This window comes from Vitis riparia, unplaced genomic scaffold (assembly GCF_004353265.1).
Source record: "Vitis riparia cultivar Riparia Gloire de Montpellier isolate 1030 unplaced genomic scaffold, EGFV_Vit.rip_1.0 scaffold669_pilon_pilon, whole genome shotgun sequence".
Lineage (NCBI taxonomy): Eukaryota > Viridiplantae > Streptophyta > Magnoliopsida > Vitales > Vitaceae > Vitis > Vitis riparia.
Window position 1 is genome coordinate 91,597 of NW_023269730.1, and position 61,077 is coordinate 152,673.

The 61,077-nt window shown below is 34.3% G+C and overlaps 4 protein-coding genes, 1 long non-coding RNA gene and 2 pseudogenes across 6 annotated transcripts; 2 read left to right on the forward strand and 5 right to left on the reverse strand.

Moving 5' to 3' along the window:
• Positions 1-3,985: 3,985 nt before the first annotated feature.
• On the reverse strand, positions 3,986-8,169 carry LOC117910249 (glutamate receptor 2.8-like). Its single transcript, XM_034824330.1, is given in 5 exon segments — positions 3,986-4,420; positions 4,497-4,894; positions 5,193-5,505; positions 5,655-6,976; positions 8,067-8,169. Coding segments are annotated over 5 exon segments (2,571 nt in total).
• A 4,271-nt stretch (positions 8,170-12,440) lies between these two features.
• On the forward strand, positions 12,441-17,570 carry LOC117910245 (glutamate receptor 2.7-like). The gene is made up of 5 exons (XM_034824328.1): positions 12,441-12,793; positions 14,776-16,091; positions 16,231-16,543; positions 16,752-17,158; positions 17,260-17,570. Exons 1-4 carry the CDS (start codon positions 12,523-12,525, stop codon positions 16,796-16,798), a joined length of 1,947 nt encoding a protein of 648 aa, XP_034680219.1. The 5' UTR covers positions 12,441-12,522; the 3' UTR covers positions 16,799-17,158; positions 17,260-17,570.
• A 12,236-nt stretch (positions 17,571-29,806) lies between these two features.
• LOC117910250 lies at positions 29,807-34,557 on the reverse strand (annotated as a pseudogene).
• Positions 34,558-40,518: 5,961 nt separating this feature from the next.
• Positions 40,519-41,603, reverse strand: LOC117910252. Its single transcript, XR_004650595.1, has 2 exons — positions 40,908-41,603; positions 40,519-40,730 (listed from the first exon to the last, which is right to left on the reverse strand). It is a non-coding gene; the product is annotated as an uncharacterized LOC117910252 (long non-coding RNA).
• A 7,864-nt stretch (positions 41,604-49,467) lies between these two features.
• Positions 49,468-50,315, reverse strand: LOC117910251. The gene is made up of 2 exons (XM_034824332.1): positions 50,235-50,315; positions 49,468-50,141 (listed from the first exon to the last, which is right to left on the reverse strand). Exons 1-2 carry the CDS (start codon positions 50,313-50,315, stop codon positions 49,878-49,880), a joined length of 345 nt encoding a protein of 114 aa, XP_034680223.1. The 3' UTR covers positions 49,468-49,877.
• Positions 50,316-51,170: 855 nt separating this feature from the next.
• LOC117910241 lies at positions 51,171-52,289 on the reverse strand. Of its 2 annotated transcripts, XM_034824325.1 has the most exons (3): positions 52,231-52,289; positions 51,484-52,072; positions 51,171-51,388 (listed from the first exon to the last, which is right to left on the reverse strand). In XM_034824325.1, exons 2-3 carry the CDS (start codon positions 51,755-51,757, stop codon positions 51,240-51,242), a joined length of 423 nt encoding a protein of 140 aa, XP_034680216.1. In that variant the 5' UTR covers positions 51,758-52,072; positions 52,231-52,289; the 3' UTR covers positions 51,171-51,239. The 2 variants fall into 2 exon arrangements, with proteins under 2 accessions (XP_034680216.1, XP_034680214.1); XM_034824323.1 differs by having other exon boundaries at positions 51,484-52,247.
• A 3,419-nt stretch (positions 52,290-55,708) lies between these two features.
• LOC117910244 lies at positions 55,709-60,681 on the forward strand (annotated as a pseudogene).
• The last annotated feature ends 396 nt before the right edge of the window (positions 60,682-61,077 follow it).

The following is a 61,077-nucleotide window of genomic DNA, read 5'->3' on the forward strand; positions in this document are numbered from 1 at the left end:
TTATAAGTGAAAGGACGTCATCTTGGAATTTTGTCTTTTTCTACCCACACATGCTATGACTCCAATGGGTCTAAATCCTAATTAATAAGCATTAAATAAGAGTAGTTCTCTCTCTCTCTCTCTCTCAATTTTAGCATATGCATGGCTCCCAAAAACTTATGATGAAAGTAATGTCTTGGTCTTGGAATCTAACGGGTCTTGTATGTCATTAGGTGTAAGAGCATTGACTGATAAGGAAAAAAATACAAATTAGTGCTTTGCTTCACTCATTACACCTAAACAAAAAGGAGAAAGAAAGGGATGAGACGGAGAATATTTATATCATTTCATCCAACTTGAGACTATAAATTAAAGGGGTCACAAGAAATTAAAGCTTTTGATTTTCTTGTTATTCTCATATTGAAAGCCCACAGAAAATACAACTTGAGCGGAGGAAAATTCAGCATTTGCCCTTTTCCTTTATCTTCTTTCAAACCAAGTGGAGAGGATTCTTTTTTCAAACAGAAGTTTTTTATGATAGATACAGATGAACCTGTGTCCAAAACAAGTAAGCAATTAACACCCCAAAGAGGAGGTTTGTTTGTTTCCTCAAAGTCCCATATTAATTTTTTATTTTGAGTACTGCCTATGTATAGATAGATCAGTAGAAATATAGGAAATCTGAGATGAATCTATCAGTTTGTTTCACTAAGAAAATGTCAGCCATGCATGCAACTACTCCAGCTAAGAAACATAGCAAAATTAAGACAAATGAAGGGGGGGGGGGGGGGGGGGGGGGGGGGGGTGGGGGGGGGAACGGCCTTTTGTGTTGAACATTTTCTAGTAAAATTTGTTGCTATTTTTGTTTTTTAAATTCTCTTGATAAGTTTCTCTAAATGCTTTATATACAATTTTTAATAAAAGTTTAAACATTTTTTAGACCAATTCTTTGGTAGTTAATTTGATCACTAATCATAACTAATGTCTAAAATTAATTAATTTGCTAAATGATAACTAAGGTATCCCCTCCCCTCCCTTAACAGAATTTCGTGGCCTCTACGTATAGATGATATCAAATATTTGAGAAAACTTAAAGAGATTTATATTTTCAAATTAACTTGGAAATTTGTAGGGATGAACCCTAAAGAAATGATAACGAAAGGACACTAATGAGGTTGAAAAAAATTACTTGCAATCCTTTTTTATTCTCATTATTTTTCATTTTTTACATGTATTTCATTAATATTTTGTAAGTGTTGAGATGGAATAGTTACCTCTGGTACCTAAGAAGCTAGTTGCTTGTGTCATTCAAATACCAAAATGATGAAGTTAAAACAATAGCAATAATCGAAATTATTTCTCTTTCAAAAGAAAAAAGTATTGAAAAAGAGAGAGCATATGGACAATGACAAGTGCTACTTGTGTTTGTAGAAAATGACCTTAATTCTACTATTTGAAAGTTGTATCGAAGTTTACTTTTAATCAATGGATTAAGCAAAGTTTGAATTAAAAACTAATTTATACTTTGTCACATTGAGTTCTATTTATTTAATTAATAGATGACTTTAGAGATGAAACCAAAATTTAAAAATACAACTTGATTAAAAAAAAAAAAAAAAAGTCCCCATTTTATGGTCAATCAAGCCAATAAAACACAAGCAATTAGAGCATACAATGTCACTTCTTATGCTTGACTATCTTCTTCACAATAGTATTAGTGAATTGAATTAATATAATTTGAAACTTCTTATATATCTTGATTCTTAAAACTACTTAGAGAGAGGTAAATAAGAAGCCTTAGGCTTTAGGCTAAAAATTTTGATTTTTCTTTTCTCATTAATTTATATTTTGTAATGAATATGTGATAATCAAATATCAAAATAAAATTCGATCATACAAGGGACATGTGATGTATATGGAAAACCACATATAGAATATACTACAAACTTTATAAATGTAAAATTCATGAATTTAATTGATCATAGAGCAAATCTATTAGTTCTAAAAGAACAAGTACACAGATTTACCTAGACTAGATGCTTCTCCTAGAGGTCTTGCAAAAATCAACACCTCCTACATTGTCTTCACATCCATGACATGGTACCTCATAGCCCTTAGTGAAGTCTTCAACATTTTGAGGGATGCGGTCAACACCATGATTCAACTTCAAATAAGAGTTAGACTCTTAAGAGTATTATTAATTCTTAAGAGCATTATTAATACACAGAAGAATAATGATAAGAACAATTTAAGGTGTGTGTTTGTTTTAACATAATAAGGTATATTTATATGAAGAAACTCTAATAGGTTAGGTCAGATAACACACTAAATAAAACTTAATTACTACTGTGAGAGAGCGAGAAGAACAGAGATAAGAGTACCTGCTGCAGCTGCACCAACAACATCTCTTCTGGAGTCTCTAGTCTTCAGAACGTGACTAGTCTTGTAGTTACCATGAGAGGCATAGAAATCTGAGAGGACCATGGGGATGCAGATCAGACCCATCTTTCTAGCGATGTATCAAAGTCAAGGACCAGTCCCACATTAACTGGGATTGTTGTGTTCTGCGCCATGGCCATTTCTATAAAGAGTCTCCATAGGGAGAGAGAGAAAAGAAGAACCCAGTTGAGCAAGGTCCTTTCTCATTTTTGAACTACATTTCGGATTCTTGATGGTTCACAATAATGCAGAATACAGTTCATTTATAGGTCCTAGAATTTGGAAAAGCAAGAATCAGAAGCCTAGAAGCGAAGGCACTGTAACAAGACCCAGATGCATAGTTGTGAATACAAAACCCAACCACCACTTCTTGGCCGGTCAAAGATTGAATCTTTTAAAATACTAATTAAATAAGAAACGTAACTTATATATAATGATGAAATCATGATAAGAATGTATCCTTATAAATGTTCTTCCATGGAAACACACATTTTAGCTTGCTTCTTGCGCTAGCATTTGACCCAGTAAAGTCATAAGAGAGAGGTTTTCTTGATGAACTCCATGGAGCTATTCATCGCCTGTAGCATGTAGTTGAATTCCAATAATATTCACTAGTGTTAGGTGGCAGTTGGCAGTACTCGCATGGTGATAGACCTATCATCTTCTGCATTCGGACGCATGGAATTTAATAGGTTTATGATGATATGTGGCTACCCTTGGAATGAAAATGATAATTTTTAAAATATTTTTTAAATAAAAATTATTATTCTCATTAAAATTACATAATTCAGAATTAATGAATTATGTTACACAATAATGAGAATAGGCAATAAAAAAATAAAATAAAAAATAAAAAAAAAATAAGAACATATAAATTTACGTGAAAAACTCTTGACCAAAAAAACCATAATTAGAGAGAAGGAAATCCACTATATTAAAAGAATGGTACAAGAGAGGAGAGCCCTTCACTATCATCACAGACCTCCCAAAAAATCTTATAATTATAGTTTTACCACATATATCACACCGTAAGCTTTTCAAATAGGAACAAAAAGAACTACACTAAAGAATAACCTTGAAAATGAATATATGTCTTTACATTCCCTCCATTGATCAAGATGTTGTGTGTGGGGAAACAATGTCAACCACAAATATTGATTTTTTTTTTTTTTTTTTTTTGCCTGTAAAGCACAAGAAGTTGACCTGTTGCGTTAGGCAACAATAAATTCGTAAATTTGACAGAATTTATTGTTCATAGCAAATAGTTGGCATTGAACAATCATTTAACTGAAATGCGTATGGCTATAGCACAACAACATTTTTTTTTTTTTTTTTTTAATTCATGGTTGTGGGTAATGGTGCCACCGGCATAAGGACCACAGGAAAACCGAATTGATCGATCGGTTATTCAATTACAGGCGGTCTTGTTTGCTCGTGATTTATATTAGCAAGCTCACATTCAACAATATATGTGGAGACATCCGCCGATTTGGACCGACTGGATCAGCATGTCCAGAAGAAGGTGTTCCTTGTTCTCCGAAGAAAGCAAAATTGCTGTGGGTTGGGATCAAAAGGTTCGATGGACCTGGAGGGAAGTTGGTGTAGCTGCATCCATGGATTTGATGCCGCTTGTCTTGAAGTTGATCACTTTTTCTAAAAGTATGGGACTAAGATCTTTGTGGTCAAAGCGTGTCACCATGGCTTTAAATTTTCTCCATATGGAAGATGAGGGATTCAAGTTTATTAAGGCGTCTCTATTCTCATAAAGGAATGTGGTGATGCATGTGATGAGAGCTACAAATGAAGCGACTCCAGCAATGAGGAATAGGCCCCAAAATCTACTAAGCCCGATGCTGTCTGAAGAAACTGAGCTGGTGAGCTCTGGACAACTGGGTGTTTGCCCAAACCACCCCTTCTCAAATTGTAGCATTTTGGCTCCCTCGGTCACGTTTAAGACTTTCCTTGAAACATCAGCTACAAGGGGTGAACCCTTTTGAAACACCTGAAAAATTATCAAAAAATAAGAAACCTCGGTATGAAAATTTATACACGTACGTGTGTTAGGAGAGAGTACTTACAAATCCAAACCCATCAAACTTGTATGTTGGTCCCACTGCAGTGTATTTGGAGCAATATTTTGTGAGGAAAGTCTTCATGTAAGGGATTTCATCAAATGCAGCAGCAATTCCACCTTTTGAAAATGATTCATCCAGTTCTTCTGGTGACTCATAGATTACAAGCTTGGACTCATCAAATTTCATCGATTCGATCAAGAATTCATGAACGAAAGAGGCATGTTGGCAACCTAGACGCTCCCCTTTCTTTATGAGCTCATTTATATCGGTGATGGTTGGGTTGAGCTGTTGAACTGTCAACATTGAAGTCAAGCTGGCTGTGTAACTTTGAGTAAGAATCAGCACCACAAAAAGCCATATGATCACCACAAACCGAGCCAAGTTGCTGACAACTCTCTCCTCTGTTAACAAAATTTAAGAGTGAAAAAGAAAATCAACTCCAGAAAATCAATATAAAGTGAAATATATATAATTTCTGAAACATAAAAATTACCCTGAAATTTACTTAAATATTGTATGGAATGTCCATATATTAATAGAGGTCGTAATCGTGGGAAACAAGCAAGCAGACCATACTAGAAGTTAGTTTCAATTGTGTTTGAGATGTGATCAATATGCCTCGTATCATGAGTATTTGAATATTACAAGAGTAGATAAATTGCTGGATAAAATTGAAGGAGGTGGAAGAGAAATTATTACTCTGAGCAAACACCAATGTTGAGAATGAGAACCAGAAGATAGTGCCAACTTGATGTGAACGAGGCCCTCTGAAATCTTTATTTACTCGATGTTCAAGAACCCATATCACAAAGCCAATGAATACAAAGAAACAAGAGCTTGTCACCCAAAGGTCCCAAGTAAGTGGCTTCAAGAAAACCCATGCATTTTTTCTTCTTCTATCTATGATGGGCACGATCATTGACACCCCAGATCCTGTGTACGGTAGTGTAAAGTCTACATAAAAGGACCTGTTCGCTAGAATAGTAGTATCTCCCACCACAGCATCATACTTCTGTTCACAATAAACAATGGGGCCTTCTGTTATGCATTACAGGAATGCTGCAGGTTTGGTTTTTATTCTGACAAACTTCATCATAATTGAAGCCAAACCTAGAGTTACCTCTATGTACTAGGAAAGGTAAAAGAGTTCGATCAACTGACCTGGAGATATACTTGATATATCAAATCGTTGTAATCACCGGCTGGCTCGCCATCAGGCTTCTCGAAGGGAATGTACTCATAAGGAACAGCATATGGTAATGCTGCCATCACTGCATCGAAGACTGCTATGGAAAATCCAGTGACCTCCGTCGCGTTAGTGCTAGGATCTCGTGTCACCTTTACAAATTCACCAAAACCAAAACCCTTGGCTACTGGTACTCCTATTCTCATCTTCTTCTCATTGGTTGGAAGGACCCAACCTTTAGGAACGGAGGGTGACTCTCCTGGCCATACGATTGTTCCTAGATTGGCCTTGGAAGTAGAATGTAACTTTCTTACAGTTCCATTCTCTGGTGTCCAAAATCCAACCCCTCTTTCCCCTTTGCCGATCACATTGACTACCTGAAAAGCTGATGAGCGTAGTTGCCTGTTAAAAATTTGAAAGTGTCCACTAAGGCCCTTAAATCTAGTACTTAATAGTGATTGGAGAAGATTTGGACCAATTTGGGAGACTCCTACAGTATCAAGATCGGTTGAATTTCTGGAAGTATTAGACTTTTGGAAGCTGAAGTTTGTTGCCCCATGTTTTTCAACTGCCATGGCTAGCCCAGAAGCAGCATCATAAGCCCAGAGTCCAAAATTGTTTCGCTCAAAGCTTTCATTGGTTGGATATTCTTGTTGGATTTTCCTTTTCCGTCTGATTTTAAAACTTTCAAGCTCTTTCGATCTTGGAACATGAGGCTTCACGCCCAACACTCCTTGCATTGAATCAAGGACAGATGGATCCAAAGTACTCAAGATATCAGTTAACCCATCAGTTAGAATCCAAACATAACCTTCTTTCATCATTCCAATCTCATTCGCTCTGGTGAAAAGCCGTGGGCCTAGACGTGTAAGCACGTGTGCAATGAAAACTCTGGTTGGCATCGTCATCAACTTGTAAAGCTCTTCGAGGATTTGATCATCAGTGGCTAATGGATGAATGACGCTCCTGTAGGAGATACGGGTGTCAATCTCTTTCAAGGCATCAGTAAGATATGGTATAACTCCAATTCCGTACTCGTTGTCCAACTAAATGAGCACCACTTCTCTCCACCCAAAGGCTTGGACAATTGCCCTTATAGCTGGTACTTGAGCTGAGTCATTCAGTGTGGCTCGGACAAAATATCGACTCCGGAGCGAAGAAAGAGAAGGACTAGTTGCAGAAAATGAAATGATGGGCACATGAGCCTCATCTCCGAGACCAATCACAAAGTTGACCTGCATGGAGGTTGCTGGTCCTATGATGACTTGAACTTCCTCATTTTGTAATAAATCTAGAGCTGAATTTCACAATAATTAAAATTTAATGATTCTAAAGTTTCATTCAATTTCTACCATGATTTCTAGAATTCGTGAAAAAATTATCGATCTTCTTGTTATACCAGAAAGGTGGATCATATATGTTAGAGATTTTCTTGGAGAAAACATTATTTTTTTTTTATATAAACCTTCCACTCTACATCTCATTATTTCTTAATACCATAGGTCATACGCGTCACTTTTGGTAACTTCCCATGCTTCTCTAAAATGACCACAAAATTACAGTTGACTCTTAAACCAAGGAGGAAATTAAATTTATGGAGACTTTTTGCGTCTTTGAACCATCGTGTGGTTAACAAAGAAACGTCCTCCTAGTCAAGAAAAGAAATGTTGCGTCTTTGATGGGCATGCTAATCTCGGTTCAATGTGAACACTCTTTTTCCTCAACAACTTCTCTTATATTTATAATTCCCAATCTGCATCAGTTTCTGTTTTAATGATGTCTTTACAATTATATTTATCAAACAATAACTCCCATAAGCTAAAGTTAATCGGTCTACAAATCAAGTTACATAATGTGAAAATTTCGAATTATTTCTAATCTGGGTGGATGCTTCTGGATTTCTTTCACTGTTCAATTCAGTGCTGCATTTCAGTGATTTTATTAACATTTTTTTTTCTTTAAAAACAGTACTATTCACAATAATTCCATAATAACATTATAATTAAATAGCAAAATTTTTATTATTCATATTTCAAGATAATGTAATTTTACTATAGAAAAGTTAATTTGCAATTATGAAGAAATTAAAGAAATAATTCCTCTATAGAAAAAATGAAATCATATTATATCTTAAAGGTATGAGGTGGTCAAATTATTTCCACAGTTAATGATCAGTCTCTCATCTAATTGATAGATCCTATTTTTGGAAACTCTGAACCGATAAAATCCCAACATCTCCCACACCTGTGTCTGCTCATATATTTGAAAATATCTAATTGTTTGAAAATAAGAGGGCAAGTTTAAACTTTTGTTTCCATATTTCTCAATAATGCAATTGTTTTCTAAATGGATGGACAAATATTCTAAGTTTTATGAAACGAGAGTACCTGCTGCAGCTGCACCCGCAACATCTCTTTTGGAATCTCTGATTTCCAGAACCAGCCTAGTCTTGTAGTGCCCATGAGAGGCATAGAAGTCTGAGAGGGCCATGATCCTAGTGTTCATGACAGTCCTTAAAGTAGCTTGTACTTACCCTTGTCCCCAAAGATCTCTTGTAGACTGAAGAGAATATCATATGTCATGGCATAAGACACATGTTGATGTTGCAACATGTCATCTAAAGACCAAAGTATGATACACTTAACCTTTTGATCCGCAGTATGTCATCTATAATAAACATCCTTTTCTTCGTGTGAGGATTATTCATTGGGGGCATTTGAAGCAAATTCGTAAGTTACCCATTTTAATTCTTCTTATGTGAGAACTATGTCTAGATTTCTTTTGTAATCCACATTGTTAGATGTGATCAATTTATTACTTGTAAAAATGAAAGTGACTGAATTATACAACATGATTGTTATATAGAAATTAAACATGCATTAATAATTTAGCATTCACCATAAAATAAATTATATGATCAATTTAGCAAAATGTAGAACTTTAAGGACTACATATCTTTTGTGAAGTATCCTAGTTTCATAAGAATCAATCATATATTGGATAGGTCATGATTTTATTACCGGGTAAAGACCCTCTCAAATTGATTTGATCTTGTCTTATTTAACCCTAAGGTAAGGGTAACATACCACTAATATTTTAACTCTTAGACTATGCAAGTAGGACCATGTTGGTTGATTTAATTATTTCATATATATCTAAGTTAAGTGTATCATTGTTATGCTTAAGATCAATGTTACCAAGTGAAGAACTCCACCTTTTAATCACAAATTCTAATTTGAATAACACAAGGTATAAATGAATGAGTATTTATGAAATTTAGTCTAAAAAATTCTAATATTTCTTAACAATCAATATATAATTAAAAATCCTAATTATCATTCAGTTACCAATTTTTAATTCATTTTAAAATATAAAAAATCTTAATTATTATTCAATGACCAATTTTGTTTGTTATTTTTTAAATATTTTATCTGAATTATGTAAAATAAAAGGAAACATAATGATAATTATTATAAATATTTTTAATATGTAAAAATAAATAGAATTAATTAACACTTAACAGTATGCAAACATTAATAAAAATATACAACTCACCATTTAATAGTATTTAGACATTGCTAAAAAATAAATTGTCTAAACACCCAATAATGTTAAACCTTATTTAGATATAAGTCAAATTCAAACAAAAAACAAATATATTAAATATTTAATAACATTCATCTTCATTCAAATTTAATTAGAATTGATATTTATTCCAATATATTTCACATAAAAAAGAAACTCTAATTATTGTCAAAGATTAAAGGGTAATCATTTTCTTCTTTTCTTTCTTCCCAAAACGATTCTAAAACTCTAAATATTTCAACTACTTCATGATTTATAAATTTAGATTAACCATGTAAAGTTGTAACTTTGAAAAGTTCTTATTGGAGACGTTCCGAGTCCATAACGATTGCACCAAATATCCATATAACTTGCATGTCCTAGAAGCAAAAGCAGCCATATAATATCATATTTAACTCGGTCCATAAGAGTGGGAACTGTACAACTAGATAAGATTTCTCATGTTGAATTCAGTTACCTTGACCAAATCAAAGTATGTTTTGTGGGACTCACATCATTCTACAAACCATAAAGAAGATGATGCTCCTTTCACAACAAATTTCTAAAGAAAGTCGCAGTCAATCCTATCAAACCAATAGGCGATTAAACAATAGTCTTGTCATTTTAATCAAGACTTCAAAAAATACAATGTGATATAATAAAGTATTAGCTATTGTTTCTTTGATAATTAAGACACAAAGGGTAGCTTATAACAAAAAATCATAGGTATCCTTCATGGAAACTCATGTCATAGCTTCCTTGTCGCGTCAAAAATAGACTATTTCTTCAATTTTCATAACTAGTGGAGGTGCTGAGTTGTAATATGATATGGGGTTGAATCTCTATCAATCATTATCTCCAGCTTCTGGCATGAGAACTGCGTATTAGCTGGTAGGAAATTTCAACATTTCCAGCTCTTGATGGCAGCATTTGGCAGAGGTTGAGGTTATTTTGTCCCAAATGTACAACCATGAGAGCAAATTTTTCCCTGCATTTCCCGCATTTTAGGCAGAGAGTCAAAACTCAAAGACTTAAAAGCCTAGTGTAAACCGTAGACACATCAACTTGGAATATTAATTTTTCGACAAAACACTAGATGACGACCATGTAATAAGCATGGAATTGAGGTTTCAATATATTTGAATTCATGTAATATTGTATTGGATAGTCTAGATGATGAAGCACTGAAAAGATGAATGACAGAGGGAATTGGCTTAATAATATTATTGATGCTGAAGTGTGTATTTATACAGGGAGGTTTGTGATCTTTTCCTACAAGTCAAGAATTAGGTACTATATTCTAGGCTATCCAACTATAAGTCAGGGATTACAATATGAAGAATAACATATATAGATCATCTATTCTTAATATGGAAGATTTAGGAAGATTGACTTTTCAACACTCCCCCTCAAGTTGAAGAGTGGATATCCTGCACTCCCAACTTGCAAATCATAGGAGCAAAAATCTCCTTTCCCAATGGTTTGGTTAGAATGTCTGCAAGTTGGTGCGCTGAGCTCACATGTCTTGTAATAATGGAACCATCTTGGATCTTGTCCCTAATATAGTGACAATCCATCTCAATGTGTCTAGTACGCTCATGGAAAACAGGGTTGGTTGCAATGTGCAACGCTGCCTTATTGTCACAATGCAGCAAGGCAGGTTCCTGATGTAAAACACCCAAATCTTTCAAAAGGTACTGAAGCCATGTCAACTCACAACAAGCTCCTGTCATTGCACAATACTCTACTTCGGCTGAAGAGGGTGACATCGTTTTCTATCGCTTTGATCTCCAAGAAATCAGTGAAGGTCCAAGGAATACATAGTAGCTTGTAGTGGACCTTCTAGTAAGTGGACAACCTGCCCAATCTGAATCACAGTAGGCTCTCAATTTGAAATCATTATTCGAAGAGAAGAATAGACCCTGACTAAGTGCATTCTTGAGATAACACACAACTCTGAACGCTGCTTCCATATGAGCCTTTCTCGGTTGATGCATAAACCGGCTTAACACATGAACTACATAAGTGATATCTGGCCTTGACACAGTTAGATATATTAACCTTCCAACCAATCTCCTATAACGACCTTGATCCTTGAGCCAATCGCTCTTATCAAACAATTTCAATCCTCGTTCCATAGGTGTATCAATAGGGGCAGCGCCCAACAGTCCTACATCCTCAATAATCTCTAATGCATACTTACGTTGGGAAATAAAAATCCCATTTTTAGAAGCAGAAACCTCAATGCCAAGAAAGTATTTTAAATCACCTAAATGTGTTTTTTTTTTCACTACTATGTAGGTTTTATACACATTTAGGTTCATATTTTTAAGTAAGAATACAACTTCGATGAGATGTAAATCAATTCATATTAAATCCATCTATTAATACATCTGGTCTTAAATACAACATGATCAAGTTCATGAAAGGAATTTCCAAGTCATGTCAAATCCACATACAACTTGAGTTGTTATGGGTTAGAAATAAAAAGAGTAAATGAAATAATTATTTTAATACCATAAAATATAAATTATATTACAAAGTAAGAAGTTAAAAACTAAATATCTCTCAAAACATAGAATATATCATTAGCTAGTAATTTAATATGAATAACAACCACAAACTCAAGTTTCAACATTTATAGGTACTTCATTAATTAAGCTAAAATGTTAAGCTGTTACACCAATATAGTGAAAAAATAAAAAAGGGCTTATAATTTTATCCTTAATTCCTTCTATATTTTTCATATTTTAAATATACAATGAATAATAAAATTTGTAAAAAATAAATGAATAGTAATGTATAGATTCTGATTTTAAAAATAATATAAATAATGACCATCTAGATAAATAATATAATGCTAAATTTTAAAAATTATGTATTTTCAAAGACGATAATACATTAATTAAAATTATAAAATAATGATTCTAATATTTTAATAAATCTCTAAATTGTATATATATATATATTAAATAAGCAGTAAAATCATGGAAAAATGATAACTACTAATAATATTTTATTCAAAATTAATTATAGAATAAATATAATTATTTTAAAAAAAATTATGTGAATATACGTACATTTAATAGGACATACAGTTTCCTTGCATCCTGCGATCAAGAGAGAAAAGTCCAGTCGGGTCTCCTTCTCAGATTGACTGCAGACTAGTCCTACTTCCAGCTGGCTTCTGCTTTCAAAATTCAAAATTCTAAGTCCTATAAATAATCTCTTAATTTCTCTCCAATATTATGACTACCATAGCTTCCAACAAGTTCGAAGATGAGAAGGAACCTTACCCAAATCCTTATCTCTCTCTTGTTCTTTCTCTTTCCCACGATTTTCTTCATAGAAAAGGGCATGGCACAGAACACAACAATCCCAGTTAAAGTGGGAGTGGTTCTGGACTTGGATACATGGGTTGGGAAGATGGGGTTGAGCTGCATCTCCATGGCCCTCTCAGACTTCTATGCCTCTCATGGCCACTACAAAACCAGGGTGGTTACAAAAGTCAGAGATTCCAAAAGAGATGTTGTTAGTGCAGCTGCAGCAGGTACTATCCCTTAAATCTTCTTCTTTAAGTGTTAAACTCATCAGTCTAAATAATTTTAGAAGTCAAGCCATTTGGGTTTCGAGGAAGTTCGCTGGCCTTGTCTCTCTTAGAACCAATGAACTTAATTGGGAGCAGTTTAACTAGCACAGTAAAAGATATTTGCTTTCAGTATTCTCTCAGGAAAGCGCAAGAATACTCTAAAATATTAGAGTTTATTTTTTATGTTTCCTCAATATTTTCGTAACCGTACATAAATCAGAAAAGGTATTGATTTACTGATAATATTATAAATATATAATGAACATATTATTAAAATTAAAAGTAATTATAAAATTTTAATATATATATATATAGAAAGTAAAAATAATAATATTTATTTTTTATATTTAATATTATAAAAATTAATATAAATATTTTAATATTTTAAATTTTATTAAATGAGTGGTTATAGCCCATCCCACGAGCTGATGGTCCATGGCTCAAATCCCCAAATTCTAAGAATTTTGGATTTTTCAACAACTCAATATCTTTCATCCTTGTCAATCATAATTGCCACAAGGCCCACAACAGAGCCACTCCTTGACTTTGAGTTGGGCTTCCACCCCTCCACAGTGGGCTAGGCTTTTGTTGAGAGAAAAAAAAAAGTTTGGCCAACCTAGAACTGATAGCATATTTCACCAGCTCAATGGTCTGTCCGTTTCAAGGTCGGCTCAACGGGTACTCCAATCTAAAGGTTGGACCAAGCTTCCATCAATAGTTTGATATCTGATTTTCAAAACATTGTTTATATCAACTTAGAGTGATCCAAAAAAACAAAAAAAAAAAAATTGAAAATTTAGAACCCACAAGATATATCTTGGGGAAATTAAGAAAATATCTCGACGAGAACAGATATGACCAAGAATTATTGCAAAAAAGTCTCAATTAATTGTGTCATGTTTATTTGTTTTATTGTTTCAACTAGATAACATATCTTGGGGAAATGACCAAGAGGTTCTCATATTCACCACATGATATTTAAGGGGTAGCAAATATTGTTAAAAAACTATAATGGTGTCGATTTTGACATTATTTGTGAACATAAGTCGAAAACGATATGAAATTAGTGGAATTAGGTTAACGGTGAGAGCTCATTTTCATATTCGTGTTGATTTATAGATTTTAATTTTTTTTAATGAGGCTTTTATTAATAAATTATAATAACTGTATTATACTTTTGGCAAATTATTTTAAAAAATAAGCTAACATATAATTAAGATAAATTTAAATTTTAAAATAATTTAAATAAATCGTAATTGTGTTAAGGTAGGTGATAACTGGGATTAAATGGATTATTGATGTTATTTTTGTGAAATTGATAGACTTCTAACCCAAATGGGCCTATCTTATTAAATGAATTGCAAGTTGTATCTTGTTGAGCATACAATAACTGGGTCGTCTTCATCTTAAATTATAATATCATACCATATTTTATTATTATATTAGGACAAAAAATATGATAAACAAGGTTTTGTACCCTATTTGTGTAATGATTCATATCCAACCGAGTAAATATTGTTCGTTTTAGGCCCAAAAAATCCTCATGACTTTAAAATGCGTCTATATGGTTAAGAAACTCATATATATATAACGCTAAAAACTTTCTCCTTTATTCATTCAATATGAGATATCACAAACAACCCCTTGCCATGAGATTACAAGGCCAAAAGGACAAACACCCCTCTTGGTCTAATATGGACAATATATATATAATTGGTTGCAGTTCGTTACCGTTTGATTGCTCACTGTAGTGTAGAAATTTATTAATTCATTTAAATGCTTGTTTATCGTTTGAACATGCATGCTCCTGAACTCAGCTATTGACCTCTTGCAAAATGAGGAAGTGGAGTTCGTTACCGTTTGATTGCTCACTGTAGTGTAGAAATTTATTAATTCATTTAAATGCTTGTTTATCGTTTGAACATGCATGCTCCTGAACTCAGCTGTTGACCTCTTGCAAAATGAGGAAGTGGAAGCCATAATAGGGCCGGGATCATCGATGCAGGCCAACTTCATGATCGGTCTTGGAAGCAAAGCTCGGGTGCCCATCATTTCATTTTCTGCAACAAGTCCCTCTCTTTCTTCGCTTCAGAGTCAATATTTTATCCGAGCTACCCTAAATGACTCAGCTCAAGTACCGGCAATAAGGGCAATAGTCCAGGCCTTTGGATGGAGAGCAGTTGTGCTTATTTACGTTGACAACGAGTATGGCAATGGAGTCATACCGTCTCTGACTAGTGCCTTGCTGGAGGTGGACGCTCATGTGACCTACTGGAGCCCCATTCATCCATCAGTAACTGACGATCAACTTGTTGAAGAACTTCACAAGTTGATGAGGATGCCAACTAGAGTTTTCATTGTGCATATGCTTACGCCTCTTGGCTACCGGCTTTTTACCAAAGCAAATGAGGCTGGAATGATGGAAGAAGGCTATGTTTGGATACTAACTGATGGGATAACCGACTTCTTGAGTACTTTGAACGCTTCAGCCATTGATTCGATGCAAGGGGTGTTGGGCGTCAAGCCCCATGTTCCAAGAACCAAAGAGCTTGAAAGTTTTAAAATCAGATGGAAAAAGAAAATACAAGAAGAATATCCAACCAATGAAATCTCTGAGCTGAATATTTTTGGATTCTGGGCCTACGATGCTGCTTGTGCGCTAGCCATGGCAGTTGAAAAACTTGGCGCGGGAAACTTCAGCCTCCAAAAGACTAACATTTCCAGAGATTCAACCGGTTTTGAGAGTATTAGAGTTTCCCCAGTTGGTCCAAATATTCTCCATTCACTATTAAGTACTCGATTTAGAGGCCTTAGCGGAGATTTTCAAATTGGAGATGGGCAACTACGCACATCAGCTTTCCATATAGTTAATGTGATTGGTGAAGGGGAAAGAGGGGTTGGATTTTGGACACCAGAGAATGGAATTGTAAGAAGATCGAATTCTACTTCTAAGGCCAATCTAAGAGCCATTACATGGCCAGGAGAATCTCCTTCTGTTCCTAAAGGTTGGGTGCTTCCTACCAACGGAAAGAAGTTGAAGATAGGAGTTCCAGTGAAGGAGGGTTTTAGTGAATTTGTGAAGGTGACGCGAGATCCTATCACTAATACAACAAATATCACTGGTTACTGTATTGCTATCTTCGAAAACGTAATGGAAACATTACCATATGCTGTTCCTTACGAATACGTTCCCTTCGAGACACCTGATGGAAAGGCTGCTGGTAGCTATGATGAATTGATATCTCAAGTATATTTTCAGGTTAGCCATACTTTTTAGATTCCTTAATACACAACAATTTTCATTCAACTATGGTCATCAATTGTCAAATAGAGAGAAACTGCCATCCTTTTGCAATGAAATATCTCACCAATTTTAGCTCTACTTTTATCATGAACAGAAGTATGACGCTGTGGTGGGAGATACTACGATTCTAGCGAACAGGTCCTTGTATGTAGACTTTACACTACCTTACACCGAGTCTGGCGTATCAATGATCGTGCCCATCATCAATAACAGAAGTAAAAATGCATGGGTCTTTCTGAAGCCATTAACTTGGGACCTTTGGGTGACAAGCGCTTGTTTCTTTGTCTTCATTGGCTTTGTGATTTGGACCCTTGAACATCGAATAAATGAAGATTTCAGAGGGCCTCGTTCACATCAAGTTGGCACAATCTTCTGGTTCTCCTTCTCAACATTGGTGTTTGCTCAGAGTAATTCTCTTCCACCTCCTTGAATTTAAATGCACAATATATATATATAAATGCCAATTAGATTTTGGAATTTTATAATAAGATTGGAAAACATAACTGAACCAATTCCTTCAATTTTGGAAAACACTCCATACGTAATTTCTCTTAAAATTGATGTTTTCTTATTGATTTTCTTTTGCATTCTAAATTAATTAAATCATATTTATAGGGGAGAGAATTGTCAGCAACTTGGCTTGGTTCGTGATGATCATATAGTTTTTTGTGGTGTTGATTCTTACTCAAAGTTACACGGCTAGCTTCACTTCGATGCTAACGGTTCAACAGCTCAAACCCACTATAACTGACATAAACGAGCTCATAAGAACGGGGCAACGCGTGGGCTACCAAAATGGCTCCTTCATTTTTGCATTTTTAAAACAGATGAAATTCGATGAATCAAACCTTGTGAAATATGATTCTCCTGAACAATTGGATGGATTATTTTCAAATGGGAGCCGAAAAGGTGGCATTGCTGCTGCATTTGATGAAATCCCTTACATGAAGCTTTTCCTAGCAAAATATTGCTCCAAATATACTGCGGTTCAGCCAACGTACAAGTTCGATGGTTTTGGATTTGTAAGTCTCTCACATCTAAATTTGTACAAAATGTCTTGTGCTGGTTTCTCATTTTTCCTTCTTTCTTTCCTTTCCTTTTTTTGTTTTTCTTTAAATTTCAGGTCTTCCCAAAGCATTCGCCTCTGGTATCTGACGTTTCAATGCGAATCTTACATTTGACTGAGGGAGATCAAATGGCGAAATTTGAGAAAGTATGGTTTGAGCAGAATTCGAGTTGCCTAGGGCTCAACAGCTCGCATTCTTCAGACAGCATCGGAGTCGATAGTTTTTGGGGACTATTCCTTATTGCTGGAGTGGCTTTATCTTCTATTAAATATAAATTACTTGATCGAGAATGATGGCCGGTACTGATGTGCTGATACCAATTCATCATATTCATATATTCGTAGCCCAATTATTATTATTATTATTATTATTTTCCCAGAATTTTGGTTTTTTAATGCCCCCATGCTATAATCCCAAGCTATGACACTGCCACAGACAACTTAAAATATCTTAAATTTATATTTTAAAAAAAAAAAAAAAAAAAAAAAAAACTATTGAAGAGAGTCCCCATGCTATGATCCCAAGCTATGACACTCCTCTTTTGACCCGGCCCAAAAGTTATGGCCGAAGATTTATTTATTAAGCCCAAAAAGATCGCCCCCATATTCCAATTAAAATTTATTGCCAAGATAGCTTCGAAAATTTTATAAATTTTCAAACGATGGAAACAACCCTATCAAAAATCATCCCTCACATATGAAGAACTCTTTCATGTACAAGTAAGGAAGAAAAAAGATTCAGTTTTTGCCCTTTTCCTTTATCTTTTTTCAAACCAAGTGGAAATGATTCTCTTTTCAAACAAAAGTTTTTTTATGATAGATACAGATGAGCCTGTGTCCAAAACAAGTAAGCAATTAACCACCCCAAAGACGAAGTTTGTTGTTTCCTCAAAGTCTCATATTAATTTTTTATTTTGAGTACTGTGTATATATAAGATGGATAAGTAGAAATATAGGTTTAAGACAATCTATAAAATGAGAGTCTCTTATTGAAGGAAATCTGAGATGAATCTATCAGTTTATTCCACTGAGAAAATGTCAACCATGCATGCAATTACGCCAACTAAGAAACTTAGCAAAATTAAGAAAAATGAGGGGGAAAAGGACCTTTTTGTGTTGAACATTTTCTAGTAAAAAATGCTTGATATATAAATTTCTTTGAATGCTTTTTATACAAATTTTAATCAAATTTGAAACATTTTTTTAACCAATTATTTGGTAGTTAATTCAATTATTTATCATAACTAATGTCTAAAATTAATTAATTTGCTAAGTGATACTATGGCATCCCTTTCCCTCCCTTAACAAAATTTCGTAAACTTGGCGTACAGATGATATAAGATATTTTGAGAAAACTAAAAGAGCTTTCTATGTTTAAATTAACTTGGAAATTTGTAGGGATGAACCCTAAATTAATAATAGAAAAAGGACACTAATAAGGTTGAAAAAAAAATTACTTGCATTCCTTTTTTATTATTTTTTTCCCTTTTGTCTCATTATTTTCTTTTCTTTTTTTTTTACATAAATTTCATTAATCAATTGTAATTGCTGAGATGGAATTTTTACCTCTAGTACCTAAGAAGCTAGCTGCTTGTATCATTCAAATACCAAAATGAAGTTAAAATAATAGCAATAATCAGAAGTATTTCTCTTTCAAAAGAAAAAAAGTATTAAAAGAAAGAGCATATGAACAATGATCGGTGCTACTTGTGTTTGTAGACAATGACCTCCTTAGTCCAAATCAAGTGAATTCTACCATTTGAAAGTCGTATAAAAGTTTACTTTTAATCAATGGATTAAGCAAAGTCTACATTAAAAGTTATTTTATACTTTGTCACGTTGAGTTATGTTTTGTTTAATTAATAGAGATGACTTTAGAGATGAAACCAAATTAAAAAAGACAACTTGATTAAAAAAAAAAAACAAAAAAACAAAACAAAGTCACTTCTTATGCTTGACTATCTTCTTCACATTAGGATTAGTGAATTGAATTAATGTAATTTGAAACTTCTTATATATCTTGATTCTTGAAACTACTTATAGAGAGGCAAATAAGAAGTTTTAAGTTTTAAACCCGAAATTTTTATTTTTCTTTTCTTATTTATAAATTTTTGTAATGAATATGTGATAATCAAATATCAAAATAAAATTCAATCATACATGCCCATGTGATGTACATGGAAAGCCACCTATAGAATCTACTAGGAACTCTATAAATGTAAATTTCATGCATTTAATTGATCATAGAACAAATCTATTAAATCTAAAAGAATAAGTACAGAGATTTACCTAGATTAGATGCTTCTCCCAATCATCTTGCAATGATCAACACCTACATCGTCTTCACATCCACGATACTATACCTCATAGCCCTTAGTGAACTCTTCAAAATTTTCAAGGATGTGGTCAGCACATTATTAATATACGGAAGAATAATGATAATAACAATTTAAGGTGTGTGTTTGTTTTAACATGATAAGGTATATTTATATGAAGAAACCCTAATAGAATAGGTTGATGATGATATATGGCTACCCTACGAATGAAAATGATAATTTTAAAAATAAAAAATATTTATTCTCACAAAAAATTACATCATTCAGAATTGATGGATTATTTGCACTAAGGAACAACCATGAAGATGAATTCTATCCTTACATTCCTTCCATTGGCGAAGATCCTGTGTGTGGGCAAGCATCAACCGCATAGTGTAAGGATAATCTTTAAAGATATTGATTTTTTTTGGATGCAGATAAGACACAGGAAGTTGACCTGTTGTGTTAGGCAGCAATAAAATTCGTGAATTTGACGGAATTTAAGGCAGTCACCTATGTCCTGTAAAAAAAATCGATCATCCTTTTCAATCCGATCTTGGATTAAACTGACCCAGCAAGCTTTTCGAAAATTCATTAGAACAAATTTCTCCATTTTCCGTAACGCTTTAAGCTAAGAAGATATTTTTATAGTAGGAAATGGCTTTTTGCAATAACATTTTATTTCATAGGAAAACAATTTTTCAGTGATGAGTTGTTGTTCATAGCAAATAGATGGCATTTAACAGTCACATACATTTGTAGTAAATAATTTTTTTTAAAAAAATCAAAATCACTTTTATGTAGGATATATATATCTTTCTAGTAAACTGGTTATTTATAATTTTTGGGCCCAAAGTTTATATTATTGTAAAAAAAATAAATTTTAATTATTATATTTCTTGGGGCAAGTATGTTCTTATAATATTTTGCAATTTAATAACTTACATTATTAATACAAAAAAGTTAATGGCATTCACTAATTTGTTCCGTAACAATATGAGAAAAAATAAACTATGGAATAACAATATGGAAAAAAATAAATTATGGAACAAGTAAATATAAGTAGCATTTTTTGCATTATATTTATCTAAGACAAATCTAAATTTGGTAACTGATTTTACATAATAAAATGATTTTTCCCATTTAGCCACACCTAACAAAATAAAAGGTTCTGATAGCAAAAATGTAGAAACATTTTACATTTAACTATTTAAATATAAAAATTAAATCAATCACTTAAAAAAATATATTTTAGTTAAATTTTCAAAATCTAAATTAAATTTTAATATTTAGAAACCTTTGGATTCAAGTTTATTTTTGACAAATTTGGAAATATCCAAATCTTAGTTATCATTTTCTGTTGCACATTCTAAATCCTATTTAGTTTTTTTTTTTAAATGTTATTTTTCCGTTGTGAATAGGATTTAGAAAGCCTTAGGAAGATTTTCATGCACCAAAAATTTTCATGCACATAACTTAATCTTGGATAGGGAATGGAGAGTTATGGGGTTCCTTACAACATCAATCGTCATGAACACTCGAGCACCAAAAATTTTCCAAGGGTGTTGGATGCAGCTTTTGGCATGCTAGATACATAGCTCGATTAGTTGAGCCGTTGGATGCACCATTCTATTAGTTGAGCTATTGGATGCAGTTTCCAATGCTTAAGTCCAGTATTGCTCAATTGGTCAAGATGCTCAATCACTAATCCAATCGCTCAAGCATTCCTGTAGATTCCTAGAATCCAAGAGTTGTTCTTTACACTTTAAGTGGTTGTTTTTCTCCAAAGTTTCCAACTTTCTAGCAAGATACTATGCATAGACCTCTTGTGTCTTGTCGAATTGCAAGGTGAAGGGACATGCTAAGTAATTTGCAGAAGGTATCTTCTCAACCAATATATCACCCTTTTGAACTATCTCATGAATCAACTCGTATTTTCTCTTTATGTGTTTTCTAGTGGTTTCTTAGTTCTTTAGACTGTGTTATAGCCCATTATTGTCATAAAAAAGTATCATGAGTTATATAACCAAGGGAATGACCCCTAGTTCCATAAGGAACTTCCTAAGCTAAACGACGTCCTTTGCTGTTTTAGAAATTGCAATGTACTCAACTTCTATAGTGGAGTCAATAATGCAAGATTGTTTCACACTCCTCCAACTAACAATCGCACTACCAAAAGTAAAAACAAAACTGGATGTAGACCGATGAGAATCCTTATCAAACTGAAAGTTTGAATTTGTATATCCTTTGGGTACTAACTCGTCACTTTGGAATATAAGCATATAATCCCCCGTTCTCCTAAGATACTTAAGTATATGATTGACAATTTTGTTCAATGTTTTGGACCTGGATTAGACTGATATCTACTTACCATACCCACTACAAAGCAAATATCTAGCCCAGTATATAGCATTGCATTCATAAGGCTACCCACTATGGAGGTATTAGGTACTGCTTTCATGTGCTCTTTCTTCTTAGATGTCTTAGAATACTAATCCTGAGAAAGAAGAATTTCATGCCTAAAAGGTAACAAACCTTTCTTGGAATCCTACATCACATACTTGACCAAATGCTTATTTATGAAGCAATTTATCTTCCCTTGCCTCAACATGAATACTCATCATCTTTGCTCAACCATTCTTCCTTGATCTTCTAATATTTATATTGTCCCTAAATTGAATGTACATCATTGTGTTAATTGAAATGCTTATAGCTATAGTACAAATACATTTTTTTTTTTTGAAATCCATGGTTGTGGGCAATGGTGTTGTCATGACCCAAAATTTTGGGCAACCCAAAATTTCGTCCATGACCCTAGGTAAAAGGTTTGATCCTAAGGGTTCCTCCTAATTTATGCTGGCAATCAACCAAAACTCTCTGATTTTTTTTTTCTACACATAAATCACACTATAACTCTCTCCAACTTACAATCCAATTTATCAATATACCAACCACTACTCAAGAGCAACAAGATATAATAATGATCATTAAAGTCTATAAATAATAGTTCATAGTTGAGCAAATTAATCAGAATAAAGTCTCATTACAAATATATAACTTCAAAGTTTGCTAATACAAGTTCCAAAATAAACCAACATAACAAATACACTATAATCCATTAGGCGGCTCCAAAATCTCCTGAGGCATCCTAAAGCCCTTCCTGCCTTATTTGTGGATCCTCAAGAGTTACATCTGCATCTAAAAAGATATAAGAAGGAAGAGGTGAGCATTCCACATTGCTCAATAGGGTGCCTTACACCTAAGGGGTTAATTGAGATTACTAAGTTTCAAGTGAACACAAAAGAAACATTCCATCATAATTGATCAACCCACATATTTTAATTTCTATAATTATAACAATTCAACAATTTTCAACACTTAAATAAAAATGCATGTGGCTATGTGACACACAGTCATACAATGCACTGTCATTTTCAGGCTTTCAGTGTACTGTACCCAAATACACTCCTAATTCGGAGTCTTTTCGGGATAGATTTTTGGGTTTTTCACCCTAGGGATCTTACTCCCTTCTTAATTCGCCTCACACAGGCCTTTATTTTTCATTACTATTGTATTTTCTTTCTTTTTCAATTTCATGCACTTTTCACAATTTTTATTTTTCATTCACACAACCATGATGCAAATGAAATGCAATGATATTAATTATACTCATTCACAAATATCACAAATATCAAATAAAATTCCAACTAGTCCAAATCTCATTGAAATTACAATTATACCAAAATTCCAAAATTTTCCAACAACCCCAATAATTCCAATAGTCAAATATAATTATTTTCTCCACAATAAAATTACCAAGAACAACCAAATAAATTTCGAATAATTTAAACCTCAATTAAACATAATTTATACCAAAATTTCATAATTTTTCCATAACACCAATAATTCCAATAATCAAATATAATTATTTTCTATAATTAAACACTTCTATTATCACACAAAAATCCCAAGGAAAATTCTTAAATCACCCAAAAAACTTTCACACATCATAAATATTACTTATTTACCTTCCAACAACGAGATTATAATTTATTTTTTTAAAAGAAAAGTGCATCAAATAAAAGTTTTAGGATTAAGATTTCCTACCACGGATCTAACAATCTGACTGTTGAAAATGAAATCAGCCACCGTAGAAATATTCCTCGCATCAAGTAGAACTTTCCCTCAAAATTTAATGCCAAAATAAGGTGCTTTGGCGGTCAAAACGGTTGGCCAAAGGTGGATGGCGTTGTTGCTCTCCCCTGCACCCAAGAGCCTCTGCCACTCCACTTCCTTTTTTTTACTCTCCTTTTTCTTTTTCATTTCTTATTCATTTTGCTTTTAAACCCCACAACCACTAAGTGGCCCACAACCCAACACCAATAAAAAAGCCTTAATACTATTTGATTTCTTTTGTTTTTCTTTTTCAATTCATTTTACTTTCTTTTCTTAATTAATTTTTCATTCCATTTCATTTTCATTTTTTTAAAACAACACACAAAATAAATTATTAAACACCATCCCAAAAATTTAAATTTTCTTAAATTTATTATTAAGCAATTTAATTTAATTTTTTTATTAATTAGTTCTAGTTAATTTTAATTTATTTATTTTTCATTTTTCATTTTTTGCTTTTTTTTTTTTTTTGAAAATTTTCAATTTCTACGACCCTAAAAAATTTTCTACCATAAAGCTAACATGGCACGAAAATTCAACTTGCTTAATTAACTAATTAAATATTTCAAATTCCACCAATCCAAAATTGACACGTGTTCTCCAATTATTATTATTATTATTTTTACTTTTCAACCACTATTCAGTAGAAGACTTTTCAAACTATAAATTATAACATGGCCTAAAATACCCAGTTATTACAGGTGCTGTCAACATAAAGTAAACAAGAAAAACAAATTGATCAATTATTCAATTTTAAGCGGTATTGTTTGCTCCTGATTTATATTAGCAAATTCATATTCAAATAATATATGTTGAGACATCGGTCGATTTGGATTGATTGGATCACAATGTCCAGACAAAGGTGTTCCTTGTTCTTTGAAGAAAGCAAAATTGTTGTGTGTTGGGATCAAAAGGCTTGGTGGACTTAGAGGAAGTTGGTGTAGTTGGCAAGGTTGTAACTGCATACATGGCCTTGATGCCTTTGTCTGGAAGTTTATCACTTTTTCTGAAGGTATGGGATCTGAGATCTTTGTCATCAAAGCGTGTTGCATGGCTTTAATTTTTCTCCATATGGAAGATGGGGGATTCAAGTTTATTAAAGTGTCTTTATTTTCATAAAGGAATGTGGTGATGCATGTAATGAGAGCTACGAATGAAGCGACTCAGCAACGAGGAATAGGTCCCAAAGCTATTAAGGCTGATGTTGTTTGAAGAAACTAAGCTGATGAGCTCTGGACAATTGGGTGTTTTCCCAAACCATGCCTTCTCAAGTTGTAGCATTTTAGTTCCCTCTGTCACGTTTAAGACTTCCCTTGAAACATCAGCTACAAGGGGTGAACCCTTTGGAAACACCTGAAAAATGATCAAAAATAAGAAACCTCGGTATAAAATTTATACAAGTATGTGTGTTATGAGAGAGTACTTACAAATCCAAACCCATCAAACTTGTATGTTGGTCCAACTACAGTGTATTTGGAACAATATTTTGCAAGGAAAAGTTTTATATAAGGGATTTCATCAAATGCGGTAGCAATTCCACCTTTTAAACTGTTGTTTGAAAATAATTCATCCAGTTCTTCTGAAGACTCATAGATCACAAGCTTGGACTCATCAATTAATTCATCCATTCTATCAAGAATTCACGAACAAAAGAGCCCTTTTGGTAACCAACATGCTCCCCTTTCTTTAACAGCTCGTTTATATCAGTGATAGTTGGGTTGAGTTGTTGAACTGTTAACATTAAAGTCAAGCTAGCTGTGTAACTTTGAGTAAGAATCATCACCACAAAAAAACCATATTATCACCATGAACCGAGCCAAGTTACTCACAATTCCCCCTCTGTTAACATAATTTAAGAATGAGAGAAAATAAACTCCAGAAAATCAATATAAAGTCAAATACAAATAATTTTTGAAACGTTAAAATTATCTTGAAATTACTTGCATATTATATGGGATGTCCATATATTAATAGAGGTTACAATCATGGGAAACAAGCAAGCAGGCCATACTAGAAATTAGTTTCTATTGTGTTTGAGATGTGCTCGATATGCTTTATATTTGAATATTACATGAGTAGATAAATTGCTAGATAAAATTCAAGGAAGTGGAAGAGAAATTACTCTGAGCAAACACCAATGTTGAGAATGAAAACAAGAAGATAGTGCCAACTTGATGCGAACGAGGCCCCCTAAAATCCTTATTTACTCGATGTTCAAGAATCAAAATCACAAAGCCAATGAATACAAAGAAACAAACGCTTGTCACCCAAAGGTCCCAAGTAAGTGGCTTCAAGAAAACCCATGCATTTTTTCTTCTTCTATCTATAATGGGCATGATCATTGACACCTCAGATTCTATGTAAGGTAAAGTCTACATACAAGAACGAAAGGAAAAACAGAGAGAAAAGAAGAGAGAAAGGAAAAACACATCTCATTGCCCAAATTTCATCAAAGAGCTGATCCTGCTTCATTTGTGGTCCGATCGAGTTGAAATTTGGAGGAGAGGTTCGAAACTCGAGTAGCTACAATCTGAATGGTGGAGATCAAATTTTTAGCTTGGGAACTGGTGTTACTGCATGTGAATAGTAACAACGTGTTTTTGGGTATTGTTTCTCCAATTTTCTTTTTTTTTTTTGCCAAGAGAGATTATATAATCCAAGGATATATGTGCTCTTGATGTATTTTGGTAGCCTCTAGAGATTATTCTAGAGAAGACAAGTGTAACCCATTATTGTTGATAGTGGAAGTTTGAACTGGACTAGGTCCCGTGGTTTTTCCCTTCGCATTGGGGGGTTTTCCACGTAAAAATTCTAGTATCTGATTTATTTTTCCGTTGCATGAGTTTATTTATTTATTGATTGTTGTTGCTATTACCTATTGAATTTTCCACAAAGAAATGGTAGAAAAATCCTAGTGTTTGTTGGAATATTCTGAATTCACCTTAACAAGTGGTATCAGAGCCAAGTTGATTAGCAGTGGGATATCTTGTGTTAATTAAATGGATGAGACTAGTAGTGGAATGATTAAACTCACAACTTCCAATTATTCAATTTGGAAGATTAGGATGGAGGATATTCTATATTGCAAAGAGTTGTTTGAGCTCATTGAATGTAGGGGTTATAAGTCCGTTACTACAACTGAGGATGAGTGGAAGAAATTAAATAGGAAAACCGTTGGACATATTAGGCAGTGAGTTGATCAGAGTGTCTTCCATCATGTAGCCAAGGAAGTTGATGCATATAGCCTTTGGCAGAAATTAGAGAGTCTTTATGAGAGAAAGACTGCACAGAACAAAGCCTTTATGATAAGAAGACTTGTGAATTTAAAGTACAAGGATGGTAATAGTGTTGCAAAGCATCTCAATAATTTTCAGGGATTGTTGAATGAGTTGTCTACCATGAAGCTTGAGCTAGATGATGAGGTACATGCTTTACTTTTGTTAAGTTCTTTACCAAACAATTGGGAAACTTTGGTGGTATCCCTGAGTAATTTAGCCTCAAATGGTGTGATAACTATCACATGGTAAAAGATAACATGTGTAATGAAGAGGCAAGAAGAAAAGAGTTAGGTATTTCCTCTAATACAGAAACACTTGTTATAGAGAGGTGGAGGAGAAGTAATAGCAGAAAACCTTCCAGTGATTATAACCGTGACAAGTCAAAGGGAAAGTAAAAGTCCGAAAAGAGATAAAGTGTTTTTATTGTAACAAGTTAGGGCACATTAAGAGAGAGTGCAGAAAATTCAGAAGAGAATAGTTTAAAGGAAAAGTGAAGAACATAAAGAGGACAAAGACATTGTAGCAGTTGCATCTGATGGTGATACGATCATTGTTTGTGATGATGCGTGTGTAAACCTTGCATGCCAGGATTCCACTTGGGTGGTTGATACAACAACGTCGTTTCATATCATTGCATGTAGAGATTTCTTCTCTTCCTACACCAGTGGTAGTTTTGGTTGGGTTAGGATGAGTAATGAAGTAAAATGTGAAATTGTTGGCATGGGAGATGTAGAGCTAGAAACTAGCATTGGGTGCAAATTGGTTCTAAAAGATGTTAGACATGTTCTTGAAATGCGCTTTAGTTTGATCTCTATTGGGAAGCTTGATGATGAGGGCTACCATTGTCACCTTGGAGAGGGTAAGTGGAAGCTTACTAAGGTTCTCTTGTTTTAGCTCTTGGGAGGACAGTATGAAGAATAAAAAGAAAGGAGAAAGAGGCAACAAGATTTGGGTTTTTAGATGTGACTCTTATGTCATACATTATACGACATAAATGTTACTTTATTTGGAATTGAGAATTTTGGTTTTTGGATGCAACTCATGTCATTTTATGGTTATCTGTTTTTATGCATATGAAATGCAGGTATACATGAATGTTGGGATGCTTAACATTTCTAAATCATGTTTTAATGTAGATTTACTTTTCTTTTTTAGTTTTGGTGGGTTTGATGTGTTTTATGTACTATTGTTTTGTGAACATTTGATATACAAACATTGGTGGATGATGCAATATATTACAAGTTAATCCATAAGCATTATAAAAATATAAGCTAAATGTAATATGATTATTATATTTATGGACAAAATTTACACATGTTGATCTTATTTATTAATAAGCATTACAAAATTCTATAGGCTAATCAACAAAAAACAACCATATCTTCTATAATTATTTACAATGATGTGACACCATAACTCAAAGATGATGCATTTACTATGACACCTTATATATCTCACACAACTCTATATCAAATTAAGCATCACTAAAAATATATGGTGTCACTTCTGAATGCGTCACCATTTGTCTGTTTTGGTGTCGCTTCCCAATACATCACCAATTAGTACTCTCTATGGTGTTAGTGGATAAAGTGACGCTATGTTGTAGTGTTATCCTATGTTTATGGTGACTCGTTAGAAATATCACCATATATCTTTTCCTTGTAGTGTAGGCTTGAACCTAGGCTCATAGATTCTTAGGTTTAACTAGATGGGAGTGGACTTGGGCCTCACCTTGGCTCATATGCTTTTGGACGTAACTAGAAAAGGCCAATGGCATAAAGTGTTTTCTTTTTCTTTTTTTTTTTGTCCAAAAATTTTTCCATTTAAGATTCAGATTGTCTAAAACAGATATGAGACGTCTTTTTTAGATAGGTGTGACCCTTGTGACCCTTTGGTGGAAGCATCTCTTCTAGGGACAAATCTCCCTCTACAAAAAGAGACCCTCCACGACATTTCATTTATTCCAACAACATCAATTTCTCATTCTTTTTCAAGTCATCTCCAAGTGGGGTGGTCCATTCCAGGTCATTCCTAAGTGGGCTAATCCATTCCAAGTCATGTATGAGTGATAAGTGTATATTTTGAAAGCATCGATCCAGGCTTTTATAGAAAATATAAACATTATTTATCATTTCTTATATTGTTGCATCTTGAGAGATGAATGCATGCCACTAAATTTTAAGCACTGAGCAAGGCCAAACTTTAGCTTTAATCAATCTTATTTGTGAATTTTAATTTATATTTTATTTCTTTATTTATTTTAGCTACTTATTACTTAATATGTTTTCAATAATTTGGACTTCGGTTTTTCACAATGTTCTATAAAAAAATATAAAATGATATTTAAATTTATTATGACAAAATGACTTGTTTTTAAAATAAATTATTAAAAAACTGTTTTGAGTCTAACCTTTACAAAACATATATTTCAATTAAAAAAAAAAAAACCCAGTTCTTAAAATCTGTTGAAGCCCAAAAGAACTATTCTATTTACATATTCTCATCTTCATTGAAAAGGAAAATTATAGACAATAAAAGGAGTGATCTGTTTAACAGTACTATTGACAGTATAACCAAATGAACTTCCAAAATAAGTATATTAATTTATGTAATGTTTCCTCCTTGATCATAAACTATTTACACAAGCAGATAACAACCAATTTGACAGTTAGAAAATGTGGAGTACAGGAGTTAAATTCAGCCTGTCAACAATCAGCAAGATTACAATTCTATCATGCTATGAAATATAATGATAATGCTACTGCAATGAAGTTCGATTATTCTAATGTGATGTTTCAGGTATATTTGTTCTCTCTTGATTTAAATTAGCAGCTACTATCTCTGGCGATGATTGCCCACCAGTTGTGATTCAGCTCCAACCACGTGCTCTGAAGAAGAGGTTCCTTGTTCTCCGGAGAGGGGAATATCATTATTGGTTTCGTTGGAAAAGGTTGATGGCCTTGGCGAGCAGTTAGTCACTGAGGGAGAGGCTCCAACTGCCGCTATAGGCTCATTGCTACCGCTGTATGGCTGGTCAGGTATTCTGAAAGTATGAGAACTGAGGTCTTTTTGATCAAAAAGTGTCATCAAGGTCTTAATCTTTGTCGATGCCGAATCTTCGCCCATTACCACAACTCTATGTTTATGCAGGAACATGGCAATACCTATGATCAGAGCTAAAGATGAAGTGACTCCAGCAATGAGGAAAAGGCCCCAAAAGCTATCAAGGCTGATATTGTTAGAAGAAAGTGAGTTTCCATTATCATCTGAACAACTAGTTTTTTCCCTAAACCACTTTTTCTCAATCTCTACCATTTCATTTCTCTCAGTCACAATTAAGACTGCCCTTGAAACATCCTGTGCGAGAGGAGAACCTCTTGGGAAGGCCTGAAATTCAAGAAAGAAAAGAAAAAAAAAAAAAACTCACACATGATACATATATATTGGGAATGAGTGTTTGTTTGTGAGAGGAGAGAGCACTTACAAATCCGAACCCATCAAATTTGTATGTTGGTTGAACCATGGTATATTTCGAGCAATGCTGCGCAATGAACAGCTTCATATAAGGTATCTCGTCAAAGGCAGCAGCAATACCTCCATTTGCACTCCCTTTCGAGAGTAGTTCAGCTAATTCTTCTGGAGAATTATAGATCCTAAACTTGGATTCGTCAAAGTTCATCCTTTTCAAGAATCGAGAACGAAAGAGCCTTGTTGGTAACCTACATACTCACCTTTCGCTCTTAGCTCTTTTATGTCTGTAACGGTTGGCTGGAGCTGTTGGACGGTTAACATCGAGGTCAAGCTGGCGGTGTAACTTTGAGTAAGAATGAGCAACACAAAGAACCATATGATCATCACAAACCGCGCCAAGTTGCTCACAATTCTCTCCTCTACAAACATAGAACCAGAAAATCAACATCATTTCAGCAAATGAAGTTAATTTGTGGGAAGAGAACTTACTCTGTGCAAACACCATAGTTGAGAAGGAGAACCAGAAGATGGTGCCTGCTTGATGTGAATGCGGGCCCCTGAAATCTTCATTTATTCGATGTTCAAGAACCCAAATTACAAAGCCGATGAAAACAAAGAAACACGCACTAGTCAGCCAGAGATCCCAAGTCAATGGCTTCAAGAAAATCCATGCGCTTTTGCTTTTGTTGTCTTTGATGGGCACGATCATTGATACGCCAGATTCAGTGTAGGGTAATGTAAAATCTACATATTTGGTCCTGTTCGCTACAATTGTAGTATCTCCCACCACGGCATCATAATTCTATTTGTAAAAAAAAAAAAAGAAAGGAATTAGAAATCTTCTTGTATATTTCATTGAATAGGTTGATAATGTTGGTGCTCTTTTGTGTATCCAATAAAAACAAAATGAAGATACTAGAAAGAGTGAAAAGTGTGACTGACATTTAGAAACACTTGATATATCAAATCATTGTAGCTACCGGCAGACTTGCCGTCAGGGGTTCCGAAGGGAATGTACTCGTAAGGAACATCATATGGTAGTGAATCCATCACCGCCTTAAATACATCTATGCAGTACCCAGTGACCTCCTTTGTGGCATTAGTTTTGGGATCCCATGTCACATTTACAAATTCACTAAAACCATTCTTCACTGGAACTCCTATTCTCAACTTCTTCTCATTTACTGGAAGCACCCAACCTTTAGGGACATAAGTAGGTTCTCCAGGCCATACAATTGTTCCTAGGTTGTCCTTAGAAGTGGAATATGTCTTTGAATTTGTTTGTGAGAAATTCAGTCTTCTTATAATTCCATTTTTCGGAGTCCAAAATCCTATCCCTCTTTCCCCTTTACCAATCACATTAACTATCTGAAAGGCTGTGGAGTGTAGTTGACCATCAAAAATTTGAAAATCTCCACTGAGGCCTTTAAATTTCGTACTTAACAGTGACTGGAGAAGCTTTGGACCAATTTGTGAGACTCCAATGGTGTCAAGATCCGTTGAATTGCTGGAAATATTAGTCTTTTGGAAGCTGAAGTTTGTTGCCCCAACTTTCTCAACAGCCATGGCTAGTGCAGAAGCAGCGTCATAAGCCCATAATCCAAAAATGTTCAGCTCAGAGGTCTCATCTTTTCGATGATCTTGCCGGAACTTCCTTTTCCATCGGACTCTGAAATTTTCGAGCTCTTTTGTTCTTGGAACATGAGGCTTTACGCCCAACACCCCCTGCATTGAGTCAATGACCGAGGGATCCAAAGTACTCAAGAGCTCGGTTAGCCCATCAGTTAGTATCCAAACATAGCCCTCTTCCATCATTCCAATCTCATCTGCTTTGGTAAAAAAGCGAGAGCCGAGAGGTGTAACCATGTGTACAATGAAAACTCTAGTTTGCATTGTCATCAGCTTGTAAAGCTCTTCACCAATTTGATCATCAGTGGCTGATGGAGAAATTACACTACGGTAAGTGACACGGACATCGATCCCTTGCAAGGCATCAGTCATATAAGGTATAATTCCATCGCCGTACACATTGTCCACGTAAATAAGCACAACTTCTCTCCACCCAAAGGCCCGGACTATTGCCCTTATTGCTGGTACTTGAGCTGAGTCATTTAGGGTAGCTCGGATAAAATATTGACTCTGAAGCGAAGAAAGAGAGGGACTTGTTGCAGAAAAGGAAATGATGGGCACCCGAGCTTTGCTTCCAAGACTGATCATGAAGTTGGCCTGCATGGATGATCTGGGCCCTATTATGGCTTCCACTTCTTCATTTTGTAAGAGGTCTACAGCTGAGTTCAGGAGCACGCAGGTTCAAAAGATAAACCAGCATTTAAATGAATTAATAAATTTAAAGATTCTGACTTCTCTCTCTCTCTCTCTCTCTCTTTAATTTTATTTTAATTTCTACTGTACTGTCAGCAATCAAACAGCGTACAAAACCTTGTTTATCAGATATTTTTTATAAATATAATAACAAACTTTAGAAGAAGACAAAGAAAAAAGGGTTCTCAAGGAAAAAAAATATTTCGCAAAATGCCCCCACAAGTCCAACAAAAGCACGTGAAAACTATATATATATATATATATTTCACCGTTCTCAAAGTTCAATAAAGTCATTTAGAAACAAGCATAGACTCTCAATTAAATTTTAATTTCAAAGAAATACTTACATCGTCATTCATTAGATTGCGATTAAAACAATCAAATCAGAGAAAAATTTTCTTTACAAAGAATATTATAATAGAGAATTGTACCTCATAATTTTTCTAATTAGGAAAATTTAGGTAGATGCACTTAACAATTCTTTAAAAAATAAATTTTATCCCTAAAAAATTAATGTACATTTATAGAAGCACTAAGTGTCAAAATTCAAAATTAATGGATGTTTGATGTAATGTTATGAAGCCAAAAATGAGTTGAATCAGCATTAAATCAGTCCAACCACTAGGTAAGTAAGCTCAACCAATTCAAAAGCTGCACTTTATTCCCTTTTTTCTTTTCCAAAACCCACCTAACGGTCCCAGTCACTCACCATCAAATATTTGAAAAGGGAAGGTACCCACTCATTCAATAAAATTTAATATATTTATATTTATTTATGATATAAATTTGATAATATCAAATATGAAAAACATATATTATTATTTTTAAGATATATATATATATATATATTAAAAATTTATAATTATTTGTAATTTTAATAATATATAAATTATATATTTATAATGCAATTGGTTCAACCACAGTTTAATCATTAGTTTTCAATCACTAAACTATAAAACAATAACTTTTTAAATTTTATAATAATTGATCTAATTCTGAAAATATTAAATATAAATAATGCATCAACTTTAAAACAAATTCAACATTGAAGAGTATTCTTGTAGCTTTTCTAAGAGAATACTCAAAGCAAATATCTTTTGGTATGCTAGTTAAATTGCTCCCAATTAAGTTTATTAATTCTCAAAGAGAATAAGTCCAATGATGTTCCTCGAAACGCAAATGGATTGACTCAACATCAATTGCTTCATTTTTCATTTTTTATTTTTTTTCAGAATAATAAAGTTTGGTTTTCTAAATGGTGTAGATATTTAGAACATGTTTAGTAACTATTCTTTTATTTTTGTAAAACAAAAGTTTATTTAAAAACTTGAAATATTTTTCATCTATTTTTAATATTTGTATAATTATTTCTTACAAGAATTTTAAAAAACAAGTGAAAATAATATAAAATTAAGAATAAAAAACATAAAACAATTTTTTGTTATTATACGATTTTTGTTTTGTATGTTTTTTGTTCTAGAGAACAAAAAAATATTCTAAAAAAACAATTTCCAATCAGGCTCTCGGATTATTCTGAAATTATTTAGACTGCTGAGTTTAACTCTTGAAGGAGAAGATTTAAGGGATAGTACCTGCTGCAGCTGCACCAACAACATCTCTTTTGGAGTCTCTAATTTTTGGATCCACCCTGGTTTTGTAGTGACCATGAGAGGCATACAAGTCTGAAAGGGCCATGGAGATGCAGCTCAAGCCCATCTTCCCAGCCCATGTATCCAAGTCCAGAACCACTCCCACTTTAACTGGTATTGTTGTGTTCTGTGCCATGCCCTTTTCTATGAAGAAAATCGTGGGAAAGAGAAAGAACAAGAGAGAGTTAAGGAGTTGGGTAGGGTGCCTTCTCATCTTTGAACTCGTTGGAAGCTATGGTAGTCATAATATTGGAGAGAAACTAAGAGATTATTTATAGGTTATAGGACTTAGAATTTTGAATTTTGAAACCAGAAGCCAGCTGGAATCAGGTCTACTCTGCAGTCAACTTGAGAAGGACGCCCAACTGGACTCTCGTCTCTTTATCGACAGCATGCAAGGAAACTGCATGTCCTGTTACATGTACGTATATTCGCATACTTTTTTTTTTTTTTAAATAATTATATTTATTTTATAATTAATTTTAAATAAAATATTATTAGTAGTTATCATTTTTCCATGATTTTACCATTCATTTTTAACAAAAAACTATATAATTTATAGATTTATTGAAATATTAGAATCTTTATTTATAATTTTTATTCAAAAATTATCATTTTTTAACCAAAAATATATATAATTTTTTAAAAATTAGTATTATATTATTTATTTAGATGGTTATTATTTATTTATTTATTTTATTTTTATTTTTTATAATTTAATAAACATGGAACCAGCTGAGTTTAGTTTGTTATTTGTATCACTTCTAGAGTAATGGGCACATATTATATGAAGAAAAATAAAACCTTGAATTATTACAACTAATTTGGGGGGCATGATAAGAGATAACATCTCTTTGATTTAATCCATTTACCTTGACCATATCAAAATATCCTTTGTAAAATTTGTGTATCTTACAAGATATGCCATTGATGATATTCATTATATAAAGACTTTTCTACCAAACAGAAAATTAAATGTTGGATCTTGTCATTGAAAGCAAAGGTTGGGGAGGGCAGGGTAGGGCGGTGGAGGGGGACCATCTTTTACCTTGACCAAATCAAAGTATCATTTGTAAATCTATATATCTTATAAGATACATCAAATCAAAGTATCCTTTGAAAAATCAATTTTGTAAAATAGGCAACAACCATCTTCTTTTCAACTCCCATCAACATTAATGATGATGCTCCTTGTACAAAGAGAAAATCTATGTATCCTACAAATCAAAGTATCCTTTGTAAAATCTATATATCTTATAAGATACATCAAATCAAAGTACCCTTTGAAAAATCTATTTTGTAAAATAGGCAATAGCCATCTTTTCAACTCCCATCAACATTAATGATGATGCTCCTTGTACAGAAAATCTATGTATCCTACAAGATACATTAATGATGATGCTCCTTGTACAAAGACTTTTTTTGTAGCTATCTTTTCAATTTCCAAGTAAGGGGGGGGGGGGGGGAGAGACTTTTTTAAAGAAAACCTATGTATCCTACAAGATACATTAATGATGATGCTCCTTGTACAAAGACCTTTTTTGTAGCCATCTTTTCAATTCCCAAGTAATTGGGGGAGGGGGATAGAGACAATTATGAGGGGATATTGTACAAAGAGAAAATCTATGTATCCTACAAGATACATTAATGATGATGCTCCCTGTTTCCAAGTAATTTGGGGGGGGGGGGGGGGGGGAATAGAGCCTCCACACATATGAGCTTAAATAATATCCTACATACAAAGACTACAAAGACTTTTTGTAGCCATCTTTTCACTTTCCAAGTAATTGGAGGGGGAGAATAGAGACAATTATGAGGGGGAGAATAGAGACAATTATAAGGGATAGAGCCTCCACACATATGAGCTTAAATAAATAAATAATAAAAAATAAAAACAAATAAACCAAAAGATTTTAATGTAGTTTGGTTACTAATATAAAAATCTATGTATCCTACAAGATACATTAATGATGATGCTCCTTGTACAAAAACTTTTTGTAGCCATCTTCACTTTCCAAGTAATTTGTGGGGGGGGAGGGGAATAGAGCCTCCACACATATGAGCTTAAATAATATCCTACATACAAAGACTACAAAGACTTTTTGTAGCCATCTTTTCACTTTCCAAGTAATTGGAGGGGGAGAATAGAGACAATTATGAGGGGATAGAGCCTCCACACATATGAGCTTAAATAAATAAATAATAAAAAATAAAAACAAATAAACCAAAAGATTTTAATGTAGTTTGGTTACTAATATAATCTCTACAATTATATGAAATAAGCGATTAAATGTTGGGTCTTCACATTGCAAGCGAAGGTTTGGTACCATCCTTAGAGTCTTGATCTCTTTCTAACTCCAAGCATATATATTACAAGGAATGGGAGGGGTGGGGAGTACATCAATAGTAATTAACATTTATCAATTGAGAGAGAAGATTTTGATAATACATTAAACCAAAATTCTTTGTATGAAGTTTCGTGGTACCACAACATCAGTTGACATTTATTGTTGAGAAAGACCATTTTGATAATATATTAAACCAAAATTCTTTGTATCAAGCTTCGTGGCAACACATATGATAGCTTTTTCCCATTTATAAAAATTAACTCTACCTTTAGTCTTTGCCCCTCCACACATATGAGCTGAAATAAAAAAAAAATTAAAAAAAAATAAAAACAAATAAACCAAAAGATTTTAATGTAGTTTGGTTACTAATATAATCTCTACAATTATCGGATACACCAACACTTTAAAATTTAATAATTAAATGAAGGTAAAAATGTTATAATAATAAAAGCTGCCATTCTTTTTTATATTGGAGTTGCACATTTTTTTTCCACTCAATAATGAAATCTCCTCTCAATTACAATCACACACTTTTTCTTTTTGCTCACTAGTGAAACCTATTTTTATTTTTTATTTTTTAAAATATAGCTATATGCTCAATCATTGCAAGCTTAGTGGAGAATCCTGAACATCTTTTATGTAAGGTTATAAAATTTGTGTCATCTTACAAGATACATTAAAGATGATGCTCCTTGTACAAAGACTTTTGTACAAAACAAGCAATTAAATATTAGGTCTTGTCACTACAAGTGGAGGTTTGGTAGCATCCCTAGTCTTGACCTCTTTCCAACTTCGAGCATATATATTACAAGGAATGGTGTGTGTGTTTGTGTGTATGGGGTGGGGGGAGGTTTACCTTGACCAAATCAAAGTATCCTTTGTAAAATCTACGTCATCCAAGACTTTTCTATGAAATAAGCAATTAAATGTTGGGTCTTATCACTGCAAGCAAAGGTTTGGTACCATCCTTAGAGTCTTCACCTCTTTCTAACTCCAAGCATATATATTACAAGGAATGGGAGGGGTGGGGAGTATATCAATAGTAATTAACATTTATTAATTGAGAGAGACAATTTTGATAACACATTAAATCAAAATTCCTTGTATGGAGTTACGTGGTACATCAACATCAGTTGACATTTATTGATTGAGAAAGACAATTTTGATAATATATTAAACCAAAATTTTTTGTATGAAGCTTCGTAGCAACACATATGATAGCTTGTTCCCACCCATAAAAATTAACTCTACCTTTAGTCTTTGCACCTCCACATATATGAGTTGAAATGATAATAATAATAATAAAAATAAAAAATATTTTAATGTAGTTTGGTTACTAATATAATCTCTACATTCACCGAATGCACCAATACTTTAAAATTCAATAATTAAATAAAGGTAAAAATGTTATAATAATGAAAGCTCTCATTCTTCTTTATACTAGAGTTGCACAACTTTTTTTTTTCAATCAATAATGAAATCTCCTCTCAATTATAATCACACAAATTTTCTTTTCGCTAGTTAATGAAATCTAATTTTAAAAAATTACAAGCTCAATCATTGAAAGCTCAATGGAGAATCCTGAACATCTTTTATGTAGGGTCATAAGATTAATTCAAGCTTTACTATCCAATAGTATTTTTCCTGTATTCTATGAAGTGGAGTTCTAATACTCAACTTTGCCATGAAATCATGTGTTGGCTAGCAATAGTATGGAACATGTAGAAGTTGATATCTTCCATGATCAGCTACAAGATATTTCAAATTTACTAGCGTTTGATGGTAGTGATTGGCATGCATTTAGGTTGGGTTTGTACCAAATGTATGGCAAATATTTTCTTGTAATTTTCTGTCTTGAAGATAAGACTGAATGATTTATAAGTGAAATTCACATCAGCTTGGAATTGTCTTTTTCTATCTGCACATGCTCCAATTCCAATGGGCCTAAATTCTAATTAATAAGCATCAAATAGGAGTAGTTCTCTCTCTCTTTCTCTTTCTGAATTCTAGTGTTAGGTACAACAACAATATAGAAAAAAATTCTAGGTCATGAGGTATATGCATGGCTCTCAAAATTTATGACCATTAGGGCAAAGTCATGGTAGGAGAGAGTTGAATTTGAATTCCCAAAAAAAAATAACAATAATAAAATGCAAGTAATTTCTTGGTCTTGGAATTTAAAGGGTCTCACGTGTCATTAGATGTAAGAGCATTGACTGATAAAAAAATATATGTATATACAAATCCCTGCTTTGCTTCACTAGACGAAGAGGAGAAAGAACGGGACAAGACGGATAATATTTTTATCATTTCATCCATCTTGAGGCTATAGATTTAAAAAGGTCACAATAAATTAAAGCTTTTGATTTCCTTGTTATTCTCATGTTAAATGCCCACCAGAAAATACAGCTTGAGCGGAGGAAAATTCAGCATTTGCCCTTTTTCCAAAGAGGAAGTTTGTTTGTTTCCTCAAATTCCCATATTAATTTTTTATTTTGAGTGCTGTGTATATATAGATAGATAAGTAGAAATATAGGTTTAAGACAAAATCTATAAAATGAGAGTCTCTTATTGAAGGAAATAAGAGATGAATCTATTAGTTTATTCCACTGAGAAAATGTCAACCATGCATGCAACTACGGCAACTAAGAAACATAGCAAAATTAAGAAAAATGAGGGGGAAAAGGGCCTTTTTGTGTTGAACATTTTCTAGTAAAATATGCTTGATAAATTTCTTTGAATGCTTTTCATACAATTTTTAATCAAATTTGAAACATTTTTTTAGCCAATTCTTTGGTAGTTAATTTGATTATTTATCATAACTAATGTCTAAAATTAATTAATCTGCTAAATGATAACTAAGGTATCCCTCCCCTCCCTTAACAAAATTTTGATCATAACCTCCGCGTATATAGATGATATAAGATATTTTGAGAAAACTAAAAGAGCTTTCTATGTTTAAATTAACTCAAAAATTTGCTGGTATATACCCTAAATTAATGATAGCAAAAGGACACTAATGAGGTTGAAAAACAATCACTTAGCATTAGATTTTTATTTTTTATTTTTCCCTTTTGTCTCATTATTTTTTATGTTTTATTTTTTTTCACGTGAATTTCATTAATCAATTGTAATTGCTGAGATGGAATTGTTACCTCTAGTACCTAAGAAGCTACCTGCTTGTATCATTCAAATGCCAAAATGAAGTTAAAATAATAGCAATTATCGGAAGTATTTCTATTTCAAAAGAAAAAAGTATTAAAAGAGAGAACATACGGACATGTGACTAGTAATACTTGCATTTGTAGACAATGACCTCCTTAACCCAAATTAAGTGAATTCTACCATTTGCAAGTTGCATGGAAGTTTACTTTTAATCAACAGATTAAGCAAAGTCTACATTAAATATTATTTTATACTTTGTCACGTTGAGTTCTGTTTGTTTAACTAATAGATGACTTTAGAGATGAAACCAAATTAAAAAACATACGATGTCACTTCTTATACTTGACTATCTTCTTCACATTAGAATTAGTGAATTGCATTAATGTAATTTGAAACTTCTTATATATCTTGATCCTTGAAACTACTTAGAGAGAGGTAAATAAGAAATCTTAAGTTTTAAACCCAAAATTTTTATTTTTCTTTTCTTATTTATAAATTTTTGTAATGAATATGTGATAATCAAATATCAAAATAAAATTCAATCATACATACCCATGTGATGTACAAGGAAAACCATATATAGAATCTACTAGAAACTCTACAAATGTAAAATTCATGCATTTAATTGATTATAGAACAAATCTATTAATTCTAAAAGAAGTACATAGATTTGCCTAGATGCTTCTCCCAAAAGTCTTTGCAATGATCAACACCTACATCATCTTCACATCCATGATACAGTACGTCATAACCCTTAGTGAACTCTTCAACATTTTGAGGGATGCGGTCAACACCATGATTCAACTTCAAATAAGAGTTAGACTCTTAAGAGTTTTATATTTACACAGAAGAATAATGATAAAAACAATTTAAGGTGTGTGTTTGTTTTAACATGATAAGGTATATTTATATGAAGAAACCCTAGTAGAATAGGTCAACACTTAATAAAAGTTAATCACTACTGTGAGAGAGCGAGAGTACCTGCTGCAGCTGCACCAACATCTCTTTTGGAGTCTCTGGTCTTCAGAACGAGCCTAGTCTTGTAGTTACCATGGGAGGCATAGAAATCTGAGAGGGCCATGGGAATGCAGCTTAGACCCATCTTTCCAACCGGTGTATCAAACTCAGGGAGCACTCTCACATTAACTGGGATTGTTGTGTTCTGCGCCATAGCTAGGGAGAGAAAAAAGAGGGAGAACCTCAGTTGGGCAAGGTCCTTACTCATCTTTGAACTACTTTTGAAAAGCTTGGTGATTCACAGTAATGCAGAATCCAGTTCATTTATAGAGTCTAGAATTTGAAAATGTAAGAATTAGAAGCCTAGAAGCGAAGGCACTGTAACAAGACCCAGATGGATAGCTGTGAATACAAAGCCCAACCAATACTTGGGCGAGTTAAGGCGGTCAAAGATTGAATCTTTTAAAATACTAATTAAATAAGAAAACGTAACTTATATATAATGATGAAATCTTGATAAGAATGTATCCTTATAAATGTTCTTCCATGGAAACACACATTTTAGGTTGCTTCTTGCGGTAGCATTTGACCCAGTAAAGTCATAAGAGAGAGGTTTTCTTGATGAACTCCATGGAACTATTCATCGGCTGTAGCCTATAGTTGAATTCCAATATTCACTAGTGCTGCTATGACAACCGTGTGTTAGGTGGCAGTTGGCAGTACTGTATTGACATGGTGATGAACTTATCATCTTCTACACTCGCGCGCATGGAATTTAATAGGTTTATGATGATATGTGGCTGCCCTTCGAATGAAAATGACAATTTTTAAAATAAAAAATATTTATTCTCACAAAAAATTACATCATCCAGAATTAATGAATTATCTGCACTAAAGAATAACCATGAAAATGAATTCTGTCCTTACATTCGATCCATTGGCGAAGATCTTGTGTGTGGAGAAGCAGACCACGTAGCTAGTGTGAGGACAATCTTTAAAAATATTGATTTTTTTGGATGCAGATAAGACACAGGAAGTTAACCCGTTGTGTTAGGCAGAAATAAATTCGTGAATTTGACGGAATTTAAGGCAGTCACCTATGTCCTGTAAAAAATGTAGGAGCCGTTGACTGATATGGATTCTAAAACAATATTATGCGTCATATCTGCGATGGTTAGAAAACCGGACCGCCCTGTCCTAGTCCTGCCATGAACCGGAAGGTACATTCAGTTCCACTTCGATCATCCTTTTCAATCCGATCTTGGATTAAACTGATCAGGCGAGCTTTTGGAAAATTCATTACAAGAAATTTCTCCATTTTCCGTAACGCTTTTAGCTAAGAAAATATTTTTATGATAAGAAATGGCTTTTTTCAATAACATTTTATTTCACAGCAAAACAATTTTTCAGTGATGAATTATTGTTCATAGCAAATGGATGGATCACATATATTTGTAGTAAATAATTTTAAAAAAAAAATCAAAATCACTTTTAAGCAGGATATATCTTTCTATCCAATAAACTGTTATTATAATTTTTAGGCCCAAATTTTATATTATTGCAAAAAAAAAAAAAAAAAAAAAAAAAACTTCTAATTATCATATTTGTTGAGGCAAGTATGTTCTTATAATATTTTGTAACTTAATTAACTTACATTATTAGTACAAAAAAGAATTATTGGCATTCACTAATTTATTCCGTAACAATATGAGGAAAAATAAATTATGAAATAAGTAAAGATTAATAGCATTTTCTGCATTATAATTATCTAAGACAAATCTAAATTTGATGATTAATTTTATATAATAAAATGACTTTCATAACAAAAATGTAGAAACCTTGTACATTCAACTATTTAAGTATAAAAATTGAATCAGTCACTTTAAAAAATATTTTAGTTAAATTTTCAAAAGCGAAATTAAATTTTAATATTTAGAAACCTTTGGATTCAAGTTTATTTCTTACATATTTGGGAATGTCTAAATCTTAGGTATCATTTTTTTGTTGCACATTCTAAATCCTATTTAGTTTTTAAAATGCTATTTTTCCGTTGTGAATAGGATTTAGAAAGCCTTAGGAAGATTTTCATGCACCTAACTTAATCTTGGATAGGAAATGGAGAGATATGGGGTTCCCTACAACATCAACCGTCATGAGCGCTTGAGCACCAAAAATTTTCCAAGGGTGTTAGATGCAACTTTTGTCATGCTAGACACATAGCTTGATCGATCAAGCTGTTGGATGCACAACTCTATTAGTCGAGCCTTTGGATGTAGTTTTCAATGCTTAAGTCCAATACCACTCAATCGGTTGAGACACTCAAGCACTAATCCAATCACTCAAGCATTCATGTAGATTCCTAGAATCCAAGAGTTGTTTTTTAGACTTTCAATGGCTGTTTTTCTCCTAAGTTTCCAACTTTTTAGCAAGATACTATGCACGAACCTCTTATGACCAAGGATTGAAAAATTGGGAAATATCGGATATCGGTCGTCACCGAAACGATAATCGCCACCGATTATCGATCCACGGAAATATCGCCAAAAAATCGGCAAAATCGTCGATATATCGGCGAAATATCGGTGAAGCACCGATAAATCGGAGAAAAATCGCAAGTGGATCTGATGCGCGGAGCAACCGGAGGAAAATTTCCCGATATTTCCTACCAGTCCAGCCCGCGCACAGGATACAAAATCTGTCCAATTTTTTTTTTTTTATATAAAAAAACATAAAATGATATTTGGTAATCTGATCATGATTTGCAGGCAAAGGTAGTGTTTTTCAGCTTGGCTCAAAAATCGTGGATTTAGGGTTCGTGAAATTTAAATCCAATGGCACAACAGCAAAGAGACCCCTAAAACAGATCCAGAAAACACAGGGAGCAAAAGAAAAGCAATTTTTTTGGTTTTCTTTGGGGGTTTTGAATGGATTTTCTCGGAAATCAAACGAGGATGAATTTTCCCAGAAATCGAATGGGGTATGGATTTTCTTGGGAATCAAACGGGGGTTGCAAAAAAAAATAATAATAACATGATTAGATTAGTACCTGCGAGGATTGAGATTTGAGAGTAGCAGAGGAAAATAGGGCTTTTTTAGGGATTCTCTTGTTGGAGGACAACTTCAGAAAAGGGTTCTTGATGCCCGAGAGAGAAATGGGTGCCTTTTTTATTTTTAGATTTAGTGGAGATAAAAAATAAAAAATTATGAGAACAATTTTCCACTCTTTATATAAATAATTATTAATTATCAACCTTTATTTTGATTATTAAATAAATTAATATTAATAGAAAAAATTGTTACCACGTATTTTTAATAAAATTTTAAAAATTAAATCTCAAATAAGATATTTTATATAAATTAATTTAATTTTTTATTTAAAATATAATAAAATATATTTTAATAAAAGTATTTTTAAAATTTTAAAATAAATACTGTCTTCAACAATATGAACTCCCTTCATTTAACAATACAACGAAACCATATCGATCTCTTCCCTAGTATAAGGACTATTGCAATCTCATGTGTATTATATTTATGTATAAATTGTTTTTATTCAATAAAATTAAATATTTCTTAACTCAATTCTAACTTTATACACTTTCAAAATTCATATATATTATTTTTAAAATTCAAATGTCGAATATACCAATATATCTCTGTTTACGATATTTTTCTTCTTAATTATATATATGTCAATTACAGTTACAAAATAACTTTAAAATGTGTATTCTTACTTATTTTATCATTTTTTAAAGTTTTTTCAAGCATTCCTATTAATTTTAAATAATTTTCACTCCACCGATATTTGTGAAAAAATATCCATCAATATTTCTCCGATATTTCCGATATATCCATAAAATCGAAGTACCGATATATCCGTAAAAACCGATATTTCAATCCTTGCTTATGACTTGTCAAATTGCAAGGTGAAGGGATCCACCAAGTTATTTGCAGAAAGTATCTTCTTAACTAATATATCACCCTTTTGAACTATCTCATGAATCAAGTTGTGCTTCTTCCCTATGTGTTTACCTTTCTAGTGGTTTCTTAGTTCTTTAGACGGTGTCATAGCCATCAGTTGACATTTATTAATTAAGAGAGACAATTATGATAATACCTTTGTATGAAGCTTCGTGGCAACCCATATGATAGCCTCTTCCTAGTAATAAAAATTAACCCTACCTTCAATCTTTATACCTCAACACATATGAGCTGAAATAAGAAAAAGAAAACAAAACAAATTTTATGTAGTTTGGTTACTAATATAATCTTTATATTCACTAAATACACCAACACTTTAAAATTTATTAATTAAATGAAGATAAAAAGGTTATAATAATAAAAGCTCTCATTCTGCTTTGGATTATGGTTGCACACTTCTTTTTTTTTCACTCACTGATAAAATCTCCTCTCAATTACAATCACATGTTTTTCCTTTTCATTGGCTAATGAAACCTAATTAAAAATAGCTATAGCCTCAATCATTGCAAGCTCAGTGGAGAGCTCAATCCCAAACATGTTCTATGTAGGGTCAAAAGATTAATTCAAGCTTTACTATTCAATATTATTTTTCTTGTATTCTTCTGATTTGAATTCCAATACTCAGCTTCGCCATGAAATCATGTGTTGTTGGAAATATTATGGAACATGTAGAAGTTCACATCTTTGGCAGTTGGCTACAAGATATTTCGAAGTTACCAGCGTTTGATGGTAGTGCTTGGCATGCATTTAGATTATGTTTGTACCAAATGTAAGGCAAATATTTTCTTACAATTCGCTGTCTTGAAGATAAGACTGAGCAACTTACAAGTGAAAGGACGTCATCTTGGAATTTTGTCTTTTTCTACCCACACATGCTATGACTCCAATGGGTCTAAATCCTAATTAATAAGCATTAAATAAGAGTAGTTCTCTCTCTCTCTCTCTCTCAATTTTAGCATATGCATGGCTCCCAAAAACTTATGATGCAAGTAATGTCTTGGTCTTGGAATCTAACGGGTCTCGTATGTCATTAGGTGTAAGAGCATTGACTGATAAGGAAAAAATACAAATCAGTGCTTTGCTTCACTCATTACACCTAAACAAAAAGGAGAAAAAAAGGGATGAGATGGAGAATATTTATATCATTTCATCCATCTTGAGACTATAAATTAAAGGGGTCACAAGAAATTAAATCTTTTGATTTTCTTGTTATTCTCATGTTGAAAGCACACCAGAAAATACAACTTGAGCGGAGGAAAATTCAGCATTTGCCCTTTTCCTTTATCTTCTTTCAAACCAAGTGGAGAGGATTCTTTTTTCAAACAGAAGTTTTTTATGATAGATACAGATGAACCTGTGTCCAAAACAAGTAAGCAATTAACCACCCCAAAGAAGAGGTTTGTTTGTTTCCTCAAAGTCCCATATTAATTTTTTATTTTGAGTACTGCGTATGTATAGATAGAAATATAGGAAATCTGAGATGAATCTATCAGTTTATTTCACTAAGAAAATGTCAGCCATGCATGCAACTACTCCAACTAAGAAACATAGCAAAATTAAGAAAAATGAAGGGGGGGGGGGGGGAGGGGAGGGCCTTTATGTGTTGAACATTTTCTAGTAAAATTTGTTGCTATTTTTGTTTTTTAAATTCTCTTGATAAGTTTCTTTAAATGCTTTCTATACAATTTTTAATAAAAGTTTAAACATTTTTTTGACCAATTCTTTGGTAGTTAATTTGATCACTAATCATAACTAATGTCTAAAATTAATTAATTTACTAAATGATAACTAAGGTATCCCCTCCCCTCCCTTAACAGAATTTCGTGGCCTCTGCGTATAGATGATATAAAATATTTGAGAAAACTAAAAGAGATTTATATGTTCAAATTAACTTGGAAATTTATAGGGATGAACCCTAAATAAATGATAACGAAAGGACACTAATGAGGTTGAAAAAAATTACTTGCATTCGTTTTTTATTCTCATTATTTTTCTTTTTTCTTTTTTCTTTTTTTACATGTATTTCATTAATATTTTGTAATTGTTGAGATGGAATAGTTACCTCTGTACCTAAGAAGCTAGTTGCTTGTGTCATTCAAATACCAAAATAATGAAGTTAAAACAATAGCAATAATCAAAATTATTTCTCTTTCACAAGAAAAAAGTATTGAAAAAGAGAGAGCATATGGACAATGACAAGTGATACTTGTGTTTGTAGAAAATGACCTCCTTAATTCTACTATTTGAAAGTTGTATCGAAGTTTACTTTTAATCAATGGATTAAGCAAAGTCTGAATTAAAAACTAATTTATACTTTGTCACATTGAGTTCTATTTATTTAATTAATAGATGACTTTAGAGATGAAACCAAATTTTAAAAATACAACTTGATTAAAAAAAAAAAAAAAGTCCCTATTTTATGGTCAATCAAGCCAATAAAACACAAGCAATTAGAGCATACAATGTCACTTCTTATGCTTGACTATCTTCTTCACAATAGTATTAGTGAATTGAATTAATATAATTTGAAACTTCTTATATATCTTGATTCTTGAAACTACTTAGAGAGAGGTAAATAAGAAGCCTTAGGCTTTAAACTAAAAATTTTGATTTTTCTTTTCTCATTAATTTATATTTTGTAATGAATATGTGATAATCAAATATCAAAATAAAATTCAATCATACAAGGGACATGTGATGTATATGGAAAACCACATATAGAATATACTACAAACTTTATAAATGTAAAATTCATGAATTTAATTGATCATAGAGCAAATCCAGTAGTTCTAAAAGAACAAGTACACAGATTTACCTAGACTAGATGCTTCTCCTAGAGGTCTTGCAAAGATCAACACCTCCTACATTGTCTTCACATCCATGACATGGTACCTCATAGCCCTTAGTGAAGTCTTCAACATTTTGAGGGATGCGGTCAACACCATTATTCAACTTCAAATAAGAGTTAAGACTCTTAAGAGTTTTATATTTACACAGAAGAATAATGATAAAAACAAGACCCAGATGGATAGCTGTGAATACAAAGCCCAACCAATACTTGGGCGAGTTAAGGCGGTCAAAGATTGAATCTTTTAAAATACTAATTAAATAAGAAAACGTAACTTATATATAATGATGAAGTCATGATAAGAATGTATCCTTATAAATGTTCTTCCATGGAAACACACATTTTAGCTTGCTTCTTGCGCTCGCATTTGACCCAGTAAAGTCATAAGAGAGAGGTTTTCTTGATGAACTCCATGGAACTATTCATCGGCTGTAGCCTATAGTTGAATTCCAATATTCACTAGTGCTGCTATGACAACCGTGTGTTAGGTGGCAGTTGGCAGTACTGTATTGACATGGTGATGAACTTATCATCTTCTACACTCGCGCGCATGGAATTTAATAGGTTTATGATGATATGTGGCTGCCCTTCGAATGAAAATGACAATTTTTAAAATAAAAAATATTTATTCTCACAAAAAATTGCATCATTCAGAATTAATGAATTATCTGCACTAAAGAATAACCATGAAAATGAATTCTGTCCTTACATTCGATCCATTGGCGAAGATCTTGTATGTGGAGAAGCAGACCACGTAGCTAATGTGAGGACAATCTTTAAAAATATTGATTTTTTTTTTATGCAGATAAGACACAGGAAGTTAACCCGTTGTGTTAGGCAGAAATAAATTCGTGAATTTGACGGAATTTAAGGCAGTCACCTATTCCTGTAAAAAACGTAGGAGCCGTTGACTGATATGGATTCTAAAACAATATTATGCGTCATATCTGCGATGGTTAGAAAACCGGACCGCCCTGTCCTAGTCCTGCCATGAACCGGAAGGTACATTCAGTTCCACTTCGATCATCCTTTTCAATCCGATCTTGGATTAAACTGATCAGGCAAGCTTTTGGATTAAACTGCCATGGAGGGAAGGCTTGGGCCCCGGGAAAAAACTTTTGGGCCCGCTTGCCCATTGTGGAACCGCCTTTGTAATTAAGGTTTTTAGTGTGGTGTGGTTGCTGTGTTTTATAGAGAGAGAAAATATTATAGCCCAAGGTGGTACTCTGTATTCTTCCCTAATAATAGTGATATCCCTGCGATTTTATGGATATAGGCAAATTGTTGGACCACGTAAATTTTGTCTTGTACGTGTGATTGTTTTTCTTTGGCATGTGTTTTCTTTATTTTTTGTTTCTCACAGGTTGAGAATTCAGCTTAATTCCCTTCAAGCAGTACTCATATGGTGATAGACTTATCATCTTCTACATTCGGACGGATGGAATTTAATAGGTTTATGATGATATGTGGCTACCCTTGGAATGAAAATGATAATTTTTAAAATATTTTTTAAATAAAAATTATTTATTCTCACAAAAAATTACATCATTCAAAATTAATGAATTGTGTTACACAATAACGAGAATAGGCAATAAAAAAATAAAATAAAAATAAAAATAAAAAATAAAAACATGAATTTACGTGAAAAACTCTTGACCAAAAAAACCATAATTAGAGAAGAAGGAAATCCATTATATTAAAAGAATGGTACAAGAGGGGAGAGCCCTTCACTATCATCACAGACCTCCCAAAAAATCTTATAATTATAATTTTACCACATATATGTAAGCTTTTCAAATAGGAACAAAAAGAACTGCACTAAAGAATAACCTTGAAAATGAATATGTCTTTACATTCCCTCCATTGATCAAGATGTTGTGTGTGGGGAAAAAGCCATCATTGAGCAGGCTTGCCGCGCAGCTTCTCCTCTTCACCCGGGGGAATTGAAGGGACGTCCCGCTTAATTCCATGTTTCTTCATACAGCAACGATAGCCGAAGAAGTACATTTCATCTACTTGTTTTTGGTAGTCCGCTTCAAGTTCTTCCCTTTCTGCAGCAAACTCAGCCTCCAGCTCTTCTTTTTGCGCTGATAAGCGCAACTGCAAATCTTCTCTCTGTTTTTTCTCAATGGATACCTCCGTCCGGAGTTGCCTCACTTCCCCCCTCAGATGAGCCATCTCATCCTCCGCCTCAAGCAACCGGGCGTCCATAGATTCCTCCGACTCTTTGCCTCAACAAGCTCTTCCCGAAGAGCCTCGTTGTCCTCTCGAGCAGCGGATAAACTGGCTTCGGCCTGCTCCAGTCTCAAGCGCAACTTTTCTTCATCATTTTTGCGCTGGGAGACGAAGGCCTTTGTATAATCAACAGTTCGCAGCAAATCAGAAAAAAGGTCACGTTGACGAGCCATGCCGCGAATGCCACTCACCAGCTGCAGAAAAACACACAAACAAGAAAAGCAAAGTTACAAACCATACAACAAACACATCAGTATGGTGAGAAAAATCAAACAAGTAGACTATACCATTTCCACCACTTCGAACATCTGGGCTGAAGGCGCAGCAACATCCGAGCCGGATGGAATCCGTTTCAGCTTCTCTTCCATCTCTGCATAGCTGAAAGGGCTAGCGGAGATGCAAGCTGCATCATCAATAGGAATTCCCCCTAAAGAGGCATTAGAGAGTGACTCTTCCTCCGGTCCAAGGCCCCATCTTTCTCGGCCGGCTGGGTCTCTCCAGGTGAACCCCATCCGAGACCAGCACTGGGGTGGCTGGGTTCTCTTCTGCCATCTCCGTCTCACTGCCCTCCGGGTGACCCTCCTGAACGGACGAGCAACTGACTTCGATGGTTTCCAAGAACCGATCCTGAAGTCGCCCGACGAGGCCAGACTTCAAGTCACGCGCCGGACGCGACCTCCTTGTGGCTGGTACCTCCACCGGTACAAGGCACGAGCGCTTGGCTCGCAATGAGGTCGAAGCCTGATTTTCTGCCCCCATTTCTTCCGTTGGGAGTACCAGGGGGGCAGTGTTGCAGCCGCATCCAGATGGGGAGAGCTGGGCTGATTTATTGAAGTTGCTTCCTTAGCCACAAGTGCCAGACGCCCAGCCACTGACATTGAAGGCCCCGAAAGGTTTAGACCCGCAAGATGACCGGAGCCGCTTGAAATAGAAGGCGGGAGAGGGTTTTCTGGCTCTCTTATTGTTACTTCCTTTGTATAAGTTGAAGGGGGTGGTACAAACTCCTTCGGGGGAGTTGGCACTTTTATTTCTTTCCCCTTATTCAGAACCAACTTCCTCTTCTTTTTCGCTAGAGCATCAGCGGGTGGAGAGGACGCGGACCGTTTGCCACCCGGAGCCTTCCGCAAGAGCCCTTCTTGTCTTTTCTTCTCCTGCTTATTGAGACGGGCTTTGCGTTTTCGGGCGTCTGCCTTCCGCACCTCCGCATAGAATGGAAGGTCTTTCAAAACATAATGCTCCCCAGACACTACCTTCTTTGGCAGCTTCTTGGGGAGAATATTGATAATATATTCTTAAGGCTCCCGGACAACGGCCAGCAAGTTTCGCGCAGTAAGCAGCGTCTCATAATGCCTCTCAGCGGCAGTAATCTCAAAAAACTTGTTCAGTCGAGTGAATGACGCTTTTTCTACCCACTCGACTATGCAACCCCTCCTGTCCGGACCTACATTACCAACAACCAAAGACATTAAGCCATCTAATAATCCCAACAAGAAGAACAACAAGACGAATGCAAGATAACCCCGCAAGCTGCCTTACCCGGAAGCACCAACGTATGGTTGGGGGAAAATGGCCTCTCCGGATGCTCCAGTAGACCTACCCAGGCACCCCGGACCAGCACATGTCCCTTCGCTCCTCCCTTCGTCGAATCTGGCAGCTCAGTCACCAGTTGAAGGGAGGGCAGATGGGCAACCATGCTAAAAATGTCATTTTTACCCTTCTTAAGGGAATAGACGAAAATAACCTCCAGCAGCGAGAGCTCTAGGCTGAAAAGCATACGCAGAATGCTACATCCCATCAGCACCCGAACCATGTTGGGGTGGATGTAGGCTGGTGGAATCTAAGTAAAGTGAAGGAATTCCTTGAACAGAGACGGCAGGGGGAACCGGAGCCCAGCATTAAACTGCTCCTTGGTGAACACGATGGCATGGTCCTCCGACTTATCAGTCGATACAGGTTCTCCATCCAAAAATTCCACGAGCTAGCTATTTGGGATGAAGAACCGTTTGTGGAACTCCTTCACACTCAGCTTATCCATAGCTTTCTCGGCATGAGCATCGCTGGGCGAACCAGGTGAAGTAACTTCCTTGGTTGTAGACATTTTTTAGCCTAGGGCTGAAAATAGAATCTGCATGAAAGAAATACCAACAGTCAGAACACAGACAAAAACCCCCCCGGAAAAAGACGTGGAAACCAACATCAACACTCAGTCGCAAACAACTTGCCCAAAGCAAGCCAAAAATAACCAACAAAACAAAACACAAGAAACAAGCAAAGCGAACGTACCGAAGGGAAACTGGAAAAATAGGGTTGAAAACCGCAAATGCAGTCACCGTCACAACGCGAAGTATTGCCGGCAGAAAACCCTAGAAGCTTCACTCAAAAAACGAAAGTACGCAGAAGATAGAAGAAGCAATAACAGAAAAAAACGCAGTAGAAAAAATGCAAAAGCAAGGAACAGTCTGCTATTTATAGGGAGACAGCCCCTCGGTATCCCAAACGATCAGCTACGCCATCATTTGAAACGACATGTGCCTCAGAATACCCAAGACGACGGCTCATCATAAATGCTCCTCTCTCTCTTCGCCCCGCTCGCCACGTGGCCAATGAGCGCAAGAAGCAACATCAGTTTCAAAAAACAATTATTTTTAACCCGCCCATTTTTGCTCAGGCAAAATTGACAAGTTAAAAAGGGGGCATTGTAGGGACCCCTCCCCCTAATGACACGTGGCACCATCTCCTGATGACATGTGGCACACATTCTTATCCGGATCTAACCCATCCGGATCTTCCAAGAGTACACGTGGCGCGCTTCTCCTATCCGGACCCCTAGGGAGAGGCACACGACACTCGCAAGCCTCACACCCGACAACCGCCATATCGCATCCGGACGACCGACATATCCTATCCGAATATGTTTTGTCCGGATCATTGACTAAAGTAGGCAAGCTTGCACATCATCACAACAGTTTGCCATGGCCCACATTCCGCGCCTGCAGAGTGAAAGGACAGGAATGAAGTGACGGCAAGTCACTTCCCTCGATCTCTGACAGTCGCAGCGCCTCCCACGATCTCTGTCAGCCGCCCGTAGGGTGATGATGGCCTGCCACCACCTAGTGGCATCATGACAAGCCAAAATATCTCCCTGCCATTAAAGAGGGAAACAAAGCTTCTGGCATTATATATATGAACCTTCGCACAAAGGGAAAGGTAAGCTGGCAATACCTAGTAAAAAGCCAACTGATTTATTTCTCTTACCATGGCTAACAAAACCATCGGAGGGTGTATCCGGACACCTTGTCTGGATGCCTTTTGCAGGAACAATTGAATCAAGAACCTATATTGGTTGAGATCGTGCGTTCATCCATTTGGCAACTACGTGGATCACAGGGACACGAGGCCTCAACAGATATGGGGTTGAATCTCTATCAATCATTATCTCCAGCTTTTGGCATGAGAACTGCGTATTAGCTGGTAGGAAATTTCAACATTTCCAGCTCTTGATGGCAGCATTTGGCAGAGTTGAGGTTATTTTTGTCCCAAATGTACAACCATGAGAGCAAATTTTTCCCTGCATTTCCCGCATTTTAGGCAGAGAGTCAAAACTCAAAGACTCAAAAGCCTAGTGTAAACCGTAGACACATCAACTTGGAATATTAATTTTTCGACAAAACACTAGATGACGACCATGTAATAAGCATGGAATTGAGGTTTTGAATATCTTTGAATTCATGTAATATTGTATTGGATAGTCTAGATGATGAAGCACTGAAAAGATGAATGACAGAGGGAATTGGCTTAATAATATTATTGATGCTGAAGTGTGTATTTATACAGGGAGGTTTGTGATCTTTTCCTACAAGTCAGGAATTAGGTACTATATTCTAGGCTATCCAGCTATAAGTCAGGGATTACAATATGAAGACTAACATATACAGATCATCTATTCTTAATATGGAAGATTTAGGAAGATTGACTTTTCAACACTCCCCCTCAAGTTGAAAAGTGGATATCCTGCACTCCCAACTTGCGAATCATAGGAGCAAAAATCTCCTTTCCCAATGGTTTGGTTAGAATGTCTGCAAGTTGGTGCGCTGAGCTCACATGTCTTGTAATAATGGAACCATCTTGGATCTTGTCCCTAATATAGTGACAATCCATCTCAATGTGTTTAGTACGCTCATGGAAAACAGGGTTGGCTGCAATGTGCAACGCTGCCTTGTTGTCACAATGCAGCAAGGCAAGTTCCTGATGTAAAACACCCAAATCTTTCAAAAGGTACTGAAGCCATGTCAACTCACAACAAGCTCCTGTCATTGCACGATACTCTACTTCGGCTGAAGAGGGTGACACCGTTTTCTATCACTTTGATCTCCAAGAAATCAGTGAAGGTCCAAGGAATACATAGTAGCTTGTAGTGGACCTTCTAGTAAGTGGACAACCTGCCCAATCCGAATCATAGTAGGCTCTCAATCTGAAATCATTATTCGAAGAGAAGAATAGACCCTGACCAGGTGCATTCTTGAGATAACGCACAGCTTTGAACGCTGCTTCCATATGAGTCTTTCTTGGTTGATGTATAAACCAGCTTAACACATGAACTACATAAGTGATATCTGGCCTTGACACAGTTAGATATATTAACCTTCCAACCAATCTCCTATAACGACCTTGATCCTTGAGCCAATCACTCTTATCAAACAATTTCAATCCTCGTTCCATAGGTGTATCAATAGGGGCAGCGCCCAACAGTCCTGCATCCTCAATAATCTCTAATGCATACTTACGTTGGGAAATAAAAATCCCATTTTTAGAAGCAGAAACCTCAATGCCAAGAAAGTATTTTAAATCACCTAAATGTGTTTTTTTTCACTACTATGTAGGTTTTATACACATTTAGGTTCATATTTTTAAGTAAGAATACAACTTCGATGAGATGTAAATCAATTCATATTAAATCCATCTATTAATACATCTGGTCTTAAATACAACATGATCAAGTTCAGGAAAGGAATTTCCAAGTCATGTCAAATCCACATACAACTTGAGTTGTTATGGGTTAGAAATAAAAAGAGTAAATGAAATAATTATTTTAATACCATAAAATATAAATTATATTACAAAGTAAGAAGTTAAAAACTAAATATCTCTCAAAACATAGAATATATCATTAGCTAGTAATTTAATATGAATAACAACCACAAACTCAAGTTTCAACATTTATAGGTACTTTATTAATTAAGCTAAAATGTTAAGCTGCTACACCAATATAGTTCAAAAAATAAAAAAGGGCTTATAATTTTATCCTTAATTCCTTCTATATTTTTCATATTTTAAATATACAATGAATAATAAAATTTGTAAAAAATAAATGAATAGTAATGTATAGATTCTGATTTTAAAAATAATATAAATAATAACCATCTAGATAAATAATATAATGCTAAATTTTAAAAATTATGTATTTTCAAAGACGATAATATATTAATTAAAATTATAAAATAATGATTCTAATATTTTAATAATCTCTAAATTGTATATATATATATATATATATATATATATATATATTAAATAAGCAGTAAAATCATGGAAAAATGATAACTACTAATAATATTTTATTCAAAATTAATTATAGAATAAATATAATTATTTTAAAAAAAATTATGTGAATATACGTACATTTAATAGGACATACAGTTTCCTTGCATCCTGCGATCAAGAGAGAAAAGTCCAGTCGGGTCTCCTTCTCAGATTGACTGCAGAGTAGTCCTACTTCCAGCTGGCTTCTGCTTTCAAAATTCAAAATTCTAAGTCCTATAAATAATCCCTTAATTTCTCTCCAATATTATGACTACCATAGCTTCCAACAAGTTCGAAGATGAGAAGGAACCTTACCCAACTCCTTATCTCTCTCTTGTTCTTTCTCTTTCTCACGATTTTCTTCATAGAAAAGGGCATGGCACAGAACACAACAATCCCAGTTAAAGTGGGAGTGGTTCTGGACTTGGATACATGGGTTGGGAAGATGGGGTTGAGCTGCATCTCCATGGCCCTCTCAGACTTCTATGCCTCTCATGGCCACTACAAAACCAGGGTGGTTACAAAAATCAGAGATTCCAAAAGAGATGTTGTTGGTGCAGCTGCAGCAGGTACTATCCCTTAGATCTTCTTCTTTAAGTGTTAAACTCATCAGTCTAAATAATTTTAGAAGTCAAGCCATTTGGGTTTCGAGGAAGTTTGCTGGTCTTATCTCTTAGAACTAATAAACTTAATTGGGAGCAGTTTAACTAGCACAGTAAAAGATATTTGCTTTCAGTATTCTCTCAGGAAAGCGCAAGAATACTCTAAAATATTAGAGTTTATTTTTTATATTTCCTCAATATTTTCGTAACCGGTACATAAATAAGAAAAGTTATTGATTTACTGATAATATTATAAATATATAATGAATATATTATTAAAATTAAAAGTAATTATAAAATTTTAATATATATATATATATAGAAATTAAAAATAATAATATTTATTTTTCATATTTAATATTATAAAAATAAATATAAATATTTTAATATTTTAAATTTGATTAAATGAGTGGTTATAGCCCATCCACGAGCTGATGGTCCATGGCTCAAATCCCCAAATTCTAAGAATTTTGGATTTTTCAACAACTCCATATCTTTCATTCTTGTCAATCATAATTGCCACAAGGCCCACAACAGAGCCACTCCTTGACTTTGAGTTGGGCTTCCACCCCTCCACTGTGGGCTAGGCTTTTGTTGAGAGAAAAAAACAAGTTTGGCCAACCTAGAACTGATAGCATATTTCACCAGCTCAATGGTCTGTCTGTTTCAAGGTCGGCTCAACGGGTACTCCAATCTAAAGGTTGAACCAAGCTTCCATCAATAGTTTGATATCTGATTTTCAAAACATTGTTTATATCAACTTAGAGTGATCCAAAAAAAAAAAAATATTGAAAATTTAGAACCCACAAGATATATCTTGGGGAAATTAAGAAAATATCTCGACGAGAACAGATATGACCGAGAATTATTGCAAAAGAGTCTCAATTAATTGTGCCATGTTTATTTGTTTCAACTAGATAACATATCTTGGGAAATGACCAAGAGGTTCTCATATTCACCACATGATATTTAAGGGGTAGCAAACAGTGTTAAAAAACTATAATGGTGTCGATTTTGATGTTATTTGTGAACATAAGTCGAAAACGATATGAAATTAGTGGAATTAGGTTAACGGTGAGTGCTCGTTTTCATATTCGTGCTGATTTATAGATTTTAATTTTCTTTTAATGAGAGTTTTATTAATAAATTATAATAACTGTATTATACTTTTGGCAAATTATTTTAAAAAATAAGCTAACATATAATTAGGATAAATTTAAATTTTAAAATAATTTAAATAAATCTTAATTGTGTTAAGGTGGGTGATAACTGGGATTAAATGGATTATTGATGTTATTTTTGTGAAATTGATAGACTTCTAACCCAAATGGCCCTATCTTATTAAATGAATTGCAAGTTGTATCTTGTTGAGCATACAATAAATGGGTCATCTTCATCTTAAATTATAATATCATATCATATTTTATTATTATATTAAGACAAAAAATATGATAAACAAGGTTTTGTACCCTATTTGTGTAACGATTCATATCCAACTGAGTAAATATTATTTGTTTTAGGCCCATAAAATGACTTTAAAATGTGTCTATGTGGTTAAGAAACTCATACATATACAACGCTAAAAACTTTCTCCTTTATTCAATATGGGATATCACAAACAACCCCTTAACATGAGATTACAAGGCCAAAAGGACAAACACCCCTCTTGGTCTAAAATAGACAATATATATATAATTGGTTGCATTTACGTTTGATTCTCATGTAGTGTAGAAATTTTTATTCATTTAATGCTTGTTTTCGTTTGAATGCATTCCTGACTCAGCTGTTGACCTCTTGCAAATGAGGAAGTGGAGTTCGTTACCGTTTGATTGCTCACTGTAGTGTAGAAATTTATTAATTCATTTAAATGCTTGTTTATCGTTTGAACATGCATGCTCCTGAACTCAGCTGTTGACCTCTTGCAAAATGAGGAAGTGGAAGCCATAATAGGGCCGGGATCATCGATGCAGGCCAACTTCATGATCGGTCTTGGAAGCAAAGCTCGGGTGCCCATCATTTCATTTTCTGCAACAAGTCCTCTCTTTCTTCGCTTCAGAGTCAATATTTTATCCGAGCTACCCTAAATGACTCAGCTCAAGTACCGGCAATAAAGGCAATAGTCCAGGCCTTTGGATGGAGAGAAGTTGTGCTTATTTACGTTGACAACGAGTATGGCAATGGAGTCATACCGTCTCTGACTAGTGCCTTGCTGGAGGTGGACGCCCATGTGACCTACTGGAGCCCCATTCATCCATCAGTAACTGACGATCATCTTGTTGAAGAACTTCACAAGTTGATGAGGATGCCAACTAGAGTTTTCATTGTGCATATGCTTACGCCTCTTGGCTACCGGCTTTTTACCAAAGCAAATGAGGCCGGAATGATGGAAGAAGGCTATGTTTGGATACTAACTGATGGGATAACTGACTTCTTGAGTACTTCGAACGCTTCAGCCATTGATTCGATGCAAGGGGTGTTGGGCGTCAAGCCCCATGTTCCAAGAACCAAAAAGCTTGAAAGTTTTAAAATCAGATGGAAAAAGAAAATACAAGAAGAATATCCAACCAATGAAATCTCTGAGCTGAATATTTTTGGACTCTGGGCCTACGATGCTGCTTGTGCACTAGCCATGGCAGTTGAAAAACTTGGCCCGGGAAACTTCAGCCTCCAAAAGATTAACATTTCCAGAGATTCAACCGGTTTTGAGAGTATTAGAGTTTCCCCAGTTGGTCCAAATATTCTCCATTCACTATTGAGTACTCGATTTAGAGGCCTCAGCGGAGATTTTCAAATTGGAGATGGGCAACTACGCACATTAGCTTTCCAGATAGTTAATGTGATTGGTGAAGGGGAAAGAGGGGTTGGATTTTGGACACCAGAGAATGGAATTGTAAGAAGATCGAATTCTACTTCTAAGGCCAATCTAAGAGCCATTACATGGCCAGGAGAATCTCCTTTTGTTCCTAAAGGTTGGGTGCTTCCTACCAACGGAAAGAAGTTGAAGATAGGAGTTCCAGTGAAGGAGGGTTTCAGTGAATTTGTGAAGGTGACGCGAGATCCTATCACTAATACAACAAAGGTCACTGGCTACTGCATTGCTATCTTCGATGCCGTAATGGCAACATTACCATATGCTGTTCCTTACGAATACGTTCCCTTTGAGACACCTGATGGAAATGCTGCTGGTAACTACGATGAATTGATATCTCAAGTATATTTTCAGGTCAGCCATACTCTTTAGATTCCCTAATACATAATAATTTTCATTCAACTATGGTCATCAACTGTCAAATAGAGGGAAACTGCCATCCTTTTACAATGAAATATCTCATCAATTTTACCAGTACTATTATCATGAACAGAAGTATGACACTGTGGTGGGAGATACTACTATTCTAGCGAACAGGTCCTTGTATGTAGACTTCACACTACCTTACACCGAGTCTGGCGTATCAATGATCGTGCCCATCATGGATAACGGAAGTAAAAGTGCATGGGTCTTTCTGAAGCCATTAACTTGGGACCTTTGGGTGACAAGCGCTTGTTTCTTTGTCTTCATTGGCTTTGTGATTTGGACTCTTGAACATCGAATAAATGAAGATTTCAGAGGGCCTCGTTCACATCAAGTTGGCACAATCTTCTGGTTCTCCTTCTCAACATTGGTGTTTGCTCAGAGTAATTTCTCTTCCACCTCCTTGAATTTAAATGCACAATATATATATATAAATGCCAATTAGATTTTGGAATTTTATAATAAGATTGGAAAACATAACTGAACCAATTCCTTCAATTTTGGAAACACTCCATACGTAATTTCTCTTAAAATTGATGTTTTCTTATTGATTTTCTTTTGCATTCTAAATTAATTAAATCATATTTATAGGGGAGAGAATTGTCAGCAACTTGGCTCGGTTCGTGATGATCATATGGTTTTTTGTGGTGTTGATTCTTACTCAAAGTTACACGGCTAGCTTCACTTCGATGCTAACGGTTCAACAGCTCAAACCCACTATAACTGACATAAACGAGCTCATAAGAACGGGGCAACGCGTGGGCTACCAAAATGGCTCCTTCATTTTTGCATTTTAAAACAGATGAAATTCGATGAATCAAACCTTGTGAAATATGATTCTCCTGAACAATTGGATGGATTATTTTCAAATGGGAGCCGAAAAGGTGGCATTGCTGCTGCATTTGATGAAATCCCTTACATGAAGCTTTTCCTAGCAAAATATTGCTCCAGATATACTGCGGTTCAGCCAACGTACAAGTTCGATGGTTTGGATTTGTAAGTCTCTCACATCTAAATTTGTACAAATGTCTTGTGCTGGTTTCTCATTTTCCTTCTTTCTTTCGTTTCTTTTTTTTTTTTTTTTTTTTTTTTTTTTCTTTAAATTTCAGGTCTTCCCAAAGCATTCGCCTCTGGTATCTGACGTTTCAATGCGAATCTTACATTTGACTGAGGGAGATCAAATGGCGAAATTTGAGAAAGTATGGTTTGAGCAGAATTCGAGTTGCCTAGGGCTCAACAGCTCGCATTCTTCAGACAGCATCGGAGTCGATAGTTTTTGGGGACTATTCCTTATTGCTGGAGTGGCTTCATCTGCAGCTCTCATCATATGCATGGTCACTTTCCTCTATGAAAATAGAGATGCTTTAGTACAATTGGACCCCCCAACTCCAGTATGGAGAAAAATTAAAGCCTTGCAACCCGCTTTGATAACAAGGACCTCAGCTCCCATACTTTCAGAAAAAGTGAAATGGGAGAGAGAAGTGGCATCAATGTCATGGATGCAGTGACTGCCTCTCCAGCCACAAACTACCCGCCGAGTCCATCAAGCCTTTCCGTTCAAACACAAGTAATTTTGCTTTCTCCAGACCTACTTCCGAATATGGTGATCCAATGAGTCCAAATGGGCAGACATCTCCTGAGACAACATTTGGTATC

Bases quoted from the DNA above. Each gene is read 5' to 3' on its own strand.
- LOC117910251 (XM_034824332.1), bottom strand. From the start codon at position 50,315: ATGGAAGAGAAGCTGAAACGGATTCCATCCGGCTCGGATGTTGCTGCG. The intron at 50,142-50,234 runs GTATAGTCTACT...GTTTTTCTGCAG, and splicing joins TGTTCGAAGTGGTGGAAATG to CTGGTGAGTGGCATTCGCGG.
- LOC117910241 (XM_034824325.1), bottom strand. From the start codon at position 51,757: ATGGTTCGGGTGCTGATGGGATGTAGCATTCTGCGTATGCTTTTCAGC. The intron at 51,389-51,483 runs GTAAGGCAGCTT...TTGGTAATGTAG, and splicing joins CCATACGTTGGTGCTTCCGG to GTCCGGACAGGAGGGGTTGC.
- LOC117910245 (XM_034824328.1), top strand. From the start codon at position 12,523: ATGAGAAGGAACCTTACCCAAATCCTTATCTCTCTCTTGTTCTTTCTC. The intron at 12,794-14,775 runs GTACTATCCCTT...TCCTGAACTCAG, and splicing joins TGTTAGTGCAGCTGCAGCAG to CTGTTGACCTCTTGCAAAAT. The intron at 16,544-16,751 runs GTAATTCTCTTC...TCATATTTATAG, and splicing joins AACATTGGTGTTTGCTCAGA to GGGAGAGAATTGTCAGCAAC.